Source organism: Physella acuta, unplaced genomic scaffold, assembly GCF_028476545.2.
Source record: "Physella acuta isolate Inbredline_101_S28 unplaced genomic scaffold, ASM2847654v3 ptg001552l, whole genome shotgun sequence".
NCBI classification, from domain to species: domain Eukaryota; kingdom Metazoa; phylum Mollusca; class Gastropoda; family Physidae; genus Physella; species Physella acuta.
Window position 1 is genome coordinate 122 of NW_026733067.1, and position 72,089 is coordinate 72,210.

A 72,089-nucleotide genomic window follows, 5' to 3' on the forward strand; every position below is an offset into this window, starting at 1 on the left:
CATGTCTTGACCCACGTGCCAACTGTGAATCGTATCGGTCAAGTAGAACTGTCCGAATTTTCACTCCTGCGTTTCCATCTAGACTGACGACAGACAGATGAAGTGAGTTAAATAAAAGCTTGTAAAAAGTTAGAATAATCATAAAATAAGGTATAACCAGAGTCATATGATATAAACATATCTATTCTAAGTATAATTTTATATCAGCTGTTTTAAAGCTCAAATAAATGATGGTGTATGTACTTGGCAATATCTGATTTAACTAAAGCTGAGTAAATAAATATTTTAAAAATATAGGCTAGACAATTAGAAAACAAACATATGTTTTATACAATACCTACATTAATATTGTAATATTAATAGACTTATGTTTTATTTTATTTTTTATATTTTGTCCAGATAAACAGCCTTATCTCCCCTACCAGCTTTCATTTAAATACAAATTTTCATCACACATTTAAATAGATTTTTTTCTCCACTCTCGCATCACATAAAAATCTAGTTTTTCACAAATAATACAAATTGATCACATATCAATAACTTGGCAGTTACAAAGTTGAGAAGAAATTCTGTGAAATTACAAAAATATAACAAAATCTATCCTCTTTGTACGAGTTTGAAATAACAGTTTGAGCTCAAAAGGCATAAACACATGAACTGTTTAATTCCTTCATTCACCCAAGGAATGAAACAAAACATCGAGCTATACATTTCATAACACAGTTTGTAAAAAAAGTTAAAATAACTTAAAAAGATGGAAGAAATAAAATTTAAAAAACAACTTAAAACAACTATGCACAATAAAAAGAAATCAATAACTTTTGGAGGAATGTCTGACTAAAAGAATGTTGCAGGCTAAAGTTACATAAATTAGTACTTTTAAAAAAAAAATTATTTTTAGGCTATCTGTGAATGGCTCCATTTTTAAAATTCAATGTATTCTAAATAAAAAAAAAAAATATGCTGTAACATTTGCAAAAAATTTCTTTTTAGAGAAGATAAGATACAGTTTATAAAAAAAAAAAACCTTATAAATATTGTCAATAATACTTTTCTTAATGATATGTCTGAATCAACATGGCTAGTTGTGTACAGACCCAGTTTTAAATTCAATATATTAAAACTATTTATAACTTTTATAAGACAGTGTTTTGTAAAAAAAATTATATATTAGCCCTATTAATATTTTTGCTATGTTTGAATAAACAAAGACACAATTAATTAATTAAAATCTTACAAAGTTGCAGGAATCTTTTGACCTTGCTACATGTAAATTTTTATAAAATAACAACCCAAGGTTCACAACAAGGTACACAACCCTATGGTCAGTAGGTGACTGGGACATATTCACTATTGTAACCTGCAACAATATATCCACATTATGTTAACTAACATCTCCTACTGTGTTAACCTGTAGAAATGTGTAAAACCGCAACTCAAGGCACATATAAAAACTAACCCACGCACTGTTAAACAATGTCACATTTCTTCCACCGATTGCACTCTCTTGTTTTTAAAGTTCACATAAAACCCTAGTAGAAGAACCCGTACAAGAAAACAGACGACCCAACTAGCACTGTGGCCATAGCAGCTATAGCTACTCGCAGTCTGTAAGGTTCAGTGATGGATAACATATCCACAACATCCATCTGCTTGTGGGATAATTTGTTCCTGCTGGCTGCGTCAATGCCACATATCCAGTTCAAAACTCTGCAAGGGACGGCAGTTTTCTCTGGCGATTAGAAAGTTAAATTGGTGGTCATTAACATTTTAGTACCATTTTAGTTTCTCTACAGATTAAAAAGTTAGAATGAACCAGGATTAATCACCATTTACATGTGTAGGCAACTTCCATTTTTATATCTTTAATAAAAATTCACAATGTACCATTTTTAACACCGCTAATAACAAGTTCACAAAAATTACATTTCCATACTAATTAGTAAAACTTAAGCTGATTAAAAATTGCAAACAATTAATGTAGTTGTATTGTGAAGCAAATGTACTCTGGTTTTTAAACAATTTAGATTTCAGAATGTATCTTATATATTAGCTTATTTTAGGGAGTTAGAAAATCAGCAGATTAATGTTACAACAAATAATATTACGCATCTTATAAGTTCAATATAAACAAGAAATAACAAGAATAATAACAAAACAAATTTAGAAACGTATTCCCACCTTCACTCATGTTGTAAGTAACTTCTTCTTTAATTTCCATTTCAAATTTTCCATTTTCTTCTTTAACCTCAGTTTCTGATTTCCCATTTTCTTTATTCAGATCTAAATAAAAATGTGCATGTTGTCAAATATACATGAAGAAATAATTAAGTACCCTAAACAAAACAAAAAAAATCTGGGCTTATAAATTATAAAATCTTGCTTTTAAAATAATTATGATGTTTAATGAAAATTCTATTTGTACTTTATGGCAAGGCTATTAAAACTTTATGTTTTATGTATATAGAGTACATATGAACTACTATAAGTTGTTTTAAGTCTAAATTATGGAAGTTAAATTTCGTTAGGTCTGTATGTATCTGTAAAATTCCAATTAAATTATTTACATAAAAAAGAGCAATAGGTAACCAAATCTCCCTTGATTTAATTGCGTTAGTTGCGTACCATGATTTGTATCCTGGTTCACCTCAGCCTCAACCGTCTCCCTCAAACTCTCAGCCCTCCCTTCCTGCCAGTCTTTGATATCTAACCTTGCTTTTGTGCTGTGTCGGGTGCTCCAGGTTAAGCGTTGTATCTAGAGACAGTAGAACACATTTTTTGATTGGAGGTTAAATTCTTTCAATTTCAAAATAAATTTTCATCTTTTTGTTTGCTAAATTTTTAATTTATTATTAAAAGAGGTAGCATGGTTGGGCAGGAGAGCACATGATTGCTAACTCCAAAGTCCCAAGTTTGGAACCCCATAGAGAATGAAGCTTTTTAATTGGGGATAGCAACCTGTAACAACATGTATTCTTTGTTGTTGTGGGTTAGCTTTCATACAGGAACTCGAGCAACAGTAGCAACTTCAAATGACAACTTTATTTACACTATGTACAGATAAATCCGTGGTACATCCATATTTGAAGATCAACTGATATAGGTACAAATAATAATCACGACTCCAAGTCATGGAGACATCTTACATTCCCTGCCATCGTTCCAGTCCCAAGTCCTAGCACACAACACCCGTTCACCTTTCGCTCTCCCTTTTATTCACCACTTTCTCTCCCCTTACGTACATGAGCGATCTCACCCAAAAACATGGAAAAACACATGACGATCGCTCAGACAGTCCTTCCGCTAGCCAGGTACTCTTCATTCATGCAAAACACAATATAATAAAGATACATAATTATACAGTCTGTGACACGTCCCCCCTTCAAAAAAAAATTTTTGTGTAACAAAATTTATAAATACAATATTGGTAGGGCAGGATCATGTGCCAGACAACAAAATTTTTATACATCTCAAAAAAACATGGAAAAATACATTCTTTGTAGACTAATGCACAAGCATTATGTGTAATATATTCAAATATGAGAAAGAAAAACATTTCAATTACCCAGTAATTGTAGTATAAACAAGATCAATGAGTTTAGTAAATTACCAAACTATAATACATAGTTGAAATTATCAAAGACTTGATTCAACTCATAATTTAAATAACTATATCCTATGTGGTAAAAAAAACTTCCTTATCATCAAGGCATGTTATTACGACGCATGATTAATATACTTTGTTGTCTCCCCTAGTTGACCCATTTCAGACAAATCTAGGTCACAACACAATCACATTCTTGCCTTACACAGGTATTGACTAATACACAATACATCATTGAGACTTCCGTCTTATTGTTATGCGGAATAAATAGTCTCTAACTTTTATTTATTTACTTTATTCACTGTTAATTAATAGTATAGAATAGGTTTAACATAATACAGTTTACATTCTTTAGATATAGTACACAATTTATGTTTACTCAAACACATTATTTGATATTTATATATTACAGTTACAGACTGTATAATATTAATAAACTGTCAATTGATAATTTATCTTAGCATCCTCTATAGCATGAGTAATCGTTCTCGTGCAGTTGACGATGACCTGTATGCCATCTCTCCCTCAAATTGTATGTGTATCTTTTAGCTTTGTTACCATAATTATTTCCTAGAATTCGTGTAACTTGTGTTACTTCATTTGTTTTAATATTCTCCTCTGGTTTCTGAACAACGTCAGTAGTTATCTTGCTTTGTGTACGTTCGTTTGGTTCATCAATCAACTTAATATAAATATTATGGCATTGCTTTGGCCTCTCATAATATGTGTTGCGTCGGTAACTTCCATTAGTATACCTATTCACACTTTTGTTATTCTGATTTGAAGTTGATACATTATTTCTTAAATTACTGTATTTCTCACATGACTTTCTGTGTACATAATTGTTTCTTCTCTGATTTGCCAACCTATGCCAACATTGATTTTGGTAATGACCTGCTTTTCCGCAGTAAAAACATCTAGATTTTGGCTTCTTATAAACATGGTGACTGTATTCATAGTTTGCAAAATTTCTTTTTCTTTCATTCTGTGCATTAATGACATTAATGACATTCTTATTAACATGTTGACTGTATTCATAGTTTGCTACATTTCTTTTACTTTCATTCTGTGCATTTTTATTAACATTGTAATTTGTAGATATTGTTTCATCTTTCTTAACTTCCTTATGCTTCTTTATTGATTCTAATTCACACATAAATTTCTGGGTTAATTTCTCCATTTCTTTGTTAAATTTATCCTTGAGTTCTAGTATATCTTCTTTATAGTTTGACTCCAATTTTCGAAGTAAATCTTCAATAGGTACGTTCTCTTCATTGTGGCTTATTAAGTTCACTGATTCATTAATCATTTGTTTATCATGATTCCTGCCATTCTCCGATGGACTTATTAAATCATCACTGCCATTGACTGATGGGCTTATTAAATCATTTTGACTGCCATTCTCTGATGGACTTACGATACAGCTTTCACTAATATTCTCGTGTACCTGCGTATCATTCAATAAAGAGTCAATCTTAAGACATTCTAATGTATCTGTCACCTTTAAATCATTACTAAGTTCACCCTCTGTTTTATCCTTGGGTTTCAATTCTTCCTGGACTATGTTACTCTGTTCTTCATTCCAAAGGTTGCCAATATTTACTTCTTCAAGTTCTGCTTTAAATTCTGTCTGTTCACTTTCTAATTTTGGTTCATTTGTGTCTGTTATAGCTTTCATTTCTAATAGTTCTTGTTTATATGCTAGTTCATGTAGGCCAACTTGTTTTTCCAAAGTTTCAGCCCTTTTATCTGCTCTCTGTTTTCTGTTTCTTTTTTTCCGCTTTCCTTGTAGTTGTACAGTCTCTTCTGCTTTACCTACTTCTGAAATGTCTTCTTCTTTATGCATGTCTGTAATAGCTCTTGATCTATTACACACTATTTCTATCATATCATCTAGTTCTCTCAATACATTTCCATGAGCACGTCGGGGTTGTTCTGGTACTTCGTCCCATGCTTCTTTTGCTTCTTCTATGTCTTTTTCAAGTCGATTGGTTGCCCAGGCTATCTGCTTATTCATCTTCTTAATGCCTTGCGCCCTCGCTAGTGCTAGATATTCTTCAAAACATGACATTTTGATATATTTTCTATGACATAAAATATAAATTCATTAAATTCATTAGTTAACAATAGATAAATTTTAATTAATTTACAATACCCTTTCTTGTATTCTGGCTTTGTTTTAGTTGATTACAGACATCTGGTAGTCCAAGAAAAGTTCATAGTACATATATACGTCCAAAAATAGTTCACTTTGTTGATTCCAAAAAGTTGAAAAAATTCAAAATAGTTCTAGTAGCATGTTACAGAGTAGAAATTTGTCCAGTTTTAGATAAGACATCTTTAGGAACAGTTTAGAAACAGTTACAAAAATAAACTTGATCTGCTAAATCCAAACAGTAGAAAAACTTGAACAGCTAATCCATATAGAAAAAACTTGAACAGCTAAATCCAAACAGTAGAAAAGAAACACTAAGACTTGATCGGCTAAATCCAAACAGAAAAAACACACAGACGATATTTACTCGACATTGGTGAGACAATATCGAAATAAGGTGATAAAAATTATCACGTTGATGACTTGACTTGAACAAAACGTCTGACTTGACTACAGCAACCCTTCTGACTTGAGTGTAGATAGATGACTTTCAAGAACTTGACGTACTTGGTAAACAGTGGAAGACCACAGACTGTAATATCTCCATTTCTGACATATGTAGCAACAATTCTTCAACCACTTGTGACATCATAAGTAACAGTAATACAATGTAGCAACATCACTTTATTGCCTCCACTTCTGACACCATATGTAACAGTAGTAGTAGACGCTCACAATGTAGCAACTGTTGTTGCCCCCACTTCTGACACCATATGTAACAACATGTATTCTTTGTTGTTGTGGGTTAGCTTTCATACAGGAACTCGAGCAACAGTAGCAACTTCAAATGACAACTTTATTTACACTATGTACAGATAAATCCGTGGTACATCCATATTTGAAGATCAACTGATATAGGTACAAATAATAATCACGACTCCAAGTCATGGAGACATCTTACATTCCCTGCCATCGTTCCAGTCCCAAGTCCTAGCACACAACACCCGTTCACCTTTCGCTCTCCCTTTTATTCACCACTTTCTCTCCCCTTACGTACATGAGCGATCTCACCCAAAAACATGGAAAAACACATGACGATCGCTCAGACAGTCCTTCCGCTAGCCAGGTACTCTTCATTCATGCAAAACACAATATAATAAAGATACATAATTATACAGTCTGTGACACAACCCATCAAGGATATAAAGTTTAGATCATAAATAAAATTGCTTTATAGCTTCATATAATTTATTGGTGGAGCAAAATGTAATAGAGAACACAACAATCTAATGAACAATAATTGCTTTATAACTTCATATGATTCAGTTTTACTGGGAAAGTAAATATTGTATAAAGTAAAAAATAGGCCTAATCTATATTTAAAATTTGTTTATAGCTTCATACGATAAAATTTTACTGAGAAAGTAAAACATAGTATAAAATATAAAATAGGCTTAATCTATTTAAATTTGTTTATAACTTCATATGATTAAGTTTTACTGGGAAAGTAAAGTATTGTATAAAATATAAAATAGGCCTAATCTATTTAAAATGTATTTTTTTTTTATAACTTCATCAGATCTACTGATATTGGCTAATTAAGTGAAAAACAAATCAAGGGAAACAACTCACACATCTTTCATCAACAGGTTTTGTGCAGCAGCTGATGACCACAGCAGAGAGTGCCGTGAGGAAACACAGAAAAATGGAGAAGTACAGGTAGTGGAAGTTTTTCACCAACGCCGGGGTGGGGTCTGGCTCAGTGCTGCCACACTCTGGCGCCGTGTACGAATACTGGATGGCGAAACGTATAATCCCAGCAACAAAGCCAATCAGCAGCCCAAAGAATGCACCCTGAAAGCATAAAATTGTTAAAATATTATCTTTAGGCCTACAATTTTACAACCACATTTTTTTCAAAATAAAAACAGAGATGATAAAATAAAAAAATAAAAACCCAGAAAGAAATAGAAATAAATAACTCAACAATGCCTGAGCGACTGTAAACAAACAAACAAACAAACAAACAAACAAACAACAACCTACCTTTTCATTTAATCTTTCCCAAAATATACCCAGAACAAATATTGCACAGATAGGGGGCTGTAGAAAACTAGCCACTTCCTGTATGTAGACGTAGAGTTGAGTCCCTTGACTGGCCTTGATGACTGGGATCCAGATGATGCTCAGTGCCACAAGGATAATCACGAACACTCTGGGGGAACAGTGATCATGAGTTATTTCCCCTTCCTCGGTGATTATTTGTAAACATCTGAATTATCTGAACATTCACCCATTAATCTAAGCTTCCCAAATGTTTAAGTTTGAATCATATTGGTATGGTAGACGTAGGTGAAATGTCATGCGCCAGTTAAGACCCATGACAGACAAATGAAAGAAGCACACAGAATCAAGTTAAATACAAGCTTGTTCACATGTAAGCAAATAAATCCCTGGCCTGCCCACAACCTCAATAAACTGTCCCTCACCTGCTCACAACTACAATCCGTTGTCACTTACCTGCCCACAATCAGTTTTTGCTCACCTGCACACAATCACAATCAACTAGTGTAATATTCACATTCCCACAATCACAAAAAAACGAATACTCACCTGCCTACAACCACAAGCAACAAACACTCACATCCTTACAACTACAATAATCATCTGCCCACAATCACCTACCACTCACCTGCCCACAATCCACTCACCTGCCCACAATCCACTCACCTGCCCACAATCCACTCACCTGCCCACAATCACCTGTCCACAATCAACTCACCTGCCCACAATCCACTAACCTGCCCACAATCACCTGCCCACAATCCACTCACCTGCCCACAATCCACTCACCTGCCCACAATCCACTCACCTGCCCACAATCACCTGTCCACAATCAACTCACCTGCCCACAATCCACTCACCTGCCCACAATCACCTGCCCACAATCAACTCACCTGCCCACAATCCACTCACCTGCCCACAATCACCTGCCCACAATCAACTCACCTGCCCACAATCCACTCATCTGCCCACAATCACCTGCCCACAATCCACTCACCTGCCCACAATCACCTGCCCACAATCCACTAACCTGACCACAATCACCTACCACTCACCTGCCCACAATCACAATCAACTACCACTCACCTGCCCACAATTACAATCAACTAATACTCATCTGCCCACAATCACAATCACCTGCCACTCACCTGCCCACAATCAACTCACCTGCCCACAATCATTATCTCCAGCTCCGACGCCTTCCTCCTGATGTGAGTCCAGACGTCCATGGCGAAGATGGTGCTGCTGCTGTTGAAGATGGAGGTCAGCGAGGACATGAGGGCAGCGAGCATGACGGCCAGCATCATGCCCCGGGCACCAGCGGGCAGCAGGTTGATGACCAGCGTGGGGTAGGCGATGTTGGAACATCCGCTGGCGCTCCCGCAGAATTTGTAGCAGGTGTCTGGGTCAGCGCAACCCACGGTATCTGGAATTGGACAAAAAACGTTATGGACGACGTTTTGGTTGGGTAACTGGATGACAGTTATTAGCAAACAAACCCAACGTTTAACCAGTTTCTTCTGGAATAGGACACCGTTATGGTTGGGTAACTGGACAACTATTAACAAACAAACCCAACGTTTAACCAGTTTCTTCTGGAATAGGACACCGTTATGGTTTGGGTAACTGGACGACGTCTATTAGCAAACCCAACGTTTAATTAATTTTTTCTTCTTCGTTCTTAATTCTAGTATCGGAAAGGATTCCCTCCAACACAGTTAAGTATTAAGTGTCAACTTGTTATTTGCCATATAGGCCATTGACTCCGATTTCAGCTTGCTTTTTAAAAATTTACTTCCATTGCCCACTGTCCAACCAAGAACAAACTACAAGGCAGTAGATGTTTGATTGTAGAGTTGTCTCTCCTAGAAGAGTTGCTGTCCTCAGCTATCGAGCCTTATCTGCTCATCGAACTCGGGACTTTTCGGTTCAGCAACCATGAGCTTTACCGTCCCGACCACGCCGACCTCCAGAATACGTATCATATTTGTGAATATTTTAAAAATATAGTTTTCGGGTATTGATAAAAAAAAATCCAACCAATTCATTAGACAACCATGATTGAGTGAGGTACCTGGGTATAAAATTCTGGCAATCATTCCAGGGAAGACAAGTAAAAACAGGGGGAGAATTTTGAGATAACCACAGAGTAACGTCCCTGCTTTAGCGTGGGTGAAGGACTTGGCGGCCAGAGCTCTCTGAACAATCACCTGGGGACAGGAAGTGGTAATTAGACAAGAGGAAGTGGTAATTAGATAACAGGAAGTGGTAATTACAGAACAGTGGTAATTTCACAACATGAGGTGGTAATTAGATACAGGAAGTGGTAATTAGACTATTGGAGGTGGTATTAGACAAAAGGAAGTGGTAATTAGACAAAAGGAAGTGGTAATTAGACAACAGGTAGTGGTAATTAATTACCAACATGATGTATGTAGACAACATGGTTTAGTAAGCAGGCAGTTTTATAATACATGATTTTTCTCCCTTTAATTGGTATAATTTGTGTATGATACAAATAGCAAGTTTTAAAATAAATGTATTCTGAGGACAGAGCATTTATAAGCAAGGGAGGCAGCAAAAGTATACCACATTTGCATATGTTATTGAAGGTCAGATTGGAAATTATGCTGAATAGTATGATTTTACAGACATATAGACAGTATTATAACCTCACGTTTTAAGGATAGCAAAGGCATATCAATAAGGGGGTCATCCATAAATGACGTTAGGCTCTTTTGGACGATTTTTAACTCCCCCTCCCCTCCGTCACAAAAAGCCACCCATCCTAAAATGATGTTACACCTCAGCCTACAACCCCCCCCCCCCTCCTCAAAATCGCTGTTGAATTTGTCTTAAAACATCGATATTTTTCCAAAATTTTGTCTGAACTATCAACATAGAGTATTTTAATCAATTCCTATTACAGTGTATTAAAACCGTTTTCTAAAATGTGAAATAAAGGCTAAAACGTTTTCTAACATTGCTTTTTTATAACGAAAAAAAGTGACGTCACACCATGTGAATATCCCCCCTTTCCCCTCATCACACACCATCACAAAATTACGCCCCCCCCCCCCTTACGAGTGTGACGTCATTTATGGACGACCCCTAAAACAAAGCGAAACCTACCTGATCGGAGCACCAGTACCATATCGAGTTGATGGTCAACCCCAGGATCCCCGGCCAGGGGAGGTCACTGGACACCGGGTCCCTAAACAGGTGCATGTAGTCTTCTCTCGGGAAGCCGCAGGTGTTGTTGCTCATCAAGGCACTCTCTGCCACAGCCGAGGGGTATTTCTCCACCATGGCGTTGAACCCACCCACCTCATAGAATGCTGGCCATGATAAAAATAGTTCTAGTTAAATCATAGGTTTTTGTCCTATATTATAGAACTTCATAGAACGCGAGCAATGTTGAAAATCACAAACGTTATAGAACGCGGTTCATGTTAAAAAATATTTTTAGCAGTGTTTCTTCTAGACTTTTACTCGGGGGGGGGGGGAGGAGGACAACAATTTTCGGGGGGACGAACATTGTAACTATGTTTTCTATACAAATTCCATTTCGTCCGGGGCGGTAGACTTTCTTCGAGGGTTTCTTCGAGGGTTTCTTCGAGGGGGAGAGGGGGGGGGGGGTGCATGGATGCCTGGAAGAAACACTGTTTTATAGTCACATCGTAGGGGTATTTCTGTATTATAGAGATAAAATCAACGACTTCCTAGATCGATGGTCATGTTAAAAAAATATTGTGGTTAAATCATAGTGGTATTTCTTTAATAGAAGGATAAAGCCACCAGAATCATAGAATGATGTTATGTTACAGTTTACAGTTTTAAAAGAGAGTATGATTTTAGCATACCACGTACACAATCATATCCAATTCATTGGATGCCCTACACATTCATACCACCAGTCTCTTGACTACACAATCAAACACCGACAACTACGATCTACAATCACACCTCTATTATTATGACCAATACCAAAAAATACCACAACAGCTTAGCTGATCGCCTTAAGTCAGTCCCCATGATCTCAAAATTAGGCTTTGAAGAAAAATTATGTATAGCCGAAATAATACCGTACAAATTGCTAACCATTCTCTATTGGCACTAAAGACAACACAATTTAGATCTAGGTATATTAAGATGCGTTTAAAACAAGTTAAGTATCCTAAACTTATGGTCAACGAGGAAGGTGACGTAGAGTTGACCTGTTTCAGTGACCTCGACATATGTAAGGACAGTGTGGTCAGCACTATGCCAAGCCACCTTTACTTTCACTAAAATGAGTCAGGTATTCATCAAGAACATCCCATGGACTCTAGCCCGGGATCCGAACTTGAGACTTTCGGGTTAGCAGTCGAACGCTCTACCATTCGACGTCATCTGACCCAAGGGTCGGGTCATAAGATACTGAGGCACTCCATCCGCTTTAAGCCTAATTTTGGTAGAAAAGGGATGGTGGGAGTAAGAACAAAAATCAAGTAATGACCACAAAAGAGGAAGCACCAATTTTCCAGTTACAGCAGGTTAGCCTTTGGACGCATGAACAAGTAGATGCCGCCAGCAATTTGATACAAACTGGCTAAGACACATAACAAAACAGCCAATAGAAATATTTCTAATTCGTCAAAAAAAGGGCCACAACACACAACAAATCAGCCTGTACAACACGTCAAAAACTGGGCCACAACACATCAGCTTGTACAACACGTCAAAAACTAGGCCACAACACACAACACATCAGCTTGTACAACACGTCAAAAACTGGGCCACAACACACAACACATCAGCCTGTACAACACGTCAAAAACTGGGCCACAACACATCAGCTTGTACAACACGTCAAAAATTGGGCCACAACACACAACAACAAAGTTGTTGACTCCATTTCTTGCAGTATTTTTCACCTGATAAATTTTTGATAAGATTCGGATGAACGACCTCGTGGAAAAAAATTCAAACACCTTATATGTTTTATATAGACAGACAGTAGTTCAAGGAATAAAACAAAACACGTAAACTACAGCACCTACATATCGGTCAGTTGTCTAGTAGACAGTAATGGTCGACACCCGGGCGCCGACCCTAGGGGTGCCTAAATAAGCTTAATTAGCTGCTATTTTGAATTTTTGAATTATAAATATAAAGAATATATGGAAGGGGGGGGGGGGGGGCGCCAAATTGAAATTTTGTATCGGGCGCCGGGAGTGGTCGCTATGCTTTTGGTCGACACGTCCTCAATCAGCAGTATCAAAAACCTAACTCTTAACTACCCTAAACAAAACCTAACCCTAAACCTAACAACAAACCCTAACCCTAAACCTAACAACAAAACCCTAACCCTAACAACAAAACCCTAACCCAAACATAACAGAACACACAAACCACAGGCCTGACAATACACAATGACAGGGATGTATGGCGACTGGTACCTTCTAACGGAACAGTTCCTTACCTCTGATCATGAGAACGAAGGCACCGACCAGCATGATGATGGTCTGGATGAAATCTGTCCAGATGACCGCTGTAAGGCCACCTGAGGGGACACAAGGGCTGGTTCAAGTTTTGGTCAGTGGGGGAGCAGGATATTACCCCCCCCCCCCCCTTTTTCTCCCCTTACTTATAATAATCATACCTCTGTACATTATTCCCCACCCCTCTTGCTGACAAACAGCAGTAAACCCATACCCCCAGTCAGTACCCCCTCCACCAGATATAGATAGAAATAGGTTAAGTATAAGTTAGGATTAAAGATAGGTTTAAAGATGGTAAAGATTCCTCTCTAAACTTAGCGATCCATTGAGTAGATGAAGTAGAGTTCATGTTTCTTGACCTCGACATATGAAGGTGTTATCAGCACTTTGCCCAGCCGCCTTTACTTTCCCTAACATGAGTTAGATACCCATCAGAGTTGGGTGGACTCAGAGACGGTCTACTGACTTGAACCCGAATTCAAACTCGAGACTTTCGGGTTAGCAGTCTAGCGCTCTACCGCTTAGATCACGCAGTCCCAAGATAGGGATTATGTAGTAGAGAGGTTATACTGTAGTAAAAATAAAAATCTCTAATTTGACAATTTTAGTCGAGTCAGGTACCCCTCAGTTCTGGGAGGTAGGATGGGGGTGTTTGTATGTCAGGTACCCTTCAGTGCTCAGATGTGGGGGGTGTCTGTATAAGTCAGGTACCCCTCAGTGCTGAGAGGGGGTGGTGGGGGTGTCTGTATGTCAGGTATCCCTCAGTTCTGAGAGGAGGGCTGGTGGTGTCTGTTAAAACGGACCAATGTCGAGTTACCTGTTATAGTAAAAATGGCCGCGATACCCAGCAGAAGGGAGACAGCTCCGTACATGTTCCAGTTCAACGCTTGCTCGATGAATATAGAACCAGAGTACAGGTCTGCCTGTGGGTTGGATAGAAGATGTGTCTTTGTGGATTAGAGAACAGAAATCTATCCATGGATTAGAGAGTAGAAAGCTGCCCATGGATTAGAGAGCAGAAATCTATCCATGGATTAGAGGAACAAATCTATCCATGGATTAGAGAACAAATCTATCCATAGATTAGAGAACAAATCTATCCATGGATTAGAGAACAAATCTATCCATGGATTAGAGGAACAAATCTATCCATGGATTAGAAAACAAATCTATCCATGGATTAGAGAACAAATCTATCTATGGATTAGAGAGTAGAAATATTCGTGGATTAGAGAACAGATAATTAGAGAGCAGAAATAATTTTCATGGATTTTAGAGTAGAAATGTATACATTAATAAGAAAACATATTTATCCAAGAACATAAATATATCTATGATTTGGAGAATAGAAATATATAATTGAATTATAGAACAGAAATCTATCCAATAATTAGAGTGCACCGGACTTCATAAGACCAACGCTACGTACGAAAGAAGATGTACACAAGTAGATATAAAACAAACAACTCACGGAGATCTTGGTGAAGATGTACATGGTGTGGTTGATAGAAAAACAACAACAACACACAAAAAACAACAACAAAGAACTCGCGGAGATCTTGATGAAGATGTTCATGGTGAGTTTGACATAACCCCCCCCCCCCCAAAAAAAAAAAAAAAACACAGAAAAAAAAACTCACGGAGATCTTGGTGAAGATGTACATGATGAGGGTGACACAAACAACAACAACAACACACAAAAAACAACAACATTAAACTCACGGAGATCTTGGTGAAGATGTACATGATGAGGTTGACAGAAAAAACAACTCACGGAGATCTTGGTGAAGATGTACATGATGAGGGTGATAGAAAAAACAACTCACGGAGATCTTGGTGAAGATGTACATGATGAGGGTGACAGAAAAAACAACTCACGGAGATCTTGGTGAAGATGTACATGATGAGGGTGATAGAAAAAACAACTCACGGAGATCTTGGTGAAGATGTACATGATGAGGGTGATAGAAAAAACAAACAACTCACGGAGATCTTGGTGAAGATGTACATGATGAGGGTGACACAAACAACAACAACACACAAAAAAACAACAACACAAAAAACAACAACATTAAACTCACGGAGATCTTGGTGAAGATGTACATGATGAGGGTGAGTACTGAGAGGAAGATTTGTATCCTGACACCGCCAAACCGCCGCTGTAGGTACTGTGGCATGGTGTAGATCTGTGGCAGAGGGAAAATATTGTATGACAATCTTCAGTTAGCTGTACATAACCTCAGGGGTTAGTTAAGTAAGGGTTAGGTTTCGTTTTAGGTTTAATACGCTGTTGTATTGGTCATTCAAATAATACGATGTTGTGTTGGTGATGTGCTATAACTCAAAAAACACCCACGTGATGTGCGTTAACTCAACAAACACCCACGTGATGTGCGTTAACTCAACAAACACTCACGCGATGTGCGTTAACTCAACAAACACACAAGTGATGTGCTATAACTCAACAAACACCCACGTGATGTGTTTTAACTATAAAAAAACACGTGATGTGCTTGAACTCAAACTTCAATGACTTATATTTGACTGTAAAAATGAAAAACACCAATCTAACACAGAGACATGGTTAGAGCGTTACTTATCAGAGTGTTTCAATATAGAAGATTGGCAGCATCGAATCGATCAAGGCTATTGACGACATACAGTTGTAGAAACTAACCTGTTCTATTCCTGGGAGTTAGTAGATTTTGAAAAATCGATGTAGTCATAAGTTTTTTATTTATGGTATCAAACTTTCTGTTCGTTCACTTGTATTTCTGTGTTGTCTGTTCTCTGAGATTTTGTATGCAGTGTACTCTGAACGTAATGTTTTCTGTTGTTTTCTCTGTTGTATGTCTTGTATTTTATGGCGTGTCTTTATCTGTATTTTGAATGTTGTTTTTTGTCTGTTGTAAAATCTGCCGTGCTTAATGTCGGAGTGATGAGGATACTTTACTATAGTTACTTTAACTTCTGAACTATTTCCTCACCACACAGTTAAACCTCACCAGTTAAACATCACCAGTTAACCCTCACCTCACAGTTAACCCTCACCTCACAGTTAACCCTCACCTCACAGTTAACCCTCACCTCACAGTTAACCCTCACCTCACAGTTAACCCTCACCACACAGTTAACCCTCACCACACAGTAAAACCTCACCACACAGTTAACCCTCACCACACAGTTAACCCTCACCTCACAGTTAAACCTCACCACACAGTTAACCCTCACCACACAGTTAACCCTCACCACACAGTTAACCCTCACCACACAGTTAACCCTCACCTCACAGTTAACCCTCACCTCACAGTTAACCCTCACCACACAGTTAACCCTCACCTCACAGTTAACCCTCACCACACAGTTAACCCTCACCACACAGTTAACCCTCACCACACAGTTAACCCTCACCACACAGTTAACCCTCACCACACAGTTAACCCTCACCACACAGTTAACCCTCACCACACAGTTAAACCTCACCACACAGTTAAACCTCACAGTTAAACCTCACACAGTTAAACCTCACCACAGTTAAACCTCACCACAGTTAAACCTTACCACAGTTAGACCTCACACAGTCAACCCTCACCACAGTTAACCTCACCACACAGTTAAACCTCACCACACAGTTAAACCTCACAGTTAAACCTCACACAGTTAAACCTCACCACAGTTAAACCTTACCACAGTTAAACCTCACACAGTCAACCCTCACCACAGTTAAACCTCACCACACAGTTAAACCTCACCACAGTTAAACCTCACCACAGTTAAACCCTACCACAGTTAAACCTCACACAGTTAACCCTCACCACACAGTTAAACCTCACCACACAGTTAAACCTCACAGTTAAACCTCACACAGTTAAACCTCACCACACAGTCAAACCTCACCAACCACATCGACCTACATCAACCTGATGATAACATTTCTTCTAGTTATCTTTAGTAAACAAACTTACGATACCTTCAGGTAAACAAACGAGTGTGACGATCTATTTCACACACTCAACTAATACCAGTGGTGTTACCGGGATTCGGTCATTTGTTCAAAATGGTTTTATATATTTAAAGTATGTATATATATATATATATATATATATATATATATATATATATATATATATATATATATATATATATATATATATATATACATACATATATATATATATATACATACATATATATATATATATATATATATATATATATATATATATATATAGGGATGGATAGACAGACAGACAGACAGACAGACAGACAGACAGACAGACAGACAGACAGACAGACAGACAGACAGACAGACAGACAGACAGATAGATAGATAGATAGATAGATAGATAGATAGATAGATAGATAGATAGATAGATAGATAGATAGATAGATAGATAGATAGATAGATAGATAGATAGATAGATAGATAGATAGATAGATAGATAGATAGATAGATAGATAGATAGATAGATAGATAGATAGATAGATAGATAGATAGATAGATAGATAGATAGATAGATAGATAGATAGATAGATAGATAGATAGATAGATAGATAGATAGATAGATAGATAGATAGATAGATAGATAGATAGACAGATAGATAGATATTGGGGGCAAGGTAACATTAGTAAAAGAAAGAAAACTTTAGCCGAAATAATATTAGACAACTTACGAATTTAAAAAATAGTGTGGGTATTTAAATATGTAAATAATTAGGATAAGTAATACTTACACCCGATGCTATATATACAGGAAGAAAAATATATCCAAGTAGAACCAGAACAAGCATGGCCTGTGAAGACGGAAACAATTTTTTGGGTAACTACACATTATATAGATATATCCATACATACATTACATACAAAGGCCTACAGACAACATATAGGCCAATACATAATATATGTACACACGCAAAAGTCTGTGTATATAAGTACACATACACATACTTACATGCAAGCTACATACATACAACATAGGCATACATAAATAATAAATACAACTTAGCACAAAAGCGGACACACGTCTTGAACATTATCTGTCATTATTATTCCTACACCTATCCCTATCCATCTTTACATCCAGCCTTTTACTGACCCTATCAATATCCTTAAACCCACTCATAACCCTATCCGCAAAACTCTCCCTAACCCAAATACTACACCAATCCCTCTCCATCTCGCTATGGCAATGGCCCTATCCCTAATCCTAAACAAATTCCTATATCTATCCTCATCCATCTCCAATTTAGATATTAGGTCAATTAGTAATCGACATGGGGGTAATGCTCTACTATAGGTTTTCTGGGAGGGGGTGGGGGTAATGTACTCATGAAATCTAACTTAACACTACGATCCACACCACAACTTTCAGGAATTTCTCGGGGGGGGGGGGGGGGGGGTCGGGACTCACCACCTCTTTCGGCACGAATAAAAAAATGTAATTGAAGTAGAAAATATACAATTTAATTTTTTTTATAAACGGCCCCCTCCCTTCTACCCGAAGCAAAAAGTCTGAAAGAAACTCTGTACTCAACTAAATTAACCTATATAATATGCAGATATTTATTTTTTCTTAACGGATATTTACAAACAGTACAAAACAGGCACCCAACATCAAAGTAGTGATTGATCTATGGAAGACCGTGAGGCAATGATAGAGATCTATGTAAAGCCTTGAGCCCATGTTTGTGATAAATGTTATTTATCTATGGAAGACCGCGAGGCAAGACTAGAGATCTATGGAAAGCCTTGAGTCCAAGTTTGTGATAAATGTTATTTATCTATGTAAGACCGTCAGGTAATGCTAGAGATCTACGGAAGGTCGTAAGCCAATTTATTAATCTATGGAAGACCGTGTGCCCATCTTACATTAAGTTCATAGTTGGCCACTGAGATCCCAGCCGCCGCACCAGATCCCGCCAGCCCCACAAAATGTAAACTTCCGATGTTGCTGGCAAACAGGGAGGCGCCCACCTGAAATAACAAAATGTTAAGTTAAGTTAAACAACACAATGTTGACTGGGGGTAAACAATGTTAAATTATGGCAAATAACAAAATGTTAACTTTGTCAAACAACACAATGTTGACTGGGGGTAATGTTAAATTATGGCAAACAACAAAATGTTAACTTAAGTTAAACAACACAATGTTGACTGGGGATAAACAATGTTAAATTATGGCAAACAACAACATGTTAACTTAAGTTAAACAACACAATGTTGACTGGGGATAAACAATGTTAAATTATGGCAAACAACAAAATGTTAACTTATGGTAAAGCAAAAGGTTAAATTATGGTGAAAAACACAATTTTAAATATTAACGTAGAGCAAACAACAAAAGGTTAACTTTTTGTAAATAACAAAACTTTTTGTAAACAACAAAAGGTTAACTTTTTGTAAACAACAAAAGGTTAACTTTTTGTAAACAACAAAAGGTTAACTTATACTTTAATGTAATTTGATCTGCGTGGTCGGGGGGTAGTGAGCTCGACTGTTAGCCTGAACGTCCCTTATTCGAATGCGTAGGATGTTGTTAAGACCTCCAAATTGATGGGTTCTAGACTTCTGACCACAGGTGCTGTTAAACATGTGCTTTGGCCATTGATGGTTTGACCACCGTATAATTATAGCGGCTTTGTCCATGGGTGGTTTGTATATAATGACATGTGCCAGGCCTACTTAATTTATTATTAATCAAACAATCAACACAAAATACAACGTCATGCAAATGTCATGCAAATGTTATATCTGAAGGAATAAAAGTTTGATGATTAAACAAATGACAAATGTGCAATAGCCCGCAGTCTGTAGTGCATCTTTCTGTCCATAGGTCTGACCAGCACGTTGTAAATGTTTCATGTAGGATCCTATACTACTTCACAGCTTTGTTTTCTGTCTTCTGCTGGGTGAGTTTCTTTCAGGCATCTCTTCTGTGGCCACCGCCCACACGCCCCGAACAAAACCAACCAGTGTCCAGCCCCTGGAAATTTAAATTCGCCCCCCCCCCTCAGTAGCGTAGCGAGGGGGGGAGGGGGGGGGGCGGGGGGGACATATGTCCCCGGGCGCCGACCTTAGGGGGGGCGTCAAAATGGGTTGGAAAAACAAATTGAAAGGTTGAGGGGGTTCAAATCGAAATCTCGAGAGGGGGTGGAAATCGAAAGTTTGAGGGGGGGGGGTGCAAATCGAAATCTCGAGGGGGGGGATGCAAATCGAAAAGTTTGTCCCCGGGCGCCGGAAAGGGTCGCTACGTCTCTGCCCCCCCCCCCTCCCCACTTCGAAAGCTGCAAGTGCCCCCCCTCCCCAACCGGAGAAAAATGTCTGAAAGAAACGCTTGGACTGGTGCATGAGACAAGACAAGGAGTAGCCATGGGGTTAACATTGGTAGTTTTACATTCCAGTTTCAGTACAATTGAATATAACTTTTGCAATATTCCTTGGGCACGATAACAGTAGCAGACTGCAGTACTAGCATCGGGAATTGTTTATTTAAGGACTCCAATCGCTGCCGTTTCAAAATATGTGAGAATAATTCGATAGACAAAGCACCTGTCATTAAACCGCGTGTTGACAAAGCACCTGCGATCAAGGAACTGCCTTTGAGATTTATCACAATCAAGCTAACGTTGGTCCAAACCTCAACGATAACTCAGGTGTGACAATAGTGACATTGATTAGGGTAAATCAATCAACACTATTGACTCGTCTTTAACTTCTCTTACACAAACCCAATAGTTGGCCCTTTTAAAAATATAATGTAACACGAATCTGCTTTTTTTGTTTAAAAAAGGATATTTAAATGTATTTTATAAACATCTCGCATACTTTGTTTTTGTATAAGGCATAAATATGTCTAGACTTCAAAATAAATAGTAAAACCTGAAATTATATTTTTTTTTATTGCGCATCAAGTTAACTGCCTTAAGTCAAATTCTCAAGTCAACTGTCAAAGTCAATAGTGTGAAGTCAACTGTCTACGGTCAACTGCCCAAGTCAAATAACTCAAGTTAACTGTCTCAATTCAGATGTCACAAGTTAACTGTCTCAATTTAGATGTCTCAAGTTAACTGTCTCAATTCAGATGTCTCAAGTTAACTGTCTCAATTCAGATGTCTCAAGTTAATTGTCTCAATTCAGATGTCTCAAGTTAACTGTCTCAATGCAGATGTCTCAAGTTAACTGTCTCAATGCAGATGTCTCAAGTTAACTGTCTCAATTCAGATGTCTCAAGTTAACTGTCTCAATTCAGATGTCTCAAGTTAACTGTCTGAATTCAGATGTCTCAAGTTAACTGTCTCAATTCAGATGTCTCAAGTTAACTGCCTGAAGTCAAGTGTCTGAAGTCAAATGTCTTCAGAAAAAAGTTCGATGTAAAAGAAGGTGACATGACTTACAGGGATCCAGTGCATGTTGCGGCCAGCCAGGAAGTAGCCACCTGCACTGCCTCGGTTCTGTCTGGAGGTCTGGTGATACAGAGAACATACAGGGTGATACAGGACATACAGGGTGATACAGGACATACAGGGTGAGACAGAGAACATACAGGGTGATACAGAACATACAGGGTGAGACAGAGAACATACAGGGTGAGACAGAACATACAGGGTGATACAGAACATACAGGGTGAGACAGAGAACATACAGGGTGAGACAGAGAACATACAGGGTGATACAGAACATACAGGGTGATACAGAACATACAGGGTGATACAGAACATACAGGGTGATACAGAACATACAGGGTGAGACAGAACATAGAGGGTGATACAGAACATAGAGGGTGATACAGAACATACAGGGTGATACAGAGAACATACAGGGTGATACAGAGAACATACAGGGTGAGACAGAGAACATACAGGGTGAGACAGAACATACAGGGTTAGACAGAGAACATACAGGGTGAGACACAGAACATACAGGGTGATACAGAACATACAGGGTGAGACAGAGAACACGCAGGGTGAGACAGAGAACATAGAGGGTAGACAGAGAACATACAGGGTGAGACAGAATATAAAGGGTGAGACAGAGAACATAGAGGGTGATACAGAACATACAGGGTGAGACAGAGAAAATACAGGGTGATACAGAACATACAGGGTGAGACAAAACATACAGGGTGATACAGAACATACAGGGTGATACAGAACATACAGGGTGATACAGAACATACAGGGTAAGACAGAGAACATACAGGGTGATACAGAGAATATACCGGGTGAGACACAGAACATACAGGGTGAGACACAAAACACACAGGGTGATACATACAGGGTGATACAGAGAACATACAGGGTGAGACACAGAACATACAGGGTGAGACACAGAACACACAGGGTGATACATACAGTGTGATACAGAGAACATACAGTGTGATACAGATAACATACAGGGTGATACAGAACATACAGGGTGAGACAGAGAACATACAGGGTGATACAGAGAACATACAGTGTGATACAGAACATACAGGGTGAGACAGAGAACATACAGGGTGATACAGAGAACATACAGTGTGATACAGATAACATACAGGGTGATACAGAGAACATACATGGTGATACAGAGAACATACAGGGTGAGATAGAGAACATACAGGGTTAGACAGAGAACATACAGGGTGAGATAGAGAACATACAGGGTTAGACAGAGAACATACAGGATGATACGGAGAACATACAGAGTGATACGGAGAACATACAGAGTGATACAGAGAACTTACAGAGTGATACGGAGAACATACAGAGTGATACAGAGAACTTACTTATATGATATAGAGAGAATACAGGGTGATACAAATAGTAAGTATGTGTGTTGGTTGTGTTACTCTGGTACTGTGTTACATAATTCAGTGTCTTACGTAGGTTATTGTGTTACTTTCACAAAATAACACAAACTACCAGTAGAGCATGTTTACAAAACAGGCCGACATTTAGCGTGACAAACGTGTTTGTTTACACAACCACAGCCGGGCATAGAGATACATGGCAGCTAGATAAAGAAGAATTTACATGTGAAAGAAGACAAATAGTCAGGGCGATTCAATGCCCAGCTTACACAAACAAGTGACACAAGTTTGTTTCATGAAAATTGTTTTCAAAGAAACAACGCTACCAGAAACTTACCCCAAACTGCATTAACAATAAAGACACTTTACGGTAAATCAATAAAAAAAAATACACCCAAACACAAATGAATTTACCAACAACTCCCTCTAAACATACACTCAAAAACAAACGAATTTACCAACACCTTCCATACATACACCCAAAAACAAACGAATTTACCAACACCCTCCAAACATACACCCAAAAACAAACGAATTTACCACCACTTCCCCCCCCCCCACCCACCCAAGCATACACCCTATAAATACATCTCTACCAGCAACACCCCCCTCTCCCCCAGGGTATACAACAACTTACCCATAAGCCCACAAAGAGAACAAAGGCGAAATAGCCGGCGATGACCAGGATGTCGCCTAGATGAAGGTTCGTTCCAGCAAAAGCCTCCACCATTGTCAAGCCGTGTCCTCTCTCAGCCGCTCAACACCAGCTGAAACGTCACACGACAGCTACAGAACAAACAATAATAAACTCCTTGAAATAATTTAAATCATCGTTATAAAAACATTTTTAAAATGTAATATCGCTTACGGGGCAATTTTATAACTAACTGGGCTGTCAAATTTCATGCTAAAATCTTATCTAAGAAATCCCCGCCGCCCAAGTCCTATATTTGCACTGTCTAAGCCCCCCCCCCCTCGCTACACTATTCTAACAACAATCAAGTCTCAACTATCTAGTACAGATTTCATCATTACAGGGATTCTCAACGCGTTGAAGTTAGTGTGGACTGGCAGTGGCGTAGCGAGGTCGGGTGTCACCCGGTGCGGCACTTAATGGTGTCACCCCCCAGAGGCGCAACGACCCTTCACGGGGACAAACTTTCAATTTTCGATTTACACCCCCCCCCCCTCAAACTTTCGATTTGCACCCCCCCCCCCTCAAACCTTCGATTTACCCCCCCCCCTTCAAACTTTCGATTTCACCCCCCCCCCCCTCAAACCTTCGATTTGCACCCCCCACCTCTTAAAAGGCTATTTAACACTCTAATTAATCACTCTATTAAGTGGAATTATCATTTTTCTCTATATATTTTGCTATTTTTTGCCTTGGTGTCACCCCCCTAAATGGTGTCACCCGGTGCGGTCCGCACCCCCCCCCCCCCCCCTCGCTACGCCCCTGTGGACTGGGTCTTGTTGACTAGAAGATATGGCTCAAGAACACATCTAGTCAACGACCATCGGACCTATTGACCAATGATTTATAAACCAGTCGTTTCCAAACTTAGAGCCACGGGCAAGTGTGAAATGGTGGGGTGGTGGTGGTGGGGGCAGAGGAACGCGAAAAGTTCAACAGTAAAATTAAAATATAGATAACCTTTCATATCGTAACATCAAAATTTTTACACAAAAAAAACATACTTTAACCAGTGTCCGCCTTCCGGAAATTTTAAGTGCATCCCCCCTCCCCTCGGAGAAAAATATCTGAAAGAAACCCTGTCCGTTAGTTACAGCCAGTGTTTCTTCCAGACTTTTGTCTCCAGGGTGGGGGGGGGGAGGACTTTAAATTTTCGGGGGGAGGGGGGGTGGCGGTGGCGGACACTGTTAAAAGTATATATTTTCTATACAAATTCTATTTCGTTCTTGGGGGAGGTGGGGGGGGGGGGGGCGGTAGATGCCTGGAAGAAACACTGGTTACAGCCTACTTTAAAGGGTAACCTAAATAACCAAGTGACAAAAGATTAAATACGTTTTTTTCCAAGCCAACAATCACATTCACTGCTTGAAAACGTTTTAAAGTATATAATTATCTAAGCCTACATATATCTTTTTTACGAATTATATACTTTTATTACGAAATAAACAATGCAGTAATTATTAAACCATTTGTTTCCGTACATTTAGACAAAGTACAATTTAAAAAGTAATTGTTAAATATTACTTTGTGTTAGTTACTTCCCATCCACAATGTTTATTTTGACAAGGGAGACAACATATAACTGTTATGCACACGTGATACAATAATAGACACGTTTAACAATGTAAACATAATAATTATTAATAGTATCTTAAAATTTTAATATTTAAAACAGCGTATTACTGCTGTCAAGCTTTAGTATTTTTAATGACTTGGGAATTTATCGTTTTAAACTCGTTAAATTTTTAGAAAACCATGTGCAGTTTTACATTTTTAATTTATAATTACTGAAGGCGGTGCAAAATTAGGTATTAATTAACTAGTTGAACACTTCCTTTAGTGAATTTTAGTTTTGAAATTTTTGTTTACTTAAATAAAAATAAACCGGGAGTGATCTCCCCTAAACTTTCTCGAATATTCTTTTATAAAACAACAGAGGATGGGAACTCCATTTTAAATACTTAAAGTTTTTAAAATAGAATAAAATCTCGTAGAAAAAAGAACTGCACACCAAGTGAACGCCAAATGAAATGTGCATAATAGTGCGCAATATTATTAGTACTTTATAAATTTACATGCGTTTTTTTTGAGAAATCGGAAGTAGCGTAAATTAGTACTTCCGGTCAACGGAAATTACTAAAAATTTGAAAGAAGGTAGAGAATTAGATCTTTTACTTACATGTGAAATTTCATTTATCTATCTGAAATAGTACTCAAGTTATAGGCTTTTGAAAAATTCAAAATAGAAAAAGTACCACTTCCGGTTATCGGAAATCGCTCAAAAGTTGATACGGATCTACGATTTTGATAAAATACTTTTATGTGAAATTTCTTCAACCTAGCTGTAACGGTACTCAAGTTATCTTGTTTACACACACACAGACACACACACACACACACACACACACACACACACACACACAGACACAGACATACGGACAAGATTGCAAAATTATGTTTTTCTGTATCAGTGAGGTGTAAAACGTCGAGATTTGCACGATTACAAGACTTTCTCTATACTTCGTATATACGAGAAAGTAAAAAGATGCCTAAAGGGGTTTTAGAGCACAATCGTGAAAGAGAATGAGATTCAATTATTACAACGTTCAACTTAGTTTTGTAACGTTGTGTCTCGTAAACATTATAACTTAAATATCGTTTCCATATGGAAACGTCAACATTTTGTGCTTTTTAAGGGCGGCGCCGTGTGAATAATAAACCGGGAGTGATCTCCCCTAAACTTTCTCGAATATTCTTATATAAAATAACAGGGGATGGGAACTCGGGCTATAGACATGATTTTTAATCCATTTTAAATACTTAAAGTTTTAAAAATAGAATAAAATCTCGTAGACAAATTAATTGCACACCAAGTGAACGCCAAATAAAAAAGCGCATAATGGTGCGCAATATTATTATTACTTTTAAAATTTACATTAGTTTTTTGAGAAATCGGAATTAGCGTAAAGTACTACTTCCAGTCAACGGAAATGGCTCAAAATTTAATAGAAGGTAGAGAATTAGATCTTTTACTTACATATGAAATTTCATTTATCTATCTGAAATAGTACTCAAGTTATAGGCTTTTGAAAAATTCAAAGTAGGAAAAGTACCACTTCCGGTTATTGGAAATCGCTCAAAAGTTGATACGGATCTACGATTTTGATTAAATACTTATATATGAAATTTCATCAACCTAGCTGTAACGGTACTCAAGTTATCGTGTTTACACACGGACAGACAGACACACAGACACACAGACAGACACACAGACATACGGACAAGATTGCAAAATTATGTTTTTCCGTATCAGTGAGGTGTGAAACGTCGAGATTTGTAAAAATCTCGATTTTTTTTTTTTTGCACGATTACAAGACTTTCTCTATACTTCGTATATACGAGAAAGTAAAAATGATAACCGCTGGCAAAAACAGGACATCAAAGACTGAACATGCTCACGAGGGGTTTATTATAGGGCTGGTAAGTAGGTCATTAAACAGTTATATGGCTCATGCAGGTTTTATTGAGCCGTATAACTGGTTGGTGACCTACTTACCAGCCCTATTGTGAAGGACATCATGTCATCAACTTGTCGTGCAATAAGTACACAGACAGGCATTGCCGTCTTTACAAGTTTTTAGAGCCACTTAACGTCGATAAATCATTATATATACCTTCATATCTTGTAAGGGTGTGTAATTATTACAACAGACACAATTAACACATGTAAGTGATGTTTTTAATTGGTTCATTATCGAAAACGTTAACAGTCGTTTATCTATTGCAATGGTATGTAAAGCGTTAACATTTCAGCTAGCTTGTAATGTTTCGTACTCCAAATAGGTCTGATAGGACACATGGTACCATAGACACGACCCAACGCCTCATAGACACGACCCATTCTGTCAGGCAGTGAATCGTGTCTATGAGGCAGTTGGTCATGTCTATGAGGCAGTGAATCGTGTCTATGAGGCAGTTGGTCGTGTCTATGAGGCAGTGAATCGTGTCTATGAGGCAGTTGGTCGTGTCTATGAGGCAGTTGGTCGTGTCTATGAGGCAGTGAATCGTGTCTATGAGGCAGTTGGTCGTGTCTATGAGGCAGTTGGTCGTGTCTATGAGGCAGTTGGTCGTGTCTATGAGGCAGTAAGTCGTGTCTATGAGGCAGTTGGTCGTGTCTATGAGGCAGTGGGTCGTGTCTATGAGGCAGTTGGTCGTGTCTATGAGGCAGTTGGTCGTGTCTATGAGGCAGTTGATCGTGTCTATGAAACAGTTGGTCGTGTCTATGAGGCAGTGGGTCGTGTCTATGAGGCAGTTGGTCGTGTCTATGAGGCAGTTGGTCGTGTCTATGAGGCAGTTGATCGTGTCTATGAGGCAGTGGGTCGTGTCTATGAGGCAGTTGGTCGTGTCTATGAGGCAGTGGGTCGTGTCTATGAGGCAGTTGGTCGTGTCTATGAGGCAGTTGATCGTGTCTATGAGACAGTGGGTCGTGCCTATGAGGCAGTTGGTCGTGTCTATGAGGCAGTTGGTCGTGTCTATGAGGCAGTGAGTCGTGTCTATGAGGCAGTTGATCGTGTCTATGAAACAGTTGGTCGTGTCTATGAGGCAGTTGATCGTGTCTATGAGGCAGTAAGTCGTGTCTATGAGGCAGTTGATCGTGTCTATGAGACAGTGGGTCGTGCCTATGAGGCAGTTGGTCGTGTCTATGAGGCAGTTGATCGTGTCTATGAGGCAGTTGGTCGTGTCTATGAGACACTACCCATGACATCATAGGGTAGCCCCACTGACCCATCAAAATTATATTTGGTCAAATATTTACTGTGTTTCTTGAAGATGTGTTGAAACTGCTAAAAGTACCCTAATGCAATTTAAAGGCTCAAATGAGGAAAGCTAGTTAATTTGTTTTGTGAGCGGGGTTTATACCGAACCAATCCGTCATTATTATAACGTTAGTTGCCAATTTATATAACTCAGTTACTGTCTATCTCTACCGTGACGTAACGATTTCAGTCAATGATTGCACATATCACTGCAAAATATTAAACATAAATTTTGTTTATAACTTAAGTCCGGTACCCATCTAAGCTGAGTAGACAGACTCATGGATGCCTCGGGATTATGTTTTAACATAAATTCCTTCTTCACTTTTATTGAAGAACTCTTGACCTTGCTATCCACCCGATACCCACCTCCCCTTTTTAGCTAAAATAGTTGATAATGTTTTAACCTTTACCTTTTGAGACCGAATGTCTATTAATTTCATTAACGATAATTACCTTTATTCTAACCGTTTGGAGAACAAAATTAATGTAGATATAATTTCTACATGATAAGTAAACAATTTTTGTTGGTAGTAAGTACCCCATAAATGGGTAGGGGGGGGGGTCAAATGGTGTACCTATTGATTAATTTTTAATACACTGGAAAAAAGTCAATTGATACAATGTAAAATAGCTGTTACAAATCGGTTTTAAAAAATACTTGTAAAATACATGCATGTCGTGTCACATTTCCTTAACGCTCGAATCACTGGCGTAGCTAGGATTTTTGGGCCCTATGCGTAGCGACCCTTCCCGGCGACCGGGGACAAACTTTCGATTTGCACCCCCCCCCCTCAAACTTTCGAAAAAGGGCCCCTATTTGCCTTGGGCCCCTTTTTGACTTGCTTACGTTATTTTTACGGTAGCTACGCCACTGGCTCGAATCCATCGAGACAAAACATCAGACAAAAGACACCCCCTCCCTCCCACCTTCCCCCCCCCCCCCCCCCCCGCCCCACACTAAAGTGACGTCTTATCTAATACCGGTGATATTACCAATTTGGTAAGGGTCAAGGTGTCGTAGATCGATCATTGGGAGCTAAAGTTGTAGGAATCATATTCGTACGTAAATGAACATTACAACATATTTGTGTGCGTCATTATACTATTGGGCATGTAGATCTATGTCGTAATCGCGTCATTCGATCAACAAAACACAACAATCATAGCAACAAATATATTTATAGACATAGAGGTATTCTATATTATTACTAGCGGAGGGGTTATGCGTCATTACACCCCATGCGGATCATCTCAACGACAGAATCGTTGAGCCTCTCTCCGACTGTGTCGCTGAGAATAAAACCCTTTGGTGGTTTCTCAGTCAACACTGTCGTTGAAAATAAAACAATAATTAAACATGCTCTCCACAATTAGGAAAGCATAAACTGTAGGTGTTTTGAAGCTAATATTCCAGCCATTTTGTTTTGACGAGAGCTAGTCCAGATCTAGACTAGAATCTAGATCTACTTGATCAACGATTTACACTGATGTAAAACCTACGTAAATCAAATCTACAAGATCAGGATTTACATTTAGATCTAGAAATCTACATTATTGACTAGAGAGAAAAAGTTAAAAGTATGCCTAGTGCGTCGAAAGTAAATGATAGAATCTAGATCAAAATCTAGTAATTTTTCAGTAGCACTAGATCTAGATCTAGTCTAGATTGACTAGATAGAAAGATAATTATTTCTGTGGCATAGCTGTCCTTTAGCATTTAGGATCTAGATCTACTCAATTTTAAATCTCTTCTATTTCAAGTTGTTTGTAGATCTATATCTACAAGATTAGGCTTAGGTCTAAAAATATACTAAAGTTATAACTACACAAGTTCAAGTACACATCATTCCTAAACTTAATCTAATGCCATTAATGGCTAAAATTCACTGAGCATTGTTGCACTTAAGACTTAAACGTAAGGCCTAAATACTAAATAAAATTATTACGTTAGCTTAATTTTCGTGACAGCTTTTCTCTTCTTTTTTGCCATGCTTAATTTAAGTCACTTTCATGTGCTGGTAGCTTAAAATAAAACTTGTTTAGGAAGTTTATTTCTTTCTCCCTTTCATAATGCTGCAAATATGAGTAAGACGCTTATTATTATAATTAAATAGCTGCGATAAATAATCATTTGCATCTTTTTGGGGTATTTCTTTTACATGAACTGTGAAATACGGTATCTCAAATTTTGCGCGTAACTCAAAGCGAAATATTACTCGCTCAACTGCTCGTATTTAAAAAATCTGGTATGTCTAGGCACTAGAATGTTGAGGTACCACAGGATCTACTAGATCTATGTATTGAAAGAAAACATAAATTAATTATAGAATAATAGGCAAATATAGTAATAAAGTAGGCCTTATAGCTTTAGATTTTATTCAGCCTACTAATAAATAATTAAATAGGCCTAAAGTAGTACTAGATATTAGTTAAATCACTAGTATTGTGTAGGGTTATTTTTATTAAAAAAACAGATCACATCTTATACATTAAGGCGGGCTCAATAAAATAAAAATAATTTATTTAGGACCTAGGCCTATCTTTTGGAGATCTAAAATTCTAAATGAAAAATAAATTATTAATTAGACCAACAATAGGCATAGTATGCTAAATCTATTTTAGTATTTAAATTTAAGGCTCGGCCATCTACTAAAAATTTTATAAATGTCATAAAATGGCCTACTTAATTATAATTACTAATTACTATTAGGCCTAAGTTTAAACTAGAGATAGCCTATTTTATTAGTAGAAAAAGTATTAGTCATAGTTAAGATGGTATAGCCTTATGTAAATTAATGTAATCAGTGTTAGATATTATGATATCGATCAAGCAATTATTATATAATATCGGAAAGGGGCCTAGCACTCTCTTAGTCATTAGTCTATTAGGTCTTACAAGTAGTTTAGCCTAATTATATATTATAGGGCCTATAGGCTGTTATTTAAATTAGGCCAAAGGCTTATTAGGAAAAGGCTTAATAGGCTTTAGTTTTTAATTAGGCAACAAGGCAGAGGCTTAAGTTTGCTTATAGATTTAATTTGAAATTATTATGATATACGCTACTCTGCGACTATCACTATAGACTGCTATAGAGTATATTATAGCCTAGGCCTATCTAAATAAAATAATTCAACTCACTTAGCTTACTATAATTTTTAAAAATGTTTAGTTAAGTATTCAGCTCTCTATGTCAGCTAAGGCCCATAATTGTAATTGTCCTACTGTTAGATCTATTAATTATTTAATAATTAGTAGGCCTAATTATAGGAATTGGGTCTGATACATTAAGTCCTATACATTGGTCGTAGAGTAATACTATTGGGCTAGTAATTATATACAATATCTATACAAGCCTACTTATCGTTAATTTGGAAGTCTTTGCATTGACCTTAGTTTTCAGATGTAGCAGCCTAATTTTTATCAGATTATACCATAAAATCAAAAGTAGACTTGTAGATCTTTTTAAAACAAGGCATGAAATATTAATTTAAATAATATAAATTAAACAAACAGCCTAAATAACAACTACACAAAGTTAAAGTCATAATAACTTTTTATAAAGGTATCTTGAATTTCAACTGGAGGTAGTTTTGATAAATATTAGTATTCTGAACATTAAAATAGGTAGACTTAACATACATTTGTTCTGAAAACATATTTAGAAATTGGTTTTAAAAAATGAGGTTAGGATGGGGGTGATAACTAGTTGAGGATTAGATATGATATTCATTGTGTTTATCCATGTTGTAATTTCTCTTTTACAGGTTCATCCAAAAAAAAGGGAAGATCTGATTTTTACCAGTAATAAGACTACAGCATACTAAATGACACAAGATGTTCTTTCTCTATTACCTCTTACATTTGACATAAAAGTAGGAAAAGGTATGACAATTATTAATAAGCTGCTTTAAATTTCATAATTTGTTTTTTTATAACTTAATTGTACCATTTTTATTTCCAATAATGATAAATATAATTTAGTGTTATTTATATTTTAAAATATTTATATTATACTAGATATAATTTACTTGTATAATATTACTATCCAGGTTTAACAGTCTATGCCTACAACATAGATCTCCAGGACTAAAAGTACACAAAATGGCAATCAGTATATCACAAGTGTAATAACACATGCATCTAATCTGCTTCAGTGGCGAGAACTGGGTGAATCCTCTCAAACATTAATCAGGTAAGTTATCACAAGTTTGCTTTGGTTTATTTTGAACATGTTGATTGAGATAGATTTTTATTTGTATAAATATTGTATTTAAAAAAATATTTTACCTAGTAAAACCAAGTCAGTGGTGATGATTGATACAATATCATTATGTATTTTTTTAAATATTTGTTTTGCAAAATATGCTGATTTGCAGGAAGGATATATATATATATATATATATATATATATATATATATATATATATATATATATATATATATATATATATATATATATATATATAGATATATATAGATATATATAGATATATATATATATATATATATATATAAAACAGTATCATTTAGTGGTTTGTCTTACAAATTTGAATTATTTACTTAATCTGTCTTAACTGCTCAACAGGAACTAGGCATACCTAATGAGCGTCAAGCTGATACAGTAGATGTACAGAAGAGTTTATACGCAAGGTAAATATTGATAAATTTTAAGTTTTCTTTTTTTAAGGATACATGTAGTGTTTTGGGAGAAAGGAATTAAATTATTTAAATTAGGCCTAATAGTTTATTTCTCTAGCTTATGTTTCACTTAAAATAACTTAAATTTTTCCCCCTTTATCACTAAAGCAAAATTTTATAGATATCTATGCCATGATTCATCTCATTCAATCACTTTTTTCTTGTTTTGTTTTGATGTATTAAACTAATTTAAACTAAAGATTTTTTTTTTTTTGCTAATTTTATTATTTCAGATGGATGATTAAGAAAATCATTTTGTTTTGTTTCAGGAAGTGAAAAGTGATGTAAAAGGCAACTAATACTTCCATCTACCATAGTTAAACAAGAATCTGCAAATGGTGATAATTGCAATAATCTTGATATATTAATGTTTGGCTTTATAATTATATGCAATTGTTTCATAAATAAATTATTTCTCAAAATTTGATGTATTTGGTTTTCTTACTTTGTACATAAGATGCAAGTGATTGAAAGCTGAAAAGGGTTGTATGTAGTTATAGTATTCCCAGCACAAGTTGACATTAAAACAGCTGAAGCCCTTTAAAAAAAAAACAAAAAAAAAATAAAATAATCTAGAAATGCTGTTTCTATTAGCTGAGCATATATTTGGAAAAGAACTTAATTGTTTACCAGAGAATACTGTGACCCAGTTTGTACTCCAGGCAAAAAGTGTCTATGGTTAATATTATTAAGTTAAAGAAAAGTATCAAACAAACAGGATAATATTAATAAGCAAGACCTCCACACTAGAGAAGTATGGAATGAGTGTTGCATGGAATTCAAATCAACTTTGATGTTGCTAATTGCTACACTGGCTATAATTGGCCTACATTGATTTTTGCTGAGGTAGGCAACTGTTTTTGTTTAACTTTAGATGTCGACTAAATAAAGAAGAAAACTGACACGCCAATACCAAAATCAAGAACTTGTAAAGTTCGTGGTTGCTAAACCGAGAAGTCCTGAGTTCAATCTCCCGTGTAGATGAGGCTCTATAGTTGGGGATAGCAACCTATCTTGGGGATACAACACTTGTTCTTGGATTGACAAAAGATAAGAAAAGAAATCCAGAAAGAAAAGCAGCTGAACGAAGAAGAAAAAGGCTGGATATATTCGGTATCAACTGTACAATTTTAACAGACACACATTTCAAACTACACATGCATTTCAATGACAAAGTTCAGTGAAGCCATAATGTTGAGTTTGACTGAATGAAGAACGATATTGTTATTTCAAGCAAAGTTAAGGTTTATTGTCTTAAAGACATTGTCGTGGATTGATTTAGACTAAGACTTCCCTGTTAAATAAGCCGACAACGATGGCTCTTTTTATTTCTCGTCTTTGATGTTGCTTTCAAGAACTTGTATGAGATTAGATTACCTACATACATAAGGCTACACAGTTTGGAATCTTGGCTTTCTAATAGTGGACCTGGCTACATGGCATTACCCCCACCCCGTCAATTACCCCCCCCCCCCCCGGAGGAGACCCCCCCCCTCCCGTATTTACCCCCCGGGGCAATTACCCCTTGTCAATAACCCCCCTGGAGAATCCCCCCCTCCCCCCCGGCCTCAAGTTATGATCCTAACTCAAACTCTATACCTATGTATTTCCTTAATCCTAATCGATAAAAAAATGACCAAACCCTAAGCATTCACCTCAGCCTAAAACTTAACACATAACCAAAACCAACTCTAGACTTAGGTTTCAGCCTAACCTTGACCATAACACTAACCCTAATCCTAGCCTTAATCCTAACCCTGACCATAACACTAACTCTAATTCTGAATCTAACCCTAGCCCTAACCTTAGCCCTAACGCTAACCCTAACCTTAGCCCGAACGCTAACCCTAACTCTAGCCCTAACTCTAACCCTAGCCCTAACGCTAACCCTAATCCTAACCCTAGCCGTAACCCTAACCATAATCTTAACCTTAGCCAGAACGCTAACCCTAACTCTAACCCTAGCCCTAACGCTAACCCAAACCCTAACCCTAGCCGTAACCCTAACCATAACCCTAACCCCAGCTGTACCTTAAGAGGTGTGTGCGTGGGGGGGGGGGAGATGTCCTCCTTGGCGGGGGGTAAATGACAGGGGGTAATTGCTTCAGGGGGGGGGGGAGAGAACTAATAATCTGTAAGTCCTACTATTCAATACATTTGGTTAACACAATGTCGTCACACATGTAAAACAAAAAAAGCAGTGTTTTTATTATTTGTATCCTTAAAAAATGCAAAATAAATGCTACGCCATTAACTCAACCCTCTTTTTTCTCGTTACATATCGTCACATAAAGCCACCGCCCAAAATGATGGTGACGTCAATATACAATCATAAAGTGGTCACCCATTAACCACGACTCACTCTTCAGACGATTTTGCACCAAACCCCCCTTCTCTAATTGTAACAAATTTTCACAAAAAGCCAGATCTTCGCTTCCCCCCACCTCCCCCCACCACTCTCTTTAAAAACACTACACCTCAACACATAACCCCCTCCGCCGTTCCCCTGAAACTGCATTTTTACTTTCTCGTATATACGAAGTATAGAGAAAGTCTTGTAATTGTGCAAAAAAATCTCGACGTTTTACACCTCACTGATAAGAAAAACATAATTTTGCAATCTTGTCCGTATGTCTGTGTCTGTGTGTGTCTGTGTGTAAACACGTTTACTTGAGTACCGTTACAGCTAGGTTGATGAAATTTCATATATAAGTATTTTATCAAAATCATAGATCCGTATAAACTTTTGAGTGATTTCCGATAACCGAAAGTGGTACTTTTTCTACTTTGAATTTTTCAAAAGCCTATAACTTGAGTACTATTGCAGATAGATAAATGAAATTTCACATGTAAGTGAAAGATCTAATTCTCTACCTTCTTTCAAATTTTGAGTAATTTCCGTTGACAGGAAGTACTAATTTACGCTATTTCCGATTTCTCAAAAAACGCACGTAAATTTATAAAGTACTAATAATGTTGCGCACTATTATGCACATCTTTATTTGACGTTCACTTGGTGTGCAATTCTTTTTTCTACGAGGTTTTATTCTATTTTAAAAAGTTTAAGTATTTAAAATGGATTAAAAATCATGTCTATATCCCGAGTTGCCATTCCCCGTAGTGTTATATTAGAATATTCGAGAAAGTTTAGGGGAGATCACTCCCGGTTTATTATAATATGTACTGACCTCAATAAACATTGAGTTAATAAATGAATTAATACCAAAAGCAATCTTTTAAAGCCCGAAATAACGGATGAAAGCAAAAATGTGTCGTCACACTTTCCGATCATCCCTTCCCATAAATGAAAAAAAAGCCTCAACATACTAAAGGAGAGTATGGATGTTGATGGAGGATCCCAACGTTAAAAATTAAAGCAGCGCAAAATTTCAGGAATCCATGTTACATATTATTATTTTCCGTAGGTATAACAAAGGTATTTACATTGTGTTTTATATTTTACGAGCCGCTATCATACGCCGCTATTTAGTTGTTTCATTTTCTACTTTTCAGTAATTCATAATTTGTGAATTTGACAGTAACAATGCTGCCACTGAAAATATTTGCTTTAAAACACTATCAGTAGCTCGTTAAGGACGATACCCCCCCTCCCCACCCTACTTTCCCAAAAATCCTACCCCCCCTCCTCGTGAAAGCAGCCCCCTCTGAGTTACCTCCACTAAGTTTCGAACTAAATTATCTGCCCCTAATAGCTGTCACTAAACCCGGCTCTACGATTGTAAACCTTTAGCTTGAACCACAGCTCACCAGACCATGTAGGGATGGGGGTGGTAGGGATAGAGAGAAAGAGAGGGGGCTGCTAGGGGCGCTTACAGCTTGGTGTTTTCTATGGTATCCATGAAGAGAATTATTTATATAGAAGAAATATATATTAAACCAGCGTACCCGTCCCGCGCGTTGCCGCGGTCTCAGAAGACAGACTGACGCAATATTTTAAGAGGATTCCATAATTACATTAGCAATCACGTATTTTTTTACGCTGGACATTGATTTCTAAATCTAAACATTTTAAATGTAATCAAAGCCGGTGTTATATTGCTTTCATCATAGTTGTTGAGGCGCAAATTCTACAGCACACAGTAGCCCATTGTATCCATAATGTATCGCACTCTTTAAAACGAACGTAGGCGCAATAGTGTTTATGAGGGGCCCACACAGGGGCGCTAGACCACACGCCAGTGGTGCAGTAGACAAAAAATTTCCCTACTGTAGGGCGCTCTTTTAAAAGTCATAGTGTTCCTCCCGAAGCCAGTGGCGCATCGGGTCAAACGAATTGTCATCGAATGTCGTGTGCCACAGGGTCAATATTGTAGAGTGCTCTTTAACACAACCTTAGGATATCTCAGGGCGCCAAATCGCTTCCTGCCGGGGCGCCGGCAGACGCGCCTGATTCCATATAGTCAAAAATTATTGTTGCCCATCGTGTCTTTAGTGTATAAATTAAAAAAAAAAAACGAACGTAGGCGTCATAGTGTTCACATGGTAGCACGGGGCGCTTCGGGTTACGTAATATCCGGGGCGCCGGCGGCTGCGCCTGTTGTTGCTTTTTTACCTTAGCCCCCATGCAGTTTTAATATCGCCGCCCTGGATTTTCAGGCGCCAAGCCGTTTATTAACAAAAATCGCACCCTCCAGGGAAACGCCCATAATAAATTTTAATTTTTGTTTTCACAGAAACCTTCTCGTGAGTGTTTTCATTAACCCTCGAAAGTTTAACGGCACTCAGATAAACGATGTCAAACAGCATCCATTTTGTTTTTTACAAACTGTGTAGAGAAAAATTGCACCCTCCAGAAGCGCCGCCCTGTTAAAATAAAAAAAAAATAACCTCCCCTGAAGTTTTATGGCGAGCGGATGAACGGGATTAAACCGCAATCTACTTTTACGTATATATACCCTATATAGGGATCTATATATAGAATCGATTCGCGCCCTGCTGGGGCACCGTGCTTGTGAAATATATCCAGTGGTATTCTTAACTTAAGTTGCATGGCCATAGGATGAAAGGTGTAGTGCTGCATAGAGGACATAAACAAACCCACAAACAAACAAGCAAAACTTCATTATATATATACATAGAGAGAAATATAAATAATTCTACATATGCATATATATATATATATATATATATATATATATATATATATATATATATATATATATATATATATATATATATATATAGCTACATTTGGTGCATATATATATATATATATATATATATATATATATATATATATATATATATATATATATATATATATATATATATATATATATATATATATATATATATATATAGCAACATTTGGTGACTTCCCATTTTCCCCAATGGCGTCAAATTTTGCACATAGTCCACCTATTAATTCATGTGAAAAAAAAGCATCGTTTTCATCGTAAATTATTAGATTTTGGTATCAGCCTCTCTCCGGTCGTCGCTTAGCAAATCTGTTATCCAAAAATTCAACAAGCATGTATTCACCTGTACATTTTGCAGTTTGTGTCATCTCCCCTCACCCCCCCCCCCCCCTGAATGATAGTTTTTAAACGTGCACAGTTAATTGTATATTTTTTTATCTGCAGTAAGTTATTAGTACAGTTAATTCTCATTAGTCATTTATTGAACTGGCAAAATGCTTACTTCTTCTATATATTTTGCTATTTTTCGCCATGGTGTCACCCCCGAAATTTTGCCACCTTGCGCAGTCCTCAGCCCCGCCCCCCCCCCCCCAACCTTGTGACGCCTCTGGTTAGGGGTACTACTTCAGTACAGTAAATATGTATATATATATATATATATATATATATATATATATATATATATATATATATATATATATATATATATATATATATATATATATATATATATATATATATATCGGGGGGGGTATAGTCCCTTGGCACACCTTGTACCTACGCCACTACATAATCATGTTCTTAAGATTATATAGCACATTCTATGTATAAATTCGATAAAAATAGCTATTACGTATTCTGCAATTTTATATTTGTAATAACATATTGTAAACGAAATGAGTCTTAAATTCGATTAAAAAATGGGCCTTTATATTATGTATTTTTTCTATTTTGCAATCATATCATGTATTACTTGTTGTATAGCCTAGATTCTATAATAATATACTAATGTATTCTATATTACATAATCCTATATTATATCGTTTAGTAATCTCTACCCTAATGTTTTCTATACCGAATAATCAATATTCTGTAATTCTAAATTGTGTATAAATTAATCATACAATCTCTAAAATTAATCATAACTATGATCACAATTAAATTCAGCAATCCACTGTATTCATTTATATTGCTAAAAATAATTTAATTTTCAATTTTAAAGACAGAAGATACATTTTTTATAATATTAATTATTATTAGCTCTGTAAAATGAATGGTTGTTTAATTTTTCTTATATTAAATATTTTAAGCGATTAATTAATCGAAATGGTTTTATTCCGTTAGCTAGTTTTTACAGTTTATAACTATAATTAGAGTCTCAACGACAGAATCAAATGAGAAAAAATCTATAGCGTTATTATATACCGACACTGTTGATAAGCCACTCAACGACAGTGTCGTTGAGAATAGTGTAGGATCGGCTGGAATCAAATGAGAAAAAATCTATAGCGTTATTATATACCGACACTGTTGATAAGCCACTCAACGACAGTGTCGTTGAGAATAGTGTAGGATCGGCTGGTCATTACTGTAAGAGGACTAGAATAGAGATTGGAGTTTGTAGTGGGTGGGGTTAAAAGTAAACATATGACGTCATATTTATAAATCTAATAATAGACATGCCCTAACCTTTGAACCTGCTGTTTGCCAGATTAAATATGTGCGTTTGTGTTAGATTTAGTCTTCGATTTAGGCTTTAAGAATTGGGGAAATGGGGGTGGGGTCTATTGGATCACGATATTATTGTTAGTTGTAAAGTTGCAACATTAAATTAATAATCAGAGAGTTACACGGCCGTCTTAAACATAGTTACACTGGTGGCGTAGGTTCTCGTAAGTCATAGGCCTACTCATCAAATTTTATTTAGTGTGCTACTAATTCTAAGCCAAACATTATTAAATGCAGCATATTACTGCTAATGCTAAACAAATACCGCTTTGATGTACGAGGTCTACTAAACTATAGTTATCAATAATTAAAATTAGTCTCCTGCAGATTACACACTACAAGCATTTAACAATGAACACTTTTTTACAAAATTTTAAAGGGTTAAGTAAGGGGCTCAACAATCAACAATGAATAGGCCTATTATATATATATATATATATATATATATATATATATATATATATATATATATATATATAGGCCTATATATATATATATATATATATATATATATATATATATATATATATATATATATATATATATATATATACATATATATAGGCCTATATATATATATATATATATATATATATATATATATATATATATATATATATAGGCCCTATATATAACTATTATTATTATACGTTCAAAGTAGCCACATCTATTATAAATTGTAATCAACGCCTTCTTTATTTAGGCCTAAATATCTTTTAAAAAAAATTACGTAGAAGGAATCTAGATTCTATAGTTTTTAGATTCTAGCTCTAGATCTAGATAAAGCTACGTTTCCTTAAGAAGAGTATTTTAAGACGACTATTCATAACATCATAACAACAAAGTTAGAAGTAGGTCAACCAAATGTTTCTAAAAATTCTGGTTTTAAATTAGGGCATTAACGTTTAATAAAAACTCAGTCGTATTTTTCTGTTTTTAAACCAATTTATGTCGTTTATTTTAGTAAATACTTTTAAAAATACTAAGCGTGTCAGCAGACTTGACAACTGTTAGGCCTAGCGACGATCTAAACAGACGGGGAAACACGTGTGTTACGTTAGGCAACACGCCGGTACAGCGTTCACACACACATTCAAGCGGCGGTCACTTACCACTGGGGAAATAAATAGTAACGGTGACGATGAAGAAATGAGCCCAACACAAACATGATTGTTGACGGTACTCCTCTGCTAATCCACCATTTCGGCTAGTAGATCTAGATCTACATACGGCGAAGAGATAAACCAGAAATTGTCAGAACGCCACATCCACGACAATGTGTTGAGATTCTACGTGCGCAGGCGTGTTGATATCTCACCGATCCGCGTTAGCACGCCAGTTTATTTTTATCACGGCGATCCTCGTAGGGTTAAAATTAGGTCACGATCTGACCTATTTAAAAATTTAATGTGAACTAAATCTATTTTAGCCTTAGTAAATTTTAAAACTGGAGAATGTATAAATTGAACTAGAGAGGGAAGAAATATTTAGTGAGGGAAAACTAGTGGACCATCTAATGTGTACCACTTAGTGAATAGTAGACTTAATAGGCATAACTTCATATAGGCCTACTTTGGTTTTTTGTATGAAGACACCTATGGTTGTATTGATTAGGGGTCGTCCATAAATGACGTCACACTCGTAGGGGTGTCCGTAATTTTGTGACGGTGTGTGATGAGAGGGGGGGGGGGGGGTCAGATGGTGCGACGTAACACTTAAGCATTATTTATTTTAAAAAAGGCAATGTTAACATAATTTTTGTCGTTATTTCGCGTTTTAGAAAACTGTTTAAATAAATTACAATAGGAATTGATTAAAATACTCTATTTCGACTGAGTTCAGACAAGATTTTGGAAAAATATCGATATTTTAAGAAAAATTCAATTACAATTGTGAGGGGGGGGGGGGGTTGTAGGCTGAGGTGTGAAGTCATTTTAGTTGGGGGGGGGTGGATTTTTGTGACGATGTGTGACGGAGGGAAAGGGGGGGGGGTTAAAATCGTCCAAAAAAGCGTGACGTCATTTATGGATGACCATTTCAGTGTTTCTTTCAGGCATTTTCGGGGGGGGGGGGGGGAATCGGGCGATTTAAATTTCCTGGGGTGGGAGTTGGGGTGGGCGGACATATATGTTCTGTATAAATTATATATTTATTTATTATTTATTTATATTATATAAGAAATGCGCACTTAAATTTCTCGGTGGGAAAAGGGGGGGGGGGGAGCACTTCTGAAATCCAGAGATGCCTGAAACAAAGATATGACTAACTAGTTACGGGCATTCGATTTACTAGTATTGACTAGTCGACTATTATTGACATGAGATCTGCTCCTTATACCAATAAAAGCAGCACTAATTTTAAAAGTTGTGTTTGCTGTACGTCTGTAAAAGCTGTTTGTATTAGAACCACAATTAGGGGTCATCCATAAATGACGTCACATTCGTGGGGGGAAGGGGGGTCCGAAATTATGTGAGGATGTGTGATGAGGTGAAGGGGGGGGGGGGTTCAGATGTTGCGACGTCACACTTTTGCATTATAAAAAAGCAATGTTAGAAAACGAATTTTAGACATTATTTCGCGTTTTAGATAACTGTTTTAATAAATTTTAATAGTTTAGACAAGATTTTGGAAAAATATCGATGTTTTAAAAAAATTCAACTGCAATTTTGAGGGGGGTGGGGTCTTCAATGAATGGCGTCATGCATAGTTCTTTGACTTTTTGATGATAAGATGATCGGGTGGGGGAAAGGGTGGTGGGAGTTGAATATTTCACCAGAATTCTGAAAATATTTTTCGTGGTTAGTCTTCATAAGAGTCGTGGTAATTTTAGGTGAGGACGATGAAATTAGAGGTTGGGGGTGGGGGACTTGGGGGAGGAGGTGGGAAGGAATTAACTTTGTAATGACTTTTTAAGGGGTGTATCTGGATTTATGTGTCGACGCGTGGAATTATGTGATGGAAGGTAACATTCGGCTGGCACAGGGTAAAAGCCATTACGCACAAGGATAATGCAATTATCCAAAAGTCTAAATTGATTATCCACTAGTCTAAATGCCATACAAAAGTTTAAAACAAGTGCCCACAATGCTAACTTCATTACCTACAAGACTAAATGCCATTATCTTAAAGGATAAAATAAACGGCATTAACCACAAGCCATTATAAGGCTAAATAACAATGTAGAGATGGACATGTGACTGTGACAATATGGTTCCTTTTAAAACCTTCGACACGGTGTCACAAAATTAATTAGAGTCGGGTTTAACCGGGGCAGGTGGTCCCATAGTTGTAAAAAGTTGACGTGACTAGCGATCGGTACAGAAAGTTAATGGGAGAGTGGCGTAGAATTCAAAGGCGTAGGCAGAGATTGGTTATGGGGTGAACGGAAAAAAAGTCACAGGAAAAAAAACACAGAAAAAAGTCAGTTTTTGCAAAGTCACAGAAAAAAAGTCATAGTGGAAAAATTTTATCGGAAAAAAAGTCACAGAAAAAAAAGTAACAAAAATCTTTTTAGAAATATTTTTATTAATTTGTTAAGAATTGTAAAATTTTGTATATTTATTGTTGTGGGTTGTATTTTTTGATAGCATAAATTATTTATAGACGTTAAAAGCATTATGATTTATAACAATTGTAAGTAAAAATACTCTAAGATAATTAACACAACAATCTCAAATTTTGTTGCGTATTTAGTTAAATACGCGGTAGAAAAGTTAATTATAAAAGAAATTTAGGCACATTTTGCCGTCGGCTATTCTCTGGTCGGCCTCTCCGCAGTAGCCATTGTCCGAACATATTTTGTGTTGTTGACGTTATGCGTCAATGACAGCCTCTGAACCTTGTCGGCTTTCTGTTTTGATCCTAAGTTTTGTTATGTAATTAGCGTGATAAATGTCGGCAGTAAAGGTGGTTGAACTAAACATAACTATTGTTGCCATGAGTTGAGGTCAGCAAGTCAGATAAACTTACCATTTCACTTTAATTTAATGTTGGTATTTTAAAAAAAAACACGATGAAAAACGTGGACTTTGGAGCATTCTATTAAATGCTACTAATCTTAAGTTTAAAATAATTACAATCTACATACTTCATAATAAATATTTTTAGATGAATTATAAAAATTCCTATGCGTATTCAGCCTACACACATTACATTACATTTAAATAAGGTGAAACGCTCAAGAGAAGAGACGATGCCAGTTAATGCTATCCATATAAGGTGAACCATCGGGTCAAGCGACTGAAGATTACGGGAGTGTCTTCAACACAAAGGATCAACACCTAATTTTTGCGAAATGCGGTCACTGCTGTTTTTATAGCTCCTTCTATGTCAACGAAGTGTGACAACCATCAAAGAACCAAGTCAAAACCCGCCAGCATCATTGCCCACATGCAACAAAGTGGAACGCCAAGAGACAGACAATGCTAGTTGCGATATTGTAAGGTGACAAAGGGGTCCATGCGACTCTGAATAACGGTAGTGTACAACGGATAAACAGATAGGCGGTGTTACCACCATATTTTGCAAAAAGGATGAAAGAAGCCATGACAATAATCTAAATGGTATTCCAAGGACCCAAAACACAGTTGAGGGGTGCCACAGGTGGTGGCAGATAATCGTCGGAAAAGATCAACTTGGAGTCTATTGTTTGCTAAAAAAAACTAAAACGCGAACAACGAAGAGTGGAAATAGAAATGGAGGCAATATTGCTTGGTGAGCCATAAATAAAACGAAAAAAAAACCACCATATTTACAGAAAGAGGACAGGGTTAAAATAATGTCATAACATAAAGGGAAAAAACAAAACTAGACTAAAATTCTACGTGGCATAGCATACAATTTATCATACTAGACACCAATCTTTTCTAGTTTGTAATATAACTTTATCATTATATTATGGTTTTCAATAAAAAAATTAAACAAGTCTGTACTTGTAGTTTATTATTTTATAAAACTTGTCGGCCTTTTGTCTTGTCGGCCTTTTGGATGTCGGCCTTTTAGCTTTCGGCCTTTTGTCTTGTAGGCCTTTTGTCCGTATCGGCCATTTGTCCCAGCAAACCGACTATCTTTTAAAACTTGCTATAATTTTGAAAATATTAACAAAACTCATTTTAAAACGCTATAGTATAGTCGGTAGAGTTTCTATGCACATATCATTAATAAACCGGTAGTGATCTCCCCTAAACTTTCTCGAATATTCTTTTTTAAAACAACAGGGGATGGTAACTGGGGATATAGTTATGATTTTTAATCCATTTTAAATACTTAAACTTTTAAAATAGAATAGAATCTCAGTAAAAAACAATTGCGCACCAAGCGAACGCCTAATAAAGGTGTGTATAATAGTGCGCAATAGTATTAGTACTTAATAAATTTACATTAGTTTTTTGAGAAATCGGAAGTAGCGTAAATTACTACTTCCTGTCAACGGAAATTACTCAAAATTTAACAGAAGGTAGAGAATTAGATCTTTTACTTACATGTGAAATTTCATTTATCTATCTGAAATAGTACTCAAGTTATAGGCTTTTGAAAAATTCAAAGTAGAAAAAGTACCACTTCCGGTTGTCGGAAATCGCTTAAAAGTTGATACGGATCTACGATTTTGATATAATACTTATATATGAAATTTCATCAACCTAGCTGTAACGGTACTCAAGTTATCGTGTTTACACACGGACACACAGACACACAGACACACACACACAGACATACGGACAAGATTGCAAAATTATGTTTTCCGTATCAGTGAGGTGTAAAACGTCGAGATTTGTAAAAATCTCGATTTTTTTTTTTGCACGATTACAAGACTTTCTCTATACTACGTATATACGAGAAAGTAAAAACAAGGTAATTAAAAAGTCTAGTGACAATTTTAGCGCAATTTCCTTATGTTATCTAAAAATAGCTCTGTCGTAGCGTAAATCAAGAGCAGGGTTAGTAAAACCATTGGTTAGTTATTAAAACGTTTTTTATTTTTAAAAAATTCAGTATTTTACATGTTTTATTTACAATAGAGTTACATGGCTAAAAATCCATTGCGCGCCATTGAACGTGATGGCGCAGCTATTGGACGTGATGACGCGTGTGGTGTGGTTGGATAAACATGCCTACTAATTCGGTCCAAATTTTAATTAATTAAAAAAAAAAATTGTGACCGAACGAAAGGATATTTTTGAAAACTTTCTTCGGCAATATTGTTCTAAATTATGGCAGGAATCGATTGGTAAATTTTTCAAGTCGCTAAGTGGTCTGGTTGCCGAGATATGGGCAAAAAACTGCATTTTTTCGAGGTTTTTTGGCTTTCCCGGGAAATCCATGAAAGAAACCCGGAATTTTTTTGGCCTATGTTCATCATCGTAACTTGTTTAACATAATTGTTTTGTAACTAGTCCTCGATATCTATTGGATACCTATACTAATATTTAGGAAGAGACACACGCTTTTCTGTATAGTAGGGACATGGATATGACGCGCGCTTTGCCGCGGGCGAGGAGAGCTGTTCGCCGATACCGTGATTTTGCGCTACGGCGTTTTTTGCGATGGGCAGTTTCGAAAAAAAAATTTTTTCCTACAACCCAAATGATTATTGTCATGATTTTAATAGATTTACAACTAGAAATGGACATCGTTTTTACTTACAAGTTGTTTTTTGTTCCAATGGATTATTATTTTATGGAGTTTTTCATTGAAAATAAGGTAAGTTTGAGCAAATTTTTCAGATATAGCATTTTATGGCACAGTAATAAGTTTAAAGGCACAAATAGAACAACCATTTTTCTATATGAATATCAAAATTTTTTAGCGACAATCGGACCCAAAAAGGTTTTATTTGGGACCAAGAAAGCATCTCTGATTTCAACAAACCGGATGCTTATAATAATAGTGATTTAAATAATGAAACTAAAACCGGAAGTTAGTAAAAATCGGAATTTCCCAAATATTGTCAATGACGCTAAAGCAAAAATATTAGAGCTGATTTTACAATCAGAGCCATCCATCATCTCCTTTTGCTTTTTATTGACTGATTTTCACTTCTATTGATAAAACATTGATTCTTTCCTGATGTTGCAGTTATATTTCGTGTTATAATTACATATTTATTTAATATGAATTATTTTACTGGAGTTAAGTTTCCCACATAAGTTTCTTTGAAGTTGCGTTGTTAATATTGGATACTATGATAATTTCTCTTTTTTTTTTTAATATCGAGCCCATTTGTAACTTTTTCATGTATAAATTGAACTATTAATATATTATGAATTACAATAAACTTAAATCTAGAATACTTTTAACAAAAATACTACATCATAATAGATTTAGAATCTAACTTTGCTTTTGATGCTGGTTTCCAAAAATGATGTCACATTTCTGCGGGGGGGGGGGGGGGGGGGGGGACGACACTTCGTCATTTTTTCACAATGTGTGATGAGTTTGTTATAGCCTCTAATTTGCGTTTTAAACTGTTTTTTTTTTTGTAAATTGCAATAGACTAATAGAAATTGATTAATATACTTTTTGACCAGAGTGACCATAGTCAATATTTGAGAAAGAAACCATGAGCTATGTTAAAAATAAAGCTGCAATTTTGAAGGGGTTTTAGGCTCAGGTCATTTTAATTAATAGGGGGAGGGGGGTCTGTGGCTTTTTGTGATAATGGGTGACAGTGGGTAGTAGGAGACATCATTTTATGGTAGCTGTAGATCATTTTTAATTAAATTCAATGAAAGAAGAAAATCGTTCTAGTTTAGGCTTTTTGGATTTGCAATACATCTAATAATTTTAAATAAGTAGATCTATTCTACACCTACTTTTAACTAGATCTATATCTGTCTGTGTTAACACAGATCTTCTGTAATAAAATAACTAAAAATAAATAGTCACAAAAAATGTAAAGATAAAAACGTAAATGTAATTGTAAATGTATTCTAAACAGGTTTTGAAGTTCAGCTGAATTGAAGTCACAGCCTTCACTGCTGGAGTAGCCACTTCCTCAGGATTGTGCATGGTTAGGCCTGATAAAATTCACAGCCAGAATAGCTATTTCCACAGGGTATCAGACTGCCTGGTTCAAGTTTGTAGAGCGTCCCTGAGTCCACCCAGCTATGATGGGTACCTGACTCACTTCAGTTAAAGTTAAGGCAGATGGGCATAGTGCTCACCACACTATCCCTTCATATGCCAAGGTCACTGATACAGCAAACTTTACTTATTTAAACGTAAAAGATGTATTTTAATTTGACATGTATTTCTAATTGCAGGCAGATGTTTATTATGTATCCTACATTAAAAATTTAATACCACATGTTTATGATGATGCATAAACACGATGGATGAAATGTATACAACGTATCAACAAAAAGGCCAATTTTCAGCTAAATATTCCAAGGTTGCCTATAGCAAAATTTTCGTTACAAAATAAGGAGGGTACCCTTGCTTCAAACCCATTTTTATGAAATGAAATATTTTTTTAATTAACTTACATCAATGAGTATTTAAAGTACATAATCACCTTCAAATATTACTGTTTTTGAATGATATAAGCAAAGAAATTAAAATCAGTTTAGCTTTGTACCTCTTTCTTGTTAGAAAGTAGCTGCGCTGGACAAAAATGACCTTTTAACTTTGACCAACAGTAACAAAACCACATAAGCTAGATGAAATATCTGAACTTTCTGTGAATGTATACAATACTGATAACATTTCAGCAGATTTTCAGCTAAATATTCCAAGTGGTTAAAAATTGGCAACAGATGTATGTTGTCTGTTGGAGAATTCTTCGTCACAAAATTAAGGGGGGTACCATAGTTTCATGCCCATTTTTATTAAATAAAATATTTCTTTTATCAACTTTGATCAGTGGGCATATTAAAGTATATAATAGCCATCATTTATACTATCTTTAAAGAATATAGGCAAAGTTATCTAAAATAAGCTAGGCATTGTAGTTCTTTTTTGCAAGAAAGTAATTGCGCAGAATAAAAAGTACTTTTTGATTTTGACCATTACTGTAACATAACTACATAAGCTAAGTAAAATATTTTTACTTTCTTTGAATGTTTACATTGTTGGCATCATTTAAGCCAATTTTTACTGAGATATTCCATATAATAAAAATTTGGCAGCAGATTTAGTGTTGTCTATATAAGACATTTTCTCAAAAATTTTAGGGGGGTGGCCCTCTTGGTTAACATTGCTTTTAACAATTTTTCACATCCACTGAAATTATTTGTATCTTATCCTTTTACTGATATGATAAGCTTGATCCTAGTCTATTTTTATTAAAAAATACCTGGTATTTAAAAAGTTACAGAGGTTTTTGTTCACATCCAAAAAATAAGGGTCACAGAAATTGGAAAAACCCCATTATAAAAAAACCCGAAAATTAAATACGTTAAAAATTCATAACTTTGAAACCGTTTGAGCTAAAATTTAAATGAAAATATCTTTATTCCTGGCTAAATGAGCTCTATAAGATGGTGCTATTACATTTTTCAATTTTTTAAAATTCAAATTTTATCCATGTCCCTACTGTATAGTAGTGTATAATTTATTTTCTACTTTTTAGTGCACTAGTACATAAAAGCTTGTTATTAAAACGTATTTTATGAAAAAAAAATTGGTGTGGATTGGAGAGAACTTTTTATAGAATACACGACACGTTACTGCATATTAAGTTAGACTTAGACCTGTCCTAATTGGCATTGTTTTGTTACAGCATGAATTGCAGTCGGCCTATTTTTGTTGGGTTTTATTTTAATTAGCTCATTTTTTTGGTTTACTTTTCTTTGAGTTATATATAGTTTTATATATATATATATATATATATATATATATATATATATATATATATATATATATATATATATATATATATATATATATATATATATATATATAAGTTATAATGCGATTTGATAAAAGGAAAAGGATCGAACATATTTTTAATTTTATTTGGAAGAAGAGTACTAAAGAGTGATTAATGATTATTTTAAAACTTTCTTCATCATCTTCTTCTAGCAACAAGACAGATATTGATCTAGATCTAGATCTAAGTGTAAGTACTAAGTAGTTCTAGATTTATCGATCTAAAGCTTCTGCCAATGACAATGTTATAGGATTGGTGTTTGTTTGTTGATGCTTTGACTTTAAACTTTAATTAGGGCCTAAGAACTTTACTTTTATTTTTCCCTCCGTGGGTGGATGTTCAGGCCCAGGCAATCAAAATTCGGTAATCTATCGTTTTAGGTACGTAAAATCGCCCGCGACTAGTAATGTGAAAAACAGGTGACTCCTTACATTTTAATAATTATTTCACATTTTGAGGAGGATTTATGTTTTGAAAAATACAAAAATGTTTCCTTGTTTCATTTATGTACCTGTTTCTAAACAATTGAATTAAAACTTTTCAGTAATAAATGAACACCAGCGATGTTTCCAACAGATGCAACCATGCTCATTTACTATAGCAGCCATCTTGTTAAAGTTTTATTTTTATAGACTTATAGCGCAAGATTCAGGCGGAAGTCACTCTATTTTACAAATGGCTGCTGTTTATATAGCAAATCTTGCTTGCAGACACTGCTGTTTAAAGTTAATTTCGGGCCTATATTGATATATTTAGCCATTGATTTAGGTTTATTATTCATTTATCTATAATATTTGACACAAACATATCACAATATACTTCTATTACAGCCTTGACAATGAGGTAACGTTTTCGTACATTAATAGCCGCGGGCGATTTTACGTACCCAAAACGATAGATTACCCAAAATTCAAATGTAGTCTAGTAGTTTTAATTATGGATTTTGAAAATTAAATATTCCGTTATTTCAAATACACTATTAAATTCCTTACCCCTTAAGAGAACATTTGGCACCACATCTAAATATCTAGCTTACTCAATTGCCGAGAAAAGAGAATTTTAAAATTATCCTAGAATGGAAAATGAAAGCCAAAACCACTTTCTTGCACCTCAGCCGGCATAACAAAATGTCGTGGACTTGTGTACACAAGTTTTTAAATGCTGCCATGGTAATTGTGTCAACTTAGGTTATTTACTCACCAGATAATAACAAAAACAACTGTTTGATAATAAAACTAGATCTAGTTATTTATTGAATTAGTAAATGAAAATATACATTACAAATTCTACTCTACATGTTATTCATACCATTTTATGAAATATTGAACACTTGCATAAATCAAATGACCATAATAAATATTTTTATTTCTAATTCTATTTTTAAATATGCTTAAAATAATATATGATAGTAATAGTTATAAATACATTTTACACTCAATTCACATTATATTGAGTCAACAGTGTGGCAGCTGAAGTTCATACATGGTATTAGTGTCTTTTTTTACATTACATTTTTTTTTCATCTTGAAAACATGACGTGTAATTTTTTTTTTAAATAAAATCTCCAAACATTGTCACTTGCGTGATTGCTTGCTTATGTTTACTATCCTGTGGGTGAAAAATCCCACCACGGTCGCGGGGTCACTGTGAGTTCAGCAGGCCTATAGTACACGTCATAGAATGAACATGCATACACGAGATTGTTGGTGTCTTCACTTCTCTCTCTTTCCCCCCCCCCCTTCTTCAAGACAATTGAAAAACAGACCTACTTTGCTTCTTCTTGTCATTTTTTTTTTAAGTTCACATATCACGCATGCTAAACAGCCAACTGTATAAATTTTTAAAAAAATTGTTTACTAAAGAGCAGTTTGATTTAGCTAGATCTATCGTCCTGATGCCTATTTTTTTTTTTAAATCGCGTGCTACCTAGGGTACAGTTTTAGCATAACGAGGAGCGAACCGCGCAAATGCGGCCTAAACTAATTAATACATTTTTTAATTATAACAGAGTAAAGCCGAAATGATACAAAGCTAAGACTAATTTTAAAACTCAGCTTAATTTTTTTTGTCTACACAAAAGGCACAGGTAAATGTAGTTTAATATAGTAAGGTAAAGTAATTTAAAAATTCAATTTCAACTTAAAGTAGATCTATCTTGATAAAATCTGTCACGAAAAAAAACGATACAAGCTCTCCATCCTGTACTTATACCAATTGTAATTTTTAACAGACAAAAACCATGCTCGCATGAAAAAGTTTTGTATCTAAATCTAGGCCTAGCTAAAAAAAATTACGCTAAAAATACCCGTAAACAGATGATAGGGCCAAAAAATAAGGCTGTTGAACGAGCATTGTTTAAAATACGCAGCAATGACAAAGACTAACGGACGATCAATTAAAAATAGCCCGTAATTAGGCCTAGCTCTGAAAAAGGCCACTCAACGAGCATCGTTAGAAATACTATACAACATTTCATACAAATCATATACATCTAGACGAATAGGCTACTCAGCGTTGACGAGGTTAACCACCAGTCACAAATTCAATTCAATGCAAATTATAGTTAAAATACTAGACTTAACAGTTCATTCTGCAAAAGACAAAAACTAGTTGTTTCTGTCAGGCAACTGGCATAACAATGATGTCATGATCCTAAAAATAGTGGAAAGAAATGTCAGCGTGGGTACCTCATTTTGGGGTAAGATTTGGAAACCAGAATCAATAATAATGTAAATATAGGCCCAGGGGCGTAGCGAGGGGGGGGGGGGGACGGGGGTGCGGACCGCACCGGGTGACACCAAGGCAAAAATAGCAAAATATATAGAGAAAAACTTGAGGGGGGTGCAGATCGAAAGTTTGAAGGGGGGGAGGGGCAAAATCGAAAACTTTAAAGTTTGTCCCAGGAAGGGTCGCAACGCCTCTGGGGGGGGGTGACACCATTAAGTTCCTCACCGGGTGACACCCGACCTCGCTACGCCACTGAATAGGCCTATGTGGTAAATATTTTAATTAATAATTATATATCAATCTAGAGCTAGACGGGCCATTTTCTGACGTTTTTGGCACCGTTTCAGTTTTTATGGAGAGTGCTCCACTATAAATCCTCTCATTATTTACAACCACAAATCTTGCGATTTTTCAATGGCATTCTAACTAAGGCATATTATTCATTTTATTAGAATCTGGCATTAAAATAATGATGAGAATTTGCGAGATAAATAGTTTTTTCATTTGTAGTGGATAGGACGGCTAAAATAAACGTGAAAACTGCAGAAAATGACGTGTGACGTTTCAGGGTCAGAGGTCATTCCAGCCATCTATCTAAGCAATGAGCAGGACTAATTTATAGTAGGCCGGCTCGTTGCTTAGATGGCTGGATTGGTGGTAGGGTGGTGGTAGGATGCGAAGCTATCTGCAAAAATTTTACAGCCACCGATTTACAGTAATATTTGATGCAGTCTTTATCAAAGATGTTTCGTTTACAACTTTACACTGTTGATAGACATTCTTATGATGTGTCAACTTCACCATCTTTTGTGTGGACTTAAAATACCACCTTGTTCGAAACCGCCCGTAATACTTCCAACGTTAGATCAACTTATTTCTTTTATGTGGAACACCATGGCCGCCTACCGTCACAAACATAATGAATATATTTTATTGTTGCAAAGTAATTTTGCTTTATTACGTAGCAGAACGAACCCCCGTGTGGCCTCAACCAACTGGTGGGTTTGTTGCTTAAGTTAAATATAAACTCAGGCCACATAGGCTACCACACACGCATAGTGTTATGTGCCATGCCTTAATAAATTTAAACTAATAAACTAAATACATAAACTATTTCCCTTTATTTTCTTTAGCGATAATTAAATTAACTAATTAATTAAGTAATGAGATTACCCATTTTCTGTATAATTTATTTTTACTATTAAAGAAATAGCTGCGTTGTTTTAATACCAACCGCTCCCTTTCCTAAATTAAATGTTACACTTTTGACCCAACAACGTTAGTGATTTTTTTTTATGCGGTGCAGAAGAGAAGGGGGGCTGTATGCTCATTGAAACCGAGCGCAAAATAATTCACCAAGATATTGACGTCATTTATGAATGATCCCTTAGTATGATATTAAGGTCGCGCAGTGTCTTATCATGTTATAGACTTAATGAATAAAAGTGGAACTTCTCGATCTATGTTAAAGTTTTTTATATGCACTGACAGTGACCCCCTCAAAAGGAGGTTTATTTTTTTCTCACACAGATTAGAAAACGTGAGCGGCGGAAAGCGGACGACAATGTTTAGAACTTTGAATAACTGAGATATAGATTTTAAAATTATAGTCTAAAATTATATTCTCTTTATGAACACACTGACCCGTATATAGAGACAGGTTTTATCTCCCGCTGACAAGAAAATGAGAGCGGGCGGCCATAGGATGTTCAGATTTTTTAATATAGTTATCTTTATAGGGCCTATATATATAAAAAAAAGATCAAAAATAGATTTAAAAAAAAACCGGGAGTGATCTGCCGTAAACTTTCTTGAATATTCATAATAATATGTAACACTACGGGGATGGCAACTAGGGATATAGACATGATTTTAATCAATTTTTAATTACTCTCCTTTTTAAAGTAGAATAGAATCTCGTAGAAAAAAGAATAGCGCACTAAGTGAGCCCCAAACAAAATATGTATAAATGTGCGGAATATTATTAGTACTTTATAAATTCATATGCTTTTTTTAGAAATCGGTAATAGCGTAAATAAATAGTTCCGGTCATCGAAAATAACTCAAAATTTGATAGAAGGTAGAGAATTAGATCTTTTACTTACATGTTAAATTTCATGTATCTATCTCAAGCATTACTCAAGTTATGGCTTTTGAAAAATTAAAAATAAGATATGCTCTACTTCCGGTTATCGGAAATTGCTGAAAAGTATTTTTTTTTTATTTTAACATCTTAAAGCTGCTGTTTGATCAACCAATCCTTTTTTTATAATTTCAAAATTGAATAACGCTAACCCAGACTTCATCTCAACTGACCTTAACATTTAAGGAATCTAACTTTGACTATCTTATCACATCCATCTTAACATTTTTTCATTGTGACCTAAAATAGATTAACAAAATGAAAATTAATAAACAATGTAGCTCTGTTGGACTTATAAATTAAAATGTAAAACCTGATTTATAATCTTGTTATAGCAGTAGTATAAATTATAAAATTTCTACTTATTTTTATTTAATTCAAAGGCAGGCTTTATTTAGTGACTGCTGCACACTTTATGGTACCTGTAAAAACTGAATGAAAATGCCAGAAAGGAGATTATTATAAGTCCTATACAAATATTTCAAAAATTTCAAAACAATTTGAATTAACATTTAAAATATTTTATCCTCAGTTCATTTATAAGAAGCAGGGCAGCATGGGAGAGCCAACAGGTGATTTAGAAATACAGTCAGATGAATTAACAGAATTTTCATATTCTGAAGATGTGAAGCCAGATCTGTCTACAGTATTTTCATCTTCTGTTGACATAAAAACAGAATTATCAACATTTTTGACTTTCCATGATATGAAACCAGACATGACATTTATAACTTCACAGGATTTTAAAACCGATGTTACACCAGAATTTTTATCTTCTAAAGATACAAAAACAGAACATACATTTTCATCTTTTGATGATGTAAAACACAATATGACATTTATAACTTCTGAAGATGTAACAACAGGATTTTTAATTAATAAAGATATGGAACCTGCTGTATCAGCAATATGTACAGGATCTGAAGATATAAAATCAGAATCAGCAACGTTATCAACTAGCGAAGATATAAAATCAAAATTAGCAATGTTATTAACTAGCGAAGATATAAAATCAGAATTAGCAACGTTATCAACTAGCGAAGATATGAAATCAGAATTAGCAACGTTATCAACTAGCGAAAATATAAAATCAGAATTAGCAACGTTATCAAGAAATGACGATATAAAACCAGATTTATGGACAAAATTTATAGATTTTGAGGACAAACAACAAAAAGGGCTAGAAGAAAAGCTAAAACTTTCTGAAGATAATACATTTGTTTCTGTTGATCATCATGAACATTTTTTTCAAAGATCTAACTTGAATAAACATAAACAAGCTCAAGTAGGGGAGAGATCTCTTGAATGTGATGATTGTCATAAAAGGTTTTCAAACATTTCTAGTTTAAGTGAACATAAGAAAGTCCATTTAGTGGTTAAGCCTTATGAATGTGATGTTTGTCATAAAAAGTTTTCACACAGTTCTAGTTTAACTAAACATAAAAAAGTCCATTTAATTGTTAAGCCTTATGAATGTGATGTTTGTCATAAAAAGTATTCATACAGTTTTAGTTTAAGTAGACATAAGAAAGTCCATTTAATGGTTAAGCCTTATGAATGTGATGTTTGTCATAAAAAGTTTTCATACAATTCTTATCTAAGCGAACACAAAAAAGTCCATTTAATGGTTAAGCCTTATGAATGTGATGTTTGTCATAAAAAGTTTTCAAACAGTTCTACTCTAAGCATACACATAAAAATTCATTTAGGGGTTAAGCCTTATGAATGTGATGTTTGTCATAAAAAGTTTTCATGCAGTTCTACTCTAAACAAACACAAAAAAATTCATTTAGTAGTTAAGCCCTATGAATGTGATGTTTGTCATAAAACGTTTTCATACAGTTGTAATTTTAATGCACACAAAAGAGTTCATTTAGGAGTTAAACCATATGAATGTGATCTTTGTCACAAAAAGTTTTCACACAGTTCTACTCTAAGCAAACACATAAAAATTCATTTAGGGGTTAAGCCTTATGAATGTGATGTTTGTCATATAAAGTTTTCATGCAGTTCTACTCTAAACAAACACAAAAAAATTCATTTAGTAGTTAAGCCCTATGAATGTGATGTTTGTCATAAAACGTTTTCATACAGTTGTTATTTTAATGCACACAAAAGAGTTCATTTAGGAGTTAAACCATATGAATGTGATCTCTGTCATAAAAAGTTTTCATTCAGTTCTAGGTTAAATAAACATAAAAAAGTCCATTCAGGAGATAAGCCACATGAATGTGATGTTTGTCATAAAAGGTTTTCAGACAGTTCTAATTTTATTGCACACAAAAAAATTCATTCAGGAGTTAAACCATATGAATGTGATCTCTGTCATAAAAAGTTTTCAGACAGTTCTACTCTAAGAAATCACAAAACAATTCATTTAGTAGTTAAGCCTTATGAATGTGATGTTTGTCATAAAAAGTTTTCAAACAGTTCTAATTTTAATGCACACAAAAAAATTCATTCAGGAGTTAAACCATATGAATGTGATCTCTGTCATAAAAAGTTTTCATTCAGTAATAGGTTAAATAAACATAAAAAAGTCCATTCAGGAGATAAGCCACATGAATGTGATGTTTGTCATAAAAGGTTTTCAGACAGTTCTACTCTAAGCAAACACAAAATAATTCATTCAGGAGTTAAACCATATGAATGTGATTTTTGTCATAAATTTTTTTCATACAGTTCTAATCTAAGCACACACAAAAAAATTCATTTAGAGGTTAAGCCTTATGAATGTGATGTTTGTCATAAAAAGTTTTCGACCACTTCTAATTTCATAAAACACAAAACAATTCATTTAGGGGTTAAGCCTTGTGAATGTGATGTTTGTCACAAAAGGTATTCAAATAGTTCTGCTCTAAGCAAACACAAAAAAATTCATTTAGTGTTTAAGCCTTATGAATGTGATCTTTGTCATATAGGATTTTCACATAGTTCTGGTTTAAGTAGGCACAAAAAAAATCATTCAGGAGATAAGTTCTATAAATCTGATGTTGGTCATGAAAACTTTATTGAGAAGAGTGTATGATAATATTTTTTAAATTGTTGAAGCACCAACAGTCCTCTACTGTCATTACAAAAAAGGGCAATAAAACTGGTTACTGGCTTGTCTAGTAGCCTGGATTCTTTTGTTACAACTAATATACTTCCATTAAATAAAAAGATAATATATACTAAAGAATTTTTTTTAATATAAAATATTCCAGGGAACAGCCCCCTCTTACTTATCAGACCTTTTTTCTTTTAACACAAAATTAAATCTTCGTCTTAGTTTACTGATACCCTATACAACTTTTTTCCAAAAACATAGCTTCGCCTACTGTTTCTAATTTGTGGAACAACCTTCCTAATAAAATAAAACTTTCTAGATATGAAAATATATTCAAAACTTAACTAAAACACAATTATTTAATGACCTCTTCATTGCAACACTTCTCATTCATCTATTAATATGTTCTTATTTTATCTCATTTTGAATTATAACTATAGTAATATTATTTCATTATTCCACATTTTTTAGTGCTTTGTTACTACCTCTTTATTACACAATTGCTTTTTTAAATGCTGTTATTACGTTGTTGTGTTGTTTGTTTATTTTAAAACGGCCAATGTGAAAAAAAGGCCTCTGTGCCTACTATTGTTACTGTTATTGAATTCATGATCTGTATATATTAATAATAGGAAGGATAGCATGTTTTAGTTCTACTTCCAAGTCACTTGTATATATTTTTGTATGTATGCAAATACAGCTAAATTGATGTTTATTGCATACATTTAAATGAAAATAAAAGGTAATAGCAGACTATTCTTAATAAATGATAATAGTAAAATTACCTAATTTAGAAATTTATGAAAACTTTACCCACAATAGTGTATGATAATATTTTTTTAATTGTTGAAGCACCCACAGAATAGACATTCTAATCTTCAATTTATTCATTATCTAGTAGAATCTATATATTAATTTTAGGATAGCATGTATTAATTCTACTTGTAGGACACTTGTATATATTTTGGTATTTTATTTGCAAATACAGCTAAATTGATGTTTATAAGTTTATTGCATACATTTAAATGAAAATAAAAGATAATAGCAGACTATTATTAATAAATTATTATAGTAAAATTTCCCAATTTAGACCATCCTTGTAGCTGAACATTTATAGTTATCTTTTCTTTGGTCTCAGTCTGAGAAGTGTAAGTGGGGTCATTTCCTAAAACAACTATCAGTTTCTAATGCTTGACACTATCCCACTTTCTTTTCTATTTGCAAACAGTAACACCACACACAAGTTACAAATTAAAAGGTAATAAAGATAAAGCTGTAATTGTTATGTTCTGACATTTTGGTATCCTATTTCTAGCATAACTTATGTTTTGTTGTGTTTACTTTTGTTTTCTTTATTTTTAAAAACACTTTAATGAAAATGTTGTTGTAGTCAAATGCTACGGGATTGTAACATAAAATAAAATTTTCTAACTAAATCACTAAATCTGTCAATTTCTATTTAGTGTTTTACTAACAATGTCTGTATTCTAATATTAAAAATTCCACTAAGACCAATATGTGTTGAATGCTGGGGTTTACTTGACCCTCATCTGATGATTTAATGCCTTAACATGACAGGTTGTTGAGGTCAGTGTCAGACAACAAAGACTTGTTTGTCATGTGATGTTAACATTTGACTTGTCTAACTGTTAATATATTTTTCAGTAAAAACTTTTTATTCAAATGCAAAAATAAATGTAGAGTGGTTTTTTTAATCAAGGATACTGTAAACCATTTGTAATAACTTACATTAATATATTCAATACCACACTTAACACCACCTTGTCAAACCCTACATTTAAAACAATTGTTGAAAATATCATTTTTCTGTTAATATATACTATGGGATGAGGAAAAGTAAAAAGATCTCTATAGGCCATAGACTATTACATTTAATAAGACCCTTACCGCATATTTTATCAATAACATGTTATTTGTTTACTTAGCATATAGGCCTATGCCATTTTCCAAGACTATTGCCACATATAAAATTATGTTTTTGTTTCCTGAGCCTATAGACACCCTCCTTGCAAAAAAATAAAAATTACATTTGGGCCCCATATATGCCTATTTAAGCAAATGTAGGCCTATATCTATTTATATACATAAAAAGCAATGTATGTTTGTATGTGTCTGTTTGTCTGTCTTTTATGCATTACTACACCTTTCATCAGACCGCCATGAAACTTTGGAAAGTTGTTAAGAATACTCCTGGGGATGTTTCTGCAAAGAAAAATAATTTCAAATTCGCGGAAGTGACGTTCCGGCCAGCGCTATTTGTTTTTTCTATATATACGGTACAAAAAAAAAATCGATTGCGGTTTGACACCGTTTATGCGAGTACCATGAAACTTTAGGGAGTAAATGAGAATACTGATAAGGTATATGGGAAACACTTGTTTTCAAATTAGCAGGGTTGGTGCCTGGGAGGGTGCGATTTTCGTCAATAAACATTTTGGCGCCCAAAGCGGCTATCTTACCACGTGGCTTCCGTTAATCGTGCGTCCTGCATAACGGGTAAAGGATACTACTATTTTCAGCATTAAAACTTCAACAGGACCCTGTAATACGTTTTATTTTAATAAAAAGAAAAATTAACCAAGGTTATGTTATTAACTGGGATGTTTCTTTTTGTCCGTAAAAAAATCCAAACAGTTTTGTCACTTTGCGAATGATGCAATTAGCATCTATTTATTGACGATGCAATCTGAAATTCAAATCGAGCATCTAATATTAGACAATTGGTAACGCTAACATATTGCATCAGTCACACTGATGTTTAAAACACGTCAGATAACTTTTTTACGTGTTAAAGAAAAAAAATCCTGTTCATTTGTGTCACTGTAGCGAATGATGGAATCTGCATCATTGTTTCAGGACGCTGTTAGGCGCTCTGCGTTATCCTTGTGAGTACTATGGCGCCTATGTTAGTTTTAAGGAGACATGGGACTACGCGGCGCCTCTGCGGTAGTGAAATCGGGGGATCCCGATAGCGCGCCCTCTATGTCCCTAAAGGCAATGATTTGGTCATTGATATTTCCCTAATAAACATGGTTTTCTATTAAATAGTTACTTAGATACGTATTCTAGGTAAAATGTAGGTAGGGCCATCTTTTAGAGAAGTTTTGCCCATAATCCAGGGGTGCCACTTCTCCGGGATTTTCCGGATTCGAGAATCATATTTTTTTCCCTTTCCGGATTTGCAAGATTTGAGTTTGAAAATTTCCGGATTTACAGTTTAAAAAAAAAAGTAAGATCGTTTTAAGCTTGAAAATTTTGGCATTGTAAAAATCATTTTAATTAATTGTCAAGACTCCCGCTAATGGCCCTTTCCGCCTTTCGCGCATGCGTCGACGGTACATATTATTATCGACTTCTGTATAAACCTAGAGTTAACATTGTTACGCCGTCACTTTCGTGGCCTTTGTCTACCCGAGATCAGCATACGTTTCGGTCACTGCGACCTTAGATGGTCTTCTATGTCTATCCTAACTTATCGTGACCTCCTCGCACTATAGTATAGTAGTGGATCTAGATCTGTAACTATTAACCAACAAGATTACTTAATGCCAGTAGACTTTTATTACGTTCGTGAAAAAAAAAAAGAAAATGACGTTATCGACAATCTAACGCGTGCGCCATGGACCAAATACAAATCGGCTGTATCAGATGGGTGAGGCTATAGGCGGAACTTTTTGTCATTCGTTGTGTGGCTGTCTGTCTGGCTATTTATGACGATATGGGCTGGGGGTAAAATTTGCATTATTTACGTGACGTCAACAATGGGCTACGGCTAGGCTGTGTATTAAAAATTACTAAATCCTACCATTTCTAGATCTAGCTAACTAGCATCGCCGATCGTCTTCTTAAAAAAAAAAAAACAACGGAAAGATTTTTCGGCCGGTCTAAAAAAATGTATTTGTTATAACCAAAAGAAAAGAAAAAACATTATTTGAAGGACAAGTTCATGTATGAAACAGAACTGTGCTGCTTTCACTCAACTTTACGGACACTTTTTACCACCTCTTACCTGCTCCTTCAAGGTCGCTCTGAACGAAAGATCTACGACACGAGACCATGCGAGCACAGTTGTGTCTCACGGTCAAGGCAGTTCTACAAGCGCTGTCTAATTTTAACGTGGTTATCTATATATATAATTCTCTTCTTCGAGCCGTTAGAAAACAAGCTGCAAACGCTCTCCCTACCTCCCCACCCCTACATGGTTTTAGTGAGCTGTGTTCACTCTAAATGTTTACAAGCAGAGCCAACGATTTTAAACGTAGGGGGGGGGGGGAGGAGGGGGGAGGGAAGGAAGGGGGGGGGGGGTTATGGTCCTTAACGAGCTACTTATAGTGTTTTAAAGAAATATTTTCAGTGTCAGCGTTGGTACTGTCGAATTCACAAATTATGAATTATTGAAAATTAGAAACAACTAAATAGCGGCGTATGTTATGCCGCGGGCCGGCTCGTTTTTAATAAGGGCCTACTTCTAGATTTAAGAGAAAAAAAAACTAGATCTGCAGCGTTTTATATCATTAAACAAAATATGTAGTCCTGCTATAATTTAGTTACACGATCTAGCAGGGTTTAGAACAGTGTTTCTTCCAGACTTTTTTCTCCGGGGGGGGGCACTTGAATTCTTCGGGGGGGGGGGGGGGGGCGGTAAACTTTCTTCGGGGGGGGGGGGGGCGGACACTGTTAAAAGTATATATTTTCTATATAAATTATATAAAGTTCATTTCGTTCGGGGGGGGGGGGGGGCTGTAAAAATTCCCCCCCCCCCCCCCCCCCCGAAGAGATGCCTGGAAGAAACTCTGGTTTAGAATAGATCTAATTGTTTTTTTTTTTTTTTTACTGTGGTAAAACGTCTTTGAAATGTTTAAAAAATTGAAGTACCGTGTTTGAGAAAATTTGCCGCTTTCACTGCCCCCACCCAGTAGCGTAGCGAGGGGGGGGGGGGTGGGGGACATATGTCCCCGGGCGCCGACCTTAGGGGGCGCCAAAATGGGTTGAAAAAAAAGTAAGGTTGTGGGGGGTGCAAATCGAAAGTTTGAGGGGGGGGAGGGGGTTGCAAGTCGAAATCTCGAGAGGGGGGTGCAAATCGAAAGTTTGAAGGGGGGGGGTGGGGTGCAAATGGAAATCTCGTGGGGGGGTGCAAATCGAATTGTCGAGGGGGGTGCAAATCGAAAAGTTTGTCCCCGGGCGCCGGGAAGGGTCGCTACGCCTCTGCCCCCTCCCACCCACTTCTAAAAAAAATCTGCTTTTCACTTAGGTGGTGGCTGCATCCCTGACTAGAGTATTACTAGCATAATTGCTTCTAAAATTATTTTTTTTAAAAATCTGTTATTCCGCGATATGAACTTAAAACTTCCACGATATTTCTTTACGTCATCATGTATATCAAATGTGGGGACATTGGGGTCGTCCTTAAATGACGTCACACTCGTAGGGGGAGGGTCCGTAATTTTGTGATGAGGGGGTTCAGATGGTGTGACATCACACTTTTGTATTATCAAAAAGCTATGTTGCGTTTTAGAAAATTATTTTAGTAAATTGTAATAGAAATTGATTAAAATACTATGTTGACAGAGTTCAGACAAAAGTTTGGAAAAAATATTGTATTTTAAGAAACATTCTACTGCAACTTTGAGGGGATGGGAGAGGGGTTTTTGGCTGAGGTGTGTCGTCATTTGAGAGGACGGGGTCTGGCTTTTTGTGACGATATGTGACCGAGGGGAAGGGGAGGTAAAAATCGTCAAAAAAAGCTAGACATCATTTATGGATGACTCCATTGGTGGTTTATAGGGAAAACAGAGTTTTAAGTTTTTCTTGTGGCTGTTAATAATCAAAGACTTAAATAGCTACAGTAAGTCAACCCTGTATTTAATACAGTGACAATCTTATAAAGTTATTAGGGATCGTGCATATAGTGGGCTTATTATTCAATAACTAACAGTTGGCTTACTTCACACTTTAAATCAAGCTAGGAAGTTCTAAGAAATTAAATACTTGGTTCTGTTACAAAAGCAGGCATACAACAGTATACATTTGTATTATTGTAGGCCTACCACTTGTTGAAATTCAGGCCTACTAAAATAGTTCTTAGATATCTCTACACATTTCTGTATTACCAACCGAAAACAAAGTGTGACTACTGTCCTAATAAACAAAGTATGTTGAAGATTAAAAGTTGTTTGTTATTGTAGCTTACATGCATATATAATATATATTTGGGTAAAAACATTTTTCAATAGAGTTATAATGCGAATTAATAAAAGGTAATACATATTTTTAGTTTTAATTGGCAGAAGAGTACCGAAGAGTATTTAAAAACTTTCTTCATCATCTAGATCTAGAATCTAGATTCTAGTTTCTAGCAACAAGACAGCAGATATAGATCTAGATCTAAGTAGTAAGTGATTAAGTTATGACTAAGTAGATCTAGATTCTAGATCTATAATATTCTAATCTATCTGTAACAGGTATAGATTTAGAATTTAGACAGTAGGCCGTTCGGTTCAACGCTTCCGGGTTTGTCATTTTCGTGGCATCTCACGGCTCATGCGCTTACTAAAAATGGCGACCAGTTTCGCTTTCACTAAACGGTAGAGGGATAAAACTAATAATCATGAGGCCATCGTTAATGGGAGAATGTTTACACCGGTGTCTGATAATGGAATCTTCTTTAAAAAAGGGGTGTTAGGTTACTGGTAGTTAACTAAATACGTACTAGTATTTCTCGCTAACCCGGAGGCGTGGCCGGTTGCTAACAACAATATGGCGCCCGGACCGGACGCTTGACTTCCGACGATTTTTCGGCCAAATTCTAGAGACCTTCTACTAATTAGTTTTTAAAATGTTTACCACGCGCAAAATGGCGGGACTTTCACGTTATAACAACAAGCTATAGGTGGCAGGGCTATATATGCCAGAAAAGCATTTTAAAATTTGCGTTGGAGAATGAAGGCTAAATTTAAAAGTTGGTTTCATCAAAAATACTAGAACTTTTTAAATATCGATTTCCATATTACAAAATTGATTTCCATAGTAAAGCATTATTAGTTTTATCAGTCTATGAAAAAATAAATCAAATATCGTCAACACTTTTTTTATAACACCAGCTCCAAAAATGACAACCAATTTTTTTTTGAAAAATTAACCACGTGACCACTATTTGGAGATCACTAGCGAGGAACTCTTGTGCATGGCCACTTAAAAAGTCTAACCTGATTTGTGGTTTTCTTTACCTTCAAGGGTTAGAAGAGTTGTCATGGAGAGATGTGTTGGACATGGCAGTGATTGACAATAAATATTAAATTAAGTAATTTAGTTTAAAAAGAACTAAAAACTCCAAAGTTAGTGCCTAATGGATTAAATATGGATGTCTATTATTCAGTGGTCATGTTTAAATTGATAATTGCGTAAATTCTAGATTTAGTGAGAAAAACTACTAAATACACACATGGCTGGCTAATGTCAATGCTAACCCTGTCCCTAACCCCAACCCTGGTCCAACCATACGCCTAACCCTAATTTCTAACCATAAAATTGGTCGAGATTACAATACTACTAACAACCCAACACCCCTATTTTAAAGATGATTCCATTATCGGACACTGGTATCTATAATCATCCTCGTTAATTTTAGACATCGGAAATTTTCCGTTTCTATTTCAGTCTGTTATTTAAGAATTCCCAGAAGTACTTTTGACCTAATTTCTTTGTTTGTCTCGCAAGTGACGCGTTAGTGAAAAATAGCTCTATGAATTCTTGTCTTTTATATCAAATAACTCTAACATATCGCTTCCCAGCGCAAACCAGCTTATGTCAGATGTAAACTCTAAAGTATTAATTTTACACACATAACAATTAACTGGTAATAATTTATTGTGTTAATGAGATGTGTGCGTGGGAAAACTATCAACCCCCAATAATGCCATTTTATAATTTATTGGTGCCCTGTGAAAACGACCTGGGACAAATCGGCCCCATTAATATGAGATGACCCCGTCAAATCGACTCCCGACAAACCGACCCCGTCAAAAGGGCCCGACTTATTGGCTCCCGTCAAATGGACTCCCGTCATATTGACTTGCGACATATAGGCTCCCGACAAATGGGCTCCCGACATATTAACCCCTGACAAATAGGCTCAGGACATATTGGCTCCCGACAAAGCAGCTCCCGACATATTGGCTCCCGACATAAGGACTCAAGACAAATGGGCTCACGACATATTGGCTACCGACAAATGGGCTCCCGACATATTGGCTCCAGGCAATTGGGCTCCCGACATATTGGCTTTTGACAAAATGACTCCCGACATATTGGCTCCAGACCAATGAATTACCATTGTTGGCATAAAAGTAACCATTTTGTCCTACCTCCAATACCACTATAAATTCTTTTGAATGCCCGAACGAAATTGTTTTTCATTGACCAACATTAATTCACAAATAAATCGAGCCCTTAACAGCTGCTAAATTCCACCAATTCTAAAGTTTTGATAATGTTTCTGTCACAGCTAAGAAATAGCTGCGTTGTTTCAATACCACCCGCTCCCTTTCTTAAATTAAATGTTAAACTTTTGACCCAACCACGTAAGTAATTTTTTTTTATGCTTTGGAGAAGAGGGGGAGGGTTGTATACTCATTGAAACCGTGTGCAAAATAATTCACCGAGATATTGACGTCATTTATGAATGACCCCGTAATATGATATTAAGGTCGCACAGTGTCTTATCATGATATAGACTAAATGAGTAAAAGTGGAACCTCTCGACCTATGTTAAAAAATTTTAAGGTTTTTTTTTTCTCACACAGATTAGAAAACGTGAGCGGGCGGAAAGCGGACGACAATGTTTAGAATTTTAAATATTGAGATATAGATTTTAAAATTATAGTCTAAAATTATATTCTCTTTATGAACACACTGACCCGTCTATAGAGACGGGTTTTTTCTCTTGCTGACAAGAAAATGAGAGCGGGCGGCCATAAGATGTTAAGATTTTTTAATATAGTTATCTTAATAGGGCCTATATATAGAAAAAAAATCAAAAATAGATTTTAAAAAATTTCGGGAATGATCGCCCGTAAACTTTCTCGAATATTCATGATAATGTATAACACTACGGGGGATGGCAACTAGGGATATAAACATGATTTTAATCCACTTTTAATTACTCTCCTTTTTAAAGTTAAATAGAATCTCGTAAAAAAAAGAATTGCGCACTAAGTGAACCCCAAACAAAATATGTATGATAGTGCGGAATATTATTAGTACTTTATAAATTCGTATGCTTTTTTTAGAAATCGGTAATAATGTAAATAAGTACTTCCGGTCATCGGAAATTACTCAAAATTTGATAGAGAAATAGATCTTTTACTTACATGTTAAATTTCAAGTATCTATCTAAAAGAGTACTCAAGTTATGGCTTTTGAAAAATTAAAAATAAGATATGTTCTACTTTCGGTTATAGGAAATTGCTGAAAAGTATTTTTTTTTTAAGTTTTAACATCTTAAAGCTGCCGTTTGATCTACCAATCCTTTTTTTTTTATAATTTCAAAATTTAATAACGCTAAAAAAGACTTCATCTCAACTGACCTTAACATTTAAGGAATCTAACTTTGACTATCTTATCAAATCCATCTGAACATTTTTTTCATTGTGACCTAAAATAGATTAACAAAATGAAAATTAATAAACAATGTAGCTCTGTTGGGCTTTTAAATTAAAACGTAAAACCTGATTTATAATCTTGTTATAGCAGTAGTATAAATTATAAAATTTCTACTTATTTTTATTTAAATCAAAGGCAAGCTTTATTTAGTGACTGCTGCACACTTTATGGTACCTGTAAAAACTGAATGAAAATGCCAGAAAGGAGATAGTTTATTACAAGGCCTATACAAATATTTAAAAGTTTGAGAATAATTTGAATTAACATTTAAAATATGTTATCCTCAGTTCATTTATAAGAAGCAGGGCAGCATGGAAGAGGCAACATGTGATTTAGATATACAGTCAGAGGAATTAACCCAATTTTCATATTCTGAAGATGTGAAGCCAGAGCTATCTACAATATTTTCATCTTCTACTGACATAAAAACAGAAGTATCAACATTTTTGACTTCTCATGATAGTAAACCAAACATGACAATTATAACTTCACAGGATTTTAAAACCCATGTTTTGCCAGACTTTTTATCTAGTAGAGAAACAAAAACAGAAAAGATATTTTCATCTTTTGATGATGTAAAACACAATATGACATTTATGACTTCTCAAGGTGAAACAACAGGATTTTTTATTGATAAAGATATGGAACCTGCCGTATCAGCAGTATGTACAGGATCTAAAGATACAAAATCAGAATCAGCAACAATATCAACTAGCGAAGATATAAAATCAGAATTAGCAATGTTACCAACTAGTGAAGATATAAAATCAGAATTAGCATTGATATCAACTAGTGAAAATATAAAATCAGAATTAGCAATGTTATCAACTAGCAAAGATATAAAATCAGAATTAGCAACATTATCAACTAGTGAAAAAATAAAACCAGATTTATGGACAAAATTTTTAGATTATGAGGACAAACAACAAAATGGACTAGAAGATAAGCTAAAACTTTCTGAAGACAAAACATTTATGTCTGTTGATCATCATGAACAGTGCTTTCAGAGATCTAACTTGAATAAACATAAACAAGCTCAAGTAGGGGAGAGACCTCTTGAATGTGATGATTGTCATAAAAAGTTTTCAAACATTTCTAGTTTAAGTAAACATAAGAAAGTCCATTTATTGGTTAAGCCTTATGAATGTGACATTTGTCATAAAATGTTTTCATACGGTTCTAGTTTAAGTAAACATAAGAAAGTCCATTTAATGGTTAAGCCTTATGAATGTGATGTTTGTCATAAAAAGTTTTCATACAATTTTTCTCTAAGCGAACACAAAAAAATTCATTTAATGGTTAAGCCTTATGAATGTGATGTTTGTCACAAAAAGTTTTTAAGCAGTTCTAGTTTAAGTAAACATAAGAAAGTCCATTTAATGGTTAAGCCTTATGAATGTGATGTTTGTCAAAAAAAGTTTTCATACAATGCTAGTTTAATTAAGCATAAGAGAGTCCATTTAATGGTTAAGCCTTATGAATGTGATGTTTGCCATAAAACGTTTTTCCACCGTTCTAGTTTAACTAAACATAAGAAAGTCCATTTAATGGTTAAGCCTTATGAATGTGATGTTTGTCATAAAAAGTTTTCATACAATTCTTCTCTAAGCGAACACAAAAAAATTCATTTAATGGTTGAGCCTTATGAATGTAATGTTTGTCACAAAAAGTTTTCATGCAGTTCTACTCTAAGCATGCACATAAAAATTCATTCAGGAGTTAAACCATATGAATGTGATGTTTGTCACAAAAAGCTTTCAAGCAGTGCTAGTTTAGGAAACCATAAAAAAATTCATTTCATGGTTAAGCCTTATGAATGTGATGTTTGTTATAAAAAGTTTTCATACAGTTCCACTCTCAGCAAACACAAAAAAATTCATTTAATGGTTAAGCCTTATGAGTGTGATGTTTGTCACAAAAAGTTTTCACGCAGTTCTAGTTTAGGAAACCATAAAAAAATTCATTTCATGGTTAAGCTTTATGAATGTGAACTATGTCATAAAAAGTTTTCATACATTTCTACTCTAAGCATGCACAAAAAAAATCATTTAGGGGTTAAGCCTTATGAGTGTGATGTTTGTCATAAAAACTTTTCATACAGTTCAACTCTAATCAATCACAAAAAAATTCATTTAGTAGTTAAGCCATATGAATGTGATTTATGTCATAAAAAGTTTTCATACAGTTGTAATTTTAATGCACACAAAAGAGTTCATTCAGGAGTTAAACCATATGAATGTGATCTTTGTCACAAAAAGTTTTCAGACAGTTCTTCTCTAAACAAACACAAACAAATTCATCTAGTGGTTAAGCCTTATGAATGTGATATTTGTCATAAAAGGTTTTCACAGAGTTCAAATTTAAGTAGGCACAAAAAAAATTATACATGCGATAAATTATATTAATCTGATGTTGGTCATGAAAACTTTACCTAGAAGAGTGTATGAATTTTTATGATATCTTTTAAATTGTTGAAGCACCAACAGATTAGCCATTTTAATCTTCAATTCATTCATAATCTGTATATATTAATATTAGGATATCATGTTTTAATTTTTCTTGTAGGTCACTAGTATTATTTTTTCATATATTCTATGCAAATACAGCTAAATTGATGTTTATTGCATATATTTAAATGAAAATAAAAGGTAATTGCAGACCATTATTAATAAGTTATAATGATTGTATAATATTAATAATAACCTAATTAGACCATCCTTGTGGCTGAACATTTATAGTTGATCTTTTCTTTGGTCTTAGTCTGAGAAGTGTAAGTGGGATCATTCCCTAAAACAACTATCAGTTTCTAATGTTGACACTATCCCACTTTCTTTTCTGTTTGCAAACAGTAACACCACACACACGTTGCAAATTAAAAGGCAATTAAGACCAAAAAAATACTAAACTGAAAATTGTTATGTTCTGACATTATGGTATCCTATGTCTAGCATAATTTATGTTTTGTTGTGTTTACTTTTTTGTATTTTTTGGTTTCTTTATTTTTAAAAACACTTTAATGAAAATGTTACTGTAGTCAACTGCTATGGAATTGTGACATGAAATAAAAATTTCTCATCAAATCTGTCAATTTCTATTTAGTGTTTTACTAACAATGTCTGTATTCTAACATTAAAAATTCCACTAAGACCAATATGTGTTGAATGCTGGGGTTTACTTGACCCTCATCTGATGATTTAATGCCTTAACATGACAGGTTGTTGAGGTCAGTGTCAGACAACAAAGACTTGTTTGTCATGTGATGTTAACATTTGACTTGTCTAACTGTTAAAATATTTTTCAGTAAAATCTTTGTATTCATATGCAAAAAGAAATGAAGTGTGTCTTTACAGTGGCGGAACTAAAAAAAATTAGGCTCCCGGCAAAAAAAAATATTAGGACCCCCTATATATTATCTATATCCTAACTGAGTAATTTAGTCTATTTTATTGCAATATATAACCATTCTGAGACAACAAACCAGACAAATTTAGTCCAAACTCATTTTGGGCTTGAAATAATCATGACCACTACAAAACATGCTGGTCAAAAATATATAAAGACGTAAGCTTGATTCGTGAATGGTTTCTAGCGTTATTTTTATTTTTTTCATTTTTTGGTTTTTATAATATCAGTTTTGAAAACATTGATTTTTTATAGCTATACCATTGTTTAGTACGTCTTATTTAAATAATAATTCAGAGAATCAATTGCTTTTTAATATACATAGTACAAAACTATTTAAATGAGCTTCATTGGCACCCCTATTTTAAATGGTAGTAAGTCATGGAAGTAGTGTGAATGTTTGCCTACCTTTCAAACTATAGCTCTTGTAGATTTTAAATATTTTTCTACGCCACAATCTCTGCTAGTTTATTTAGACCTGTGTTTTTTTTTTTTTTTTTTAATAAAACCACTTCTTGAAAATACATGAAAAACATAATTTAAAAAAAAAAATTCATTGTTTTTTGGTCGGAACTGGGCACCTAAACGTCCTGCCCCCCCCCCCCCCCCCCCATCCCGCATTGCGGGGTCTGGCGGCATGCTACTTCCGCCCCTGTATCTTTATAATCACGGGTACTGTTAACCATTTGTAATAACTTATATGATTATATTCAATAGCACACTTAACACCACCTTGTCGCACCCTACATTTAAAGCAATAGTTGAAAATAGGCACATGTAGTAACAGAAAAATATCTTTTTACTTTTGGGGTCGTCCATAAATGATGTCACAATCGTAAGGGGGAGGGGGGTCCGTAATTTTGTGACGGTGTGTGATGAGGGGCGGTTCATATGGTGTGACGTCACTCTTTTGCATTATAAAAAAAAACCAATGTTAGAAAACGAATTTTAGCCGTTATTACGCGTTTTAGAAAACCGTTTTAAATTGTAACAGGAATTGATTAAAATACTCAATGCAGACAAGATTTTGGAAAAATATCCTATTTTAAGAAAAATTAAACTGCAATTTTGAGTGGGGTTGT

General features: G+C 35.3%; 3 protein-coding genes and 1 long non-coding RNA gene across 14 annotated transcripts; 3 read left to right on the plus strand and 1 right to left on the minus strand.

Annotated features, from left to right (window-relative positions):
* Window positions 1–962: 962 nt before the first annotated feature.
* LOC131928809 (sodium/glucose cotransporter 4) lies at window positions 963–41,458 on the minus strand. Its single transcript, XM_059284944.1, has 16 exons — window positions 41,250–41,458; window positions 23,675–23,823; window positions 21,641–21,709; window positions 19,116–19,220; window positions 17,981–18,040; window positions 15,328–15,432; window positions 14,064–14,169; window positions 13,228–13,308; window positions 10,896–11,101; window positions 9,838–9,973; window positions 8,931–9,189; window positions 7,746–7,914; window positions 7,332–7,553; window positions 2,626–2,755; window positions 2,182–2,283; window positions 963–1,732 (listed from the first exon to the last, which is right to left on the minus strand). The coding sequence occupies exons 2-16, from the start codon at window positions 23,765–23,767 to the stop codon at window positions 1,533–1,535; spliced, it is 2,043 nt and encodes a 680-aa protein (XP_059140927.1). The 5' UTR covers window positions 23,768–23,823; window positions 41,250–41,458; the 3' UTR covers window positions 963–1,532.
* On the plus strand, window positions 29,804–33,221 carry LOC131928810 (uncharacterized). Of its 11 annotated transcripts, none has more exons than XR_009383846.1 (4): window positions 29,804–29,938; window positions 32,317–32,434; window positions 32,602–32,744; window positions 33,138–33,221. It is a non-coding gene; the product is annotated as an uncharacterized LOC131928810 (long non-coding RNA). The 11 variants fall into 11 exon arrangements; XR_009383842.1 differs by lacking the exon at window positions 29,804–29,938 and adding an exon at window positions 29,981–30,129; XR_009383843.1 differs by lacking the exon at window positions 29,804–29,938 and adding an exon at window positions 29,998–30,138.
* Window positions 41,459–50,136: 8,678 nt separating the features above from the next.
* Window positions 50,137–70,832, plus strand: LOC131928813 (zinc finger protein 883-like). The gene is made up of 2 exons (XM_059284948.1): window positions 50,137–50,194; window positions 67,893–70,832. Exon 2 carries the CDS (start codon window positions 67,917–67,919, stop codon window positions 70,008–70,010), a length of 2,094 nt encoding a protein of 697 aa, XP_059140931.1. The 5' UTR covers window positions 50,137–50,194; window positions 67,893–67,916; the 3' UTR covers window positions 70,011–70,832.
* LOC131928814 (zinc finger protein 271-like) lies at window positions 56,393–59,354 on the plus strand. The gene is made up of 2 exons (XM_059284949.1): window positions 56,393–58,666; window positions 58,963–59,354. Exon 1 carries the CDS (start codon window positions 56,416–56,418, stop codon window positions 57,901–57,903), a length of 1,488 nt encoding a protein of 495 aa, XP_059140932.1. The 5' UTR covers window positions 56,393–56,415; the 3' UTR covers window positions 57,904–58,666; window positions 58,963–59,354.
* Window positions 70,833–72,089: the final 1,257 nt, after the last annotated feature.

What these genes read in the sequence shown, in the direction of transcription:
- LOC131928809 (XM_059284944.1), bottom strand. Translation starts at nt 23,767, where the DNA reads ATGGTGGAGGCTTTTGCTGGAACGAACCTTCATCTAGGCGACATCCTG. An exon ending in ACATCTTCACCAAGATCTCC is followed by an intron (nt 14,170 to 15,327) that starts GTGAGTTTAATG and finishes TCCAACCCACAG; the next exon opens with GCAGACCTGTACTCTGGTTC. An exon ending in TACTTACAACATGAGTGAAG is followed by an intron (nt 1,733 to 2,181) that starts GTGGGAATACGT and finishes TCTAATCGCCAG; the next exon opens with AGAAAACTGCCGTCCCTTGC.
- LOC131928814 (XM_059284949.1), top strand. Translation starts at nt 56,416, where the DNA reads ATGGTTAAGCCTTATGAATGTGATGTTTGTCATAAAAAGTTTTCATAC.
- LOC131928813 (XM_059284948.1), top strand. Translation starts at nt 67,917, where the DNA reads ATGGAAGAGGCAACATGTGATTTAGATATACAGTCAGAGGAATTAACC.